The sequence below is a fragment of the Lutra lutra genome, chromosome 13, assembly GCF_902655055.1.
Source record: "Lutra lutra chromosome 13, mLutLut1.2, whole genome shotgun sequence".
Classification (NCBI taxonomy): domain Eukaryota; kingdom Metazoa; phylum Chordata; class Mammalia; order Carnivora; family Mustelidae; genus Lutra; species Lutra lutra.
Window position 1 is genome coordinate 50,973,315 of NC_062290.1, and position 72,089 is coordinate 51,045,403.

Genomic DNA, 72,089 nt, shown 5'->3' on the forward strand with positions numbered 1-72,089 from the left:
CAGTTTCTTAAAAAAATAATCAGTCCCAAATAATCAATATGCCAAAAAGACATATTTTCAGGGTTCCGAATATTTCTCCCCTGCAGTATCATCCCGCAAATGAAATGGGCCAATATTGCATAGGCAAGAGTCAGCTGTACTGAATACATAAAATTCTAACCTAATCATTCACCCCTCTAATAGTATCTCCTTTTAAATATATACTATAATGTATCATTCTATTGATAGACATTTTGATTGTTTTTCAGCTTTTCACTGTTTAAAATAATGTTCCAGGAGACTTTGTGGCTCAATCATAAAGTGTCTGCCTTTGGCTCAGGTCTTGATCCCAAGGTCCTGGTGGTGTGGGAAACAGAGGCAGAAGAAAATCATTAAAATTCCTTACCTGCTGACAAGCCCTTGAAACAGGGAGAGTTGCTCTCCTCTAGGGACTCAACTGCCCTCACCTTGAGGTTTTGCTAAGGGCAAAGGACAATCCTAGCCTGGCCTAACCCCTACCCCCAACCACGATCCTGTAAGTCTACTTTAACAATTCCTTTAGGAAACTTTATCTCTAAACCTCCAAGACAGTGTTGACAATCATTCCCAAGCATATGACTCACTGATACACATCTAAAAGGTCTCAGGAGAAGATTTTTATTACTTGTAATAAATAACCTTTCTCCCAAACAATAGCTAGCCCCTCAAGGTCCTAGTAACCTTGCTTCCAAAATTCCTTAGAGACTTACGCTATTCCTAACCCCCTCCCAACTTATAAGTATATAATAGACCACTCCTCACATCCCTAGGGCAGCATCTCTTCCTGCCCACAGGTCCTGTCCCCGTGCTTTAATAAACCACCTTTTTGCACCAAAGATGTCTTAAGAATTCTTTCATAGCCTGTTGGCTCCAGACCTCACCCTACTGAACCTCACCTAGATTCCAAAACTTCATCACTGGGATCAAGCCCCACATATGGCTCCTTGCTTGGGAGGAATCCTGCGTTCTCCCTCTCCCATTTCCCCCTGCTTATGTTCTCTCTCTCTTTCTCTTCCTGTCAATTAAAAAAATAAATAAAATCTTAAAAAATAAGATAAAATAATGTTCCTATGTACTATATATGTCCATGTGCACATATATATAAGGATCTGGCTAAAATATCTAGGAAGAGTCACTTGATCATGAGGGATATGCACCAAATACTGTGTGAAATACTGTGAAGACTAAGAGAAATAGTAATTCACACAATCTTCAGTATGATATGAGAGTCCCCATTAATGTAGAAAATGTTGGGGTTTGGAGCCTGCGGTCAAGAAAGAATTCCTGAAACATCTTGATTGTAAAGAGGGGGTTTTATTAAAGCATGGAGACAGGATCTGTGAGCAGAAAGGGCTACCCCAGGATTGTGAGGGGCAATTGATTATATACTATGAAATTGGGAGAGGTAAAGACAAAGGAAGTTTCCAAAAGGATTTTCATATGATAAAAAAGACTCAGGATACCTGAGACCTGGCTATTATCAGGCTAAGGTTGTTTTTCCCTCTAGCAAGGCACTAACAATAAGAGGGTTGGGAGTTTCCTAGAGGAATGTTATACTGGGTCTGTCTCAAGTACTTGCCAATGGGCTGCAGGTTATAAAGACACTTAATTTTATCTCCATTTCCTTCTGCCTTTGTTCCCCACACATCACTTCACATATTTGCAGACAATTTATACTTTCCACTTTCCAGTTTTGCTCATCTAGGTGTAAAAGTTTGTTCCCACCACCTCCCCACCACCCCACCATGGCATTTATTTGCATTTCTTAGTTCTCTAAGAAAAACATAAGCTTATCCTGAAATTTCTCTTGGTTTCTATTTGGCTCCCTGTTCATCTCCCCCACTTAGGTTTTACTCTCTACTTTTTTTTTTTTTTTTTAAGATCTCTATTGACTTAAAGTATGTGGGAGAAGGAAGTGATTTTCTTCTCCCCATGTATGTGAGGATGGGCACTTGCTCAACTGAAAATGGAGAAACTGATAAAGTCATTATGCTGTGCTACTTTATAGTGCATCAGCAGTGCATTATAATGTATTGCTTATGATGTGGGAAACAAAGGCCGAAGAAAAATGACTAAATTTCCTTACTATTTAGAGCTATTGACAAGTCCTTGAAATAGGCAGAGTGGCATTCTTCTAGGACTCCACTGCCTGGATGTTGACACTTTGCTAAGGGCAAAAAGGCAATCTTAGCCCAACCACTGGGATCCTGTTAGTCTATTTTAACATAAAAAGTTCCTTCGGAAACTTCCTCTATCTCTACCCCCCAAGATACATGTTGTTAATCATCCCCAAAGCATATGACCCACTGATATACATCTAAAGAGTCTCCTCACTAAGGTTTTCTTAGACAGTAATAAATGACCTTTTCCTGACAATAGCTAGCCCCTCGAGGTCCTGGAATCCATGCTTCCAGAATTCCTCAGAGACTTACACTATTCTTACCTCCTCCCAACTTGAAAGTATATAATGGGTCACTCCTCATGACCCCCGGAGCTCTCTCTGTCCACGGGTCCTGTCCCTGTGCTTTCATAAAATCATTTTTTGGCACCATAGACATGTCAAGAATTCTTTCTTGGTTATCGGCTCCAGCTCCTCACCAGCATTCCAAAACTACATCATTTGGTAAACACAAAGGGACAACTCTCACACTAGAGAACTTTCTTTCTGTTCTCACCTTCACTTAATAAACTCTCACTTCACCCTTCTGTGTCTGCAGGATTCATTCTTCTACTCCAAGAGACAAGAACCCTGCAAGCCTGGAACGCTTACATTAGGTAACCAACCCCTTTATTGTGTGATCAAGTTTGCAACATACAAGTTGATAGCAATCACCAGAAATATACCTGCTTCCCACATAGCATGTTTCCAGCCAATGTGCAATAGTAAAATATGGCTCAAATGCATTGCTTAAAATCACATTAATATCAATTTATTCTCCACATTGATTCTTGTTAAACATAAGTTTGGAGTAATTATTCTCCTGTTGGAAGTTCTCAGCTGGACTTCAACTATTTTCTATCCACTTCTAAAAGGATTTATACAGAAAGGTTCTCCTATCTTTTCTGTCCTCTCTCCTTTTAATTTTCTCCCAGAATCATGCTGAAGGAAGCAAGAAATAGATTATATTGAATTCTGTGCAGTGTTTGTAATTTTTGTTAAGTGATAAATATTAATTATTATTTTAAAATACAATAAAATCTTAAGACTCTTAGTTCCTAGCTATTGTGCACAGCCATCTACTGAGTTAATACAAATTTAATTTGTAATAATTACTTCTATATACATAAATTATATGGTACAGTATAATAAGTGATAATAGCACATATTACAAAATAGGCTGACATTTTAACAAAAAAACACTCTAACACATGGCTATTATACTGGAGGAAAACAGTATTGTGAAGTAGCTACAATTGCAATTTGCTTAGAAAATGAATTGTAATGCATTAATGCCTCTGAATAATTTGCAAGTAAATGAACCCCCCAAAATTACATAAATGACCAGCCACAGGTATTTATGTTACTTGGGGCTGGGAGACATGGTGGTAAAGGGGAGAGGAATTGGAATAGAGACTTGCATTACTAACTGCTTACATGTATGCTAAGACATCTTATAACATTTAACCAGCCGAGGCCTAATATGCAATTACTTTGCATTTATTATTTTGCTGATTTGTTTGCTAATAAAATGTTATTGCCCAATGACAATTTTGAATTAACTACATAATGATGCTCTTGAAGATTAGCTAGATTAAATGATAGAATCCAATGCCTGAAGAATTATCTCAGAGATCATCTAGTCACTCTTAAGGCTCCCAGTAGCAAAATTCCTTTTAAATCATTGTATAGAGATGCCCATTCATTTTCGTCTGTGGCAAATGCTCTCTACCCAGACCTCAGCCCCATCTTCCTCACTCACAGAATCTTGATTTTGGTCAGGGTTGCAAAGATGCCTACTTGAATCTTCACCATCTCAGCCACCTGTGTAGGCCATCTGACTTGATGTCATTTAAAAAAAAAAAAAAAAAAAGGCAAGCAGAAGTCTCATAGAGGTTCCTAGGAAAGCATTCTCTTTCCTGAAAAAAAAGGGGGCAAAAGGTCTCCTTTTTTCCATCTTGAATACTGATATAATGGAAGAAATTACAGCGGCCATCTTGTTGCCTTGAGGGAAAGGTCATGAGAATTACACAGATATTGATTCTCACTAAAGAGAACTGCCAGCCTCCACATCACTAGAGTCAGAAACTTGATAGTTATTACAGAAACCCCCCTCCTCAGAGTGCACATTAATTTGGAAGCTCACAATGTACTCAGCATATTTTCTGCATTAGGTTTTTTTTTTTAAGATTTTATTTATTTTTTTATTTGAGAAAGAAAGAGAGAGGGAGAGCACAAGCAAGGGCAGAGGGAGAAGCAGACTTCCCACTGAGCAGGGAGCCCAATCCAGGATTCAATCCCAGAACCCTGGGATCATGACCTGAGCCAAAGTCAGACGCTTAACTGATGAGCTACCCAGTTACCCCTGCATTAGATCATTTAATCCTCTTAAACTGATGAGGAAGCATGGAGGTGTTAAATATCTAAGTTGTTAAAAAAACAAAATTCAACTAAGTTAATTTTAAAGATCTTGTTGGCTTTATTTAATGATTTATGAAGCATCTTGTCTAGCAGTAGATGAGAAGAGCACCACAAAGCTATACAAAATCAAAGAACTTACAAGCAGAAAGACGTGGACAAGGAAGTTATATTAGCATGAGTGGATTGGTTGTGGCAAGATCACTTTCCTTCTCTGGATGGAAGGGATCTATCAGGCCAATTACCTTACTGTGTTGGTCAGTTAGTCCCTGACTGACTGGTTTAAGATCCCATTTCTGGGAGAGGCCAAAAGGGTAATAAAGTTTAAGTTTGGTTTGGTAATGGGGGCTTTCACATACGTGACTCCCCTTTTGACCTACTGTCTTATTTTTAAGTGTTAATACAGCCCTTTGGTAACAGAACTGGGATTTGAATACAGATAACCTGGTAACAGAATCTACATTCCATGATTCCTTACCCACGTCTAATAGCTTGTCACGTCCTGATGGAACGGTCTGTAGAGCTGTCATGGCAGCCTGCTTTCTCCCTTCCTACTGGCATTGCCAAGTCCTCTCCAACCCTGGTAGGATCCTAACATACCACTTCTTCCATACTACCTTCACAACGCAAAGATTATCTTCCTAAAATGCAAATTGAATCCTATTTCTCTCTTTCTAAGGCCTTCAATGATTCATAATTAACCAGGCATTCTTACTTAGTAAATGAAACAAATCCTGTATGAGACCAGCCTGCCTGCCAAATACTAGGCCAGAGCTCTAACAGCGGACTACTTTTATAATCACCTAGGATTTCGTTGTTGCTGTTTACTGGTTTTTAACTATATGCTTTCAAAAATTTGGTAACAGCCATCCCTTTAGATAGGATATTACTTATATAAAATGGAATCATCTGACACTGAACCAAGAAATAGAACCACAACGGCAAGATCCCGGGCACAGCATGGTTTTATTTGGCCTAAGTGGTACTTTTATTTTTTAATTTGTCAGAGAGAGAGGGAGAGAGAGCAAGCATAGGCAGACAGAATGGCAGGCAGAGGCAGAGGGAGAAGCAGGCTCCCCGCCGAGCAAGGAGCCCGATGTGGGACTCGATCCCAGGACGCTGGGATCATGACCTGAGCCGAAGGCAGCTGCTTAACCAACTGAGCCACCCAGGCATCCCCTTAAGTGGTACTTTTAAAAAGAAATTAGGATCTGAAGGTCTCGAAACAGTGATTCTGTATTGCTTTGTGGCAACTGTTGGCTAGAACTTAATAGCAGCTGCCCACCCAACAATTCACCTCAGCATTCACCAGCAATGTCCTTCTGTTTCTATATTTGGCCTATTCTGCTCATTACACTGTGGGCTGGAACTGTGGAGACTTGAGTTCGGGACCCTGGGTCATTGATATTCTAACCTTGTTATTGTAGTAGCTGCAATCTTTGCAGCAGGAGAAGCACTGCCATTTTTCCTTAGTGGCTATATTTTTATCACTGTAGGGACATACAGATGCCCCACACGCCTGTAACTGACAATCCAGATACCAGAAGGCCCAGTGTATCCAATATGGCAGAAAGAAACTGAGTTCAGAGACCATTCACAAGCTGTACAAATTAAAGTACTAATAACATTGTGTCACATGACTGTTACAAGGATGAAACCAGAGAATAGCATGAAAGCTTCTATCAGTCTTCCTGCCATCTATTAGGTACTAATTGGATTGAGGTTCCTTACGGTGAGATAGGTGTAGAAAAAAGGTACAGAACTCCTTTGAGGATCTAACTGAAAGCATGAACCCTCAACCTAAGGAAAATGAAACATTTATTTATATATACAGATTATGGCACAAGATGCAGGAAATAGAAGGTAGGAGGTCTTAGTGCATATGAATGTATTGTAACCACGAAGTATTTCATTGTTGCAAGAGAAATTAACTTATGCTGCAAACAAAAGTAAGGGCGGGTTTGTACATTGTTTACTGGAGTGTTTTCAAATATATTAGGAAAAATTATTAAACAAAATAGGTTCATTTCCAGGCATAGAAGCTTGCTAAATACACCCACAGCTCTACAAACACAGTTCTGTGATTAATCTCATCAATATTTTTCTCAAGAACCATATTGCTGTGCTTTCACTGTTTTATTTTTTTAGGAAGCCAGAGTTTCTTCCAGATAGGCTTGGGAAACAAATCCTCAATAGAAAGAATTTGCATATACAGAGTCTGCATGTAAATATAAATGCCATGATATCATTAATAAGTATCATGTGACAAACTATTTAAGTAGTAAACAAAATTGACTTTTCTGGGGTGCCTGGGTGACTCAGTGGGTTAAGCCTCTGCCTTTGGCTCAGGTCATGATCCCAGGCTCCTGGGATCGAGCCCCGCATCGGGCTCTCTGCTCAGCGGGCAGCCTGCTTCCCCGCCTCCTCTCTCTACCTGCCTCTCTGCCTACTTGTGATCTCTCTCTGTCAAATAAATAAAATCTTTAAAAAAAATTTTGACTTTTCTTCAGGTCTTAAAGTGTCTTAAGACAAATATCAGCGAGTTCATGCACTCAGAGAGATGCCAAAATCCATCGACAAGTCATAACTAGACTCCAGTTTCCTCAGGGTTTCATGACACTTCACTACACTACACTTCACACAAGTTGAGTGTGTTTAGCTCACACGCGTGTCTCTCTATTCAACCAAAAGGACTCAGAAGAGCAATGAAAGTGCAATCACGAAGAAAAAGAACACTTATATAGAAGGACAAGAAAGAAAGAAAACGAACACTTATTCTCTCTCTATTACATGTAGGGTTGTGTGCTGGTTCATTTGATCTTCATAATATCCCTGTGAAGTAGTTATTTTTATGCCTATTTTATAGATAAGGAATAAGGTCGTGCAGGTAGTCGGCAACAACATACTTAGAAACAAAGCAAAGGGGATGGAGTCAGTAATGAGATGTTAGTGATGAAAGTGTCATAATAATATCAATTAGTTTTAAAAGGGATCAGTTGTCCATATAGGGACAGCAGTTTAGGATTCTTGGCAGTCCAGTTATATAATATTGTGGCCACTGATTATAAGCTTGGCTAGAGTCATAAAAGTAAATGGATAAGATTGTTCACAAAAGTTTAAATATCTGAGCAATTCACCACAGCATGTCTTTAATATGCCACAGTGGCAGCTTCATAATATTCTCTAGGAGCCAAGCATAAATTGATCCATGTGTATCCAACTCTAATCACAATATTTCAGAGAGGAAAAAATATACTGGGATGCTTGATTTCTAGAATTTAAAAAACATATTGCACTATAAAACTGCCTTTGAAATCTCAGAAAGAAAAATATTCATTGAGAGCCAAATCAGATAAGTGCTCAGTTGAGTGATACCAGTGGCTTTGCCAATTTGCTAAATCTTAATATACTTGCTAACTTTAGTCCACATTTTTTTCCTCTTCCGCTTCTCTTTTCCTCTCCCACTTTGTCCTTCTCTCTTTTGTGTCCGATTATCATAAAATGAACATACCCCAGAGCTTTGCTATTTCTTAAAAATGTAAATGTAGAAAATAAAGACTTTGTTGGATGTCAGACTCAGGCTGCTTTTTGCTATTTACAGAATACTGGTCTCATTTTCCTAAGAAGCCCTGGAAATTGAGGGAGTTAGATAGCACAATGAAATGTCCTAGCAGGCTATTCCTGCGCAGAAGGCTACTGACAAATTTTATGGCCTTGGATCCAGAAATAAACACCATTCGGTGACTGTTTGTATAGTCAGGCCATTAAGTGCAATGATTTGTATTTCCTCAAGAGATCCCTTAAACTACAGTGCCTTGTGTTTGCAGCAGCTTGGCAGGAGTTGTATTTTTTTTTTTTTTAATCCTGCAGTTCATTGGCCAATAAAGTGTGTTCAAGGCATAATATCTCCCAGGAGGTATAAAAGAAAAGAGGTGGGACTGTAGGGCTTCACGCAATCCCTGTGAGATGGCCTGAGTGTAAAGCATGTTGAGCATCAATCTAGCAATAAGTTTCTTGAAGCAACTTCCTTCATGGGTGAGGCTGTTACCTGTTTTGTCTACTCTGTGCTCTGAATTCTGACCAAGATCGTTTTGACAGTGTTTCTTTAATAGTTCTTAAGGATTTTTTTTAAAGATTATTTATTTATTTATTTATTTGACAGAGAGAGACACAGTGAGAGAGGAAACACAAGCACGGGGAATGGGAGAGGGAGAAGCAGGCTTCCTGCTGAGCAGGGAACCTGATGTGGGGCTCTATCCCAGGACCCTGGGATCATGAGTTGAGCCTGGAATCATGACCTGAGCCTAAAGCAGACACTTAACAGACTGAGCCACCCAGGTGCCTCTTAAGGATTTTTTTTTTTAAGCAGATCCTTATAAAGATAACAAACAAAAAGAAAGCATGATAATGATGAGTCAACATCCTGAAATAAGGATTACTCTTTTAGCACAGACTTCTCATAAGCAAACAAATGCACTTATAAGAAAATACATTTATAAAAATTATATTCATTGGGGTTACTCTCACCTAAAAATTGGTAAAACCCTTCTCTGGTTAAATGGGCCTCATTTTCTAGCACTTTCTAACCTGTTTTGTTCTTAATGTGGATGCCCTGTGCTGTTTATATAATTCATCAGTTTGTGGATGTTCCCTCGTAGGTATAGGTCTTATTGTATTTACTTCAATGACTGCTCAAAGTTTACCTACAGATGTCCTCAATACATTTATATAGAAATATTTTTCCTTCCAATTTTCTCTGGAAAATGCTAGATTCCTGCTTTGCATACTACTTAAGGAATGGCTTTCCTTCACCCTCCCCATCCAATTCTGGGCCTTGCTATCCTTTTTCTAAGCATTCTGTATCCTGATCTCCAAATGTCTTCAGTGTCATCTACTGAAGTGTGGGGGAGTCGGGAGCATTGAAAACTCTCTCTGAAGGAAAGTATTCTTCATTGGGGTCCAGGCTGAAGATCAGTTTCCCACACTGAACAGAAACAAGTACCATGAAAACCTCTTACTTGTCTTCCACCCATGCTCTTAGATCTCCCAACACTGAAACTCAGGAGGGTATTTCAAATTTAAACCTGTTACATGTTCCTGGAACTCAAACCCGTAGGTGCACAGCACCCTACATAAAGTAAGAATTGAATTAGAGTGCTGATTTTAAACATGAAGTTATTTAAAAAGCTACAAATTTTAAAATGCAGTCATTCCTTTTACTGTGTGGTTATTATACATCAGGTACTATGCTAAGGTCTAGGGATAACCTATGTTATCCCTATGTTATCCCAAATGACTCACTTTCTACTGGAAGAGTTAATAGGTAGATGATAGACAGATAGATAGATAGATAGATAGATAGATAGATAGATAATAGATAGATAGATGATAGAGAGATTTACAGAGTATAATACCAAGTGTTAAAGTATAAACAGATAAACTGAATGGCTTTATTATCTGAAAGCTTATGCGTTCATAGGATACTCAACAGAATGTATTTTTTAGAGCAAAAAAGGATTTGCTTATACAAAGAGATAAATGACTCAGAAACAAAAGAAGGCATTGTGTGTGTGTGTGTGTGTGTGTCAGAGTGGGGATATTTTATCAAAACTTAAGATATTGAATGAATGAATAAACCTGAATCTGCCTACTATTAGCTCTTGAATGAAAATATTAAGAATAAAATTATAGAGTTGAAGGGCTCCACAGCCAGTGAAAAACTTAAATATACTTAAGATTGTAGGATATCTATAACATCTGTGTGGTAGTTTGATAATGGAAATACAAAATTTTAATTTAGGTAACAAGAAATAGCAAAAATGACCAATACTTCCATTTTTACTTGGCTATTCCAATTTTTAGGACCCTTAGTGCAATATACACTTAAAGTTTTTATTGAGCAACTACCACGTATGAAAAGACACACACATATGCAAATAAAATACTGAGTCATTAAAACAAGTGTTGTGTGCTTTTTTTCTTGATAGAATTATTAACCTTCATAGCCACTTATAGGGATTTTTTCCCCATTGTCCAGTTCTAATTACATTTTAATTCTCCTATGCACTACACACAGTGAAGGCTACATCTCAGTGTGCTTTAGCCATGTGTATCTCACTTTGTGTCATATAATATTTGAATTCTCCCTTTTAAGCTCCTTACTTTCCCCTTATACTATCCCACCTCGAATACCCAAATCCCTGCAAATCTTTGGCATACATTTTTTTCTTTGTCTCCCGGCCCTCCTCCACACCCTCACTCATTCAATGTTTTCTCTTGGTCCATCTTTGCTTCAGCAGACCACTCTCAGGAACTGATTCTTAGATTGGGTCTGGAAATCTCAACTGATATATCTGGGCTTCCTTTAAATGCACTTGCCTGTCATGTGTAGCACTTCAACAGCATCTCATGTGAGGAAATCATACATAGTTTACTTAAAAGCCCCTCAGCTCCCTTACAGCAATAACCAAGCTCTGGCTGTTCCATCGTTGAGTGCCTCTGTTGTTTGCTACAAATCAAAACATCAAATAAAGCATCATCACACACACCGAGGAGCACCCCAAAAGCAATGTATGCTGATGAACCCCAGCTATTATCCTAAGTAACACTGGCTCTGTCTGCCTTGCTGAAAGCCAGACTGGACTAGGAATAGAGGAATCATAGAACTAAAAGAGGGCTTGGGGCGCCTGGGTGGCTCAGTGGGTTAGGCCGCTGCCTTCGGCTCAGGTCATGATCTCAGGGTCCTGGGATCGAGTCCCGCATTGGGCTCTCTGCTCAGCGGGGAGCCTGCTTCCCTCTCTCTCTCTCTTTCTCTCTGCCTGCCTCTCTGTCTACTTGTGGTCTCTCTCTGTCAGATAAACAAATAAAATCTTTAAAAAAAAAAAAAACTAAAAGAGGGCTAGAATATCTAATGGCTTTACTGGAGTATAATTGTAGCAGGTATGCATGTATAAATCATGTTTAACGTTTTCACAGCACAATCATATTTGTCCTTTTCAAGAGCCCAGAAAAATGAATCAAATGAATAAAAAAGAGATAGGAGGGATTGAGATAGCCTCAAGAATTACAACTTTCCATAAAGATGAAACAAAACAATTACATTGATGAAAGTGAGTTTTAATATTGAACTGAAAGTGGGACGATTTTACCAAAATGACAACTCAAGAAATAAAGTGCCAGAAAAACTAAACAGGTGGCTGTTACTATGCAAGTGCAAAGAATCAGCAGAATTTTCAACATTTTCTCCATTCCTATACTTTAAATGAAAGATAAAGGTTTAAACTGCACAATGCCCATTTGGGATATAATAGGAAAGGCTGACCCAAGTATGGAAATACAGTTAAATCAGAGAGCTTCATCAGTGCCAATTACTCTGAGTCTATTTAACAATCAGATAGCCCTACAGCTGTAGCCAGAAGTGTGCATTGATGGGGTCCAAGACAGGCCACCCCAAAATATGCCACTTTGGCATATTGATTATTTTGAATTAAAGTTACTTGAAAAAGAGCTGGTACACGAAGGACACTCTGACCCTCCTCTCAGTTGCCCTGAAAGCAGGAAATAAATCTCCCATGTAAAGGACCCTCCTGCCCCAGGAGGGAGAGAGACATCCTGATTGCCAGAGATAGGGAGTTGGGGGCCAAGGAGTCTATATAAACAAACTTGGCTTAATTTCTTCACTAATTAGTACCCACATCCAAGTTTCTTTGTTTCTGCAGCTCTTGATTAATTTACTGTTTGTCTAAAGGGTGTACCAAAGCTGCCTACTTTGGTCACTTTAGGTCTCATAGTCTTATGGGCCCCCCATGTGTATATAATTAAATTTGTTTTTCTACTGAGAATCTGTCCTATGTTAATTTTATTACATCAGCCAAAGGAATCAAAGGGTAAGGGGGAAATTTCACCAACCCAACAGGGTTTAAGAGAGCAGGTATGAAAATATGTTCACTAAGTGAAGTGGCATCAGGGTCAGAGGCCACAGTGTTTTGGAATCAATACTGATCAATTTTGAAACAAATGAAAAGCTAGGCATGTCTATGATGGCAGGTGAGGTGTCATCTTTTGTATAATTGAGTTCCTAATGTCATGGCAGAAACCTCCACCTATGTCCTTCTATAAGACATATCAGATTCCAGGTTGCAGAAGAAAACATCCTACTGGAAGTGAGAAAAATGTCTGCCAGCAGGGTCATGGAAACAAGATGTTATATGGAAGAGGAGACAATCACAGGGATATTATACAGGGATATATATTTTTCAGGAAGCTTGACGGAGTTCTATAGCTGGAGCTCACCTAGAAAATATTTCATTGAGAAACATTATAAAATCTATAATCCAGGATTATTTTACTTTCTCACACTTAAAATATAATATTTAGCAATCCTCCAGTATACTGAAAATTTGAGCTTTGTAAATTGTCTCGTCAGAAAGAAAACAACACAATCCCAAACATGGTCTTTGACTACCCGAAGAAAAATGACTGATATAAATCACAAGTTTGTTTCCTTATTCTTTAAGTATTAACATATTTTCAGCCAGGAATTCAGGACATGCAGGATTATAGAACTTTTTTCAGGCTGTTTGCATCATGAGCCAAGTTTATAGTTTGGTTCACACTGGTTTTCCTTTATATCATAAGAGACATCAGACCCTGCAATAGCTTCTCTAACTTTCTTTCTCTCTCTTCTTTCTTTCCTTCCTTCCTTCTACCCTTGCTTCCTTTCTTTTCCTAAATACAACATCGTGTAAAATATCATTAAGATATTTTTGAAATTGAAATACCATTCAGGAAGATGTCACATACTTCTCCTCTGTTAAGTGTAACATATATATGTTTCAACAGTAACAAACTACAGGAGGGAAAAAAAAAAAAAAACCAATCATTTATTTCCCTCTTTGGCAAACATCTGGAAGAAGAGCAATACACAACCCATGACAAACTATATTCTCAAGCTTCTTCCTGGCATTCCTTGGGTAGGATGTGAGATATTCTGAGGAACATGCAGGTAACATCCACCCAACACATTTCTACCGAGCACCCATTTGTATTCAATCATGGACATACAAAAAGCAGGGATACCCTCCCGGGTGAGTTCAGGGGAGAGAACATGGAGCCAAAGAGAACTATACCTTTCAAATCTAATAGAATTTTTCTGGTTGGGTTTTGAACTTGCTTGGGATCTGTGGCCATTTTCTTCTGATCGCCCCTTTTAGAATTGGAATGTCTATCCTATGCCTGTTCTACCTTTGTAATTTGGAAGCCTGATTTGTCTGCATTCATAGGTTCACAGGTGGAGAGAATGAAATCACACCTCAGGTCTTACCCATAATTGACTCAGATGATGTTTAGATGAGACTCTGGATTTAGAATTGATGCTGGAGCGGGATATGACTTGGGGTTGATAGGATGGGAGCAAATGATTTTCGCACAGGAGAAGAACATGAATTTTGGTTAGAAGGCAGAGTGTTATGAGCTGATTTACATCCCCAAAATTCGTACTGAAGCCCTAACCCCACAATATGACTACAATTGGACAGAGAAAGGTAAAAGAGACATAATTAAAATGAAATGAGACTCTAAGGTAGGGTAAGGCCTTAATCTGACACAGGGATGCACTGAACACACACAGAGAAAAGGCCAAGTGAAGACACAGCAAGAAGGCAGTCATCTGAAACCCAAAGGGAGAGGCCACAAGAGGAACAGAACCAGCCAACACCTTGATCTTAGACTTCCAACCTCTAGAACTGTGAGGAAATATATTTTATTGTTTAAGCCAGTCTGTTGTATTTTACTATGGCCATCCCAGCAGACTAAAATGTTCTGGAAGGTGTAGAGAAGAAGGTAGACTGTCTGGGAAGCTTGGAATCCAAGGAACAGTATCAAGAAACTGGCAATCCAGAAATGCCAATGGATGAGAGTAAAATAAACCCCAACAAGAGTCTGTTCTCTCAAGGTCCAAAAAGGTATATAGAAGTATAATAATTCATAAGAATTATTTCATAAACTTCATCAGGATTTTATTTATTTATTTGTTATTTATTTTTTTAAAGATTTTATTTATTTATTTATTTGTCAGAGAGAGAGAGAGAGCACAAGCAGGGAGAGTGGCAGGCAGAGAGAGAAGCAGGCTCCCAGCTAATCAAGGAGCCTGATGCAGGACTTGATCCCAGGACTCTGGGATCGTGACCAGAGCCAAAGGAAGACGCTTAACCGATTGAGCCACGCAGGCGTCCTGATGATTTTAATAATAAAAAAGTACCCATCATTGGAAATGCTAATAGAAAAAAGATAACAAATGAATGCCAACACCAAGAATACAGAGATTTCAGAACTATCTGCCATGTATTTTAAAGCAACTGTCATAAAAGTACTTCAAAGATCAGTTAAAAAACAGTTTGAGGGATGCCTGGGTGGCTCGGTTGGTTGGACGACTGCCTTCGGCTCAGGTCATGATCCCGGAGTCCTGGGATCGAGTCCCACATCAGGCTCCCAGCTCCATGGGGAGTCTGCTTCTCCCTCTGACCTTCTCCTCACTCACACTCTCTCTCACTGTCTCTCTCTCAAATAAATAAATAAAATCTTTAAAAAAGAAAAAAAACCAGTTTGAAAAACAATGAAAAAAAAATAAAATGCTTCAGCAAAGAAGTAGAAATTATAAAGAAAAATCAAATGAAAATTTTGGAACTAAAAACACAACTGAAAAAAAATAAATAAACCCAATAGAAGGGTCCAACCAGTGAATCCGAAGAGAGACCAACTTAAATCATCCCATCTGGACAGCAGGGTAAAATTAGACTGGAAATATAAGTAAGTGAACAGACCAAAGAGACCAGCAGGACTATAACAAAGGAGCAAACATTCATGTTGCCAGAGCCTGCAAAAAGAAGAAGATCAAGAATAGGCCTAAAAAATTATTTGCAGAAATAATGGCTAAAAACTTTCCAAATTTGTCCAGTGGCATAAACTTACAGATTCAAGAACTGAACTCTAAACAAGAAAAATGAGAGAAATTCCTGCAAAGGTATATCGTAGTCAAACTTCTGAAAACTAAAGACAAAAAAAAATCTTGAAAGCCTCAAGAAATAAATGATACTTTACCACAGGGTAAGAAAAAATTGAACAAAAGTATACTTCTGTTTAAAAATCTTGGAGGTCACAAGAAAGTGGCATGAAATTTTTCAAGTGCTGGGAAAAAAAAAAAAGGAATTGCCAACACAGAATTCTACATGCAGTGAAAATAAAGGTAAAGTTAAGATATTAAAAAAAAAAAAAAAGGAAGCTTTCAACCAAAACAGGTGATTCAATAAGCAATTCATCTAACATAGGAGGAAGGTCAGTGAAAATGCAGGTGCTAGATGAACAGCAGACATAGAGAACCATCACACTGAATTGGAACAGATGGTTGAAGGGATCCAGGAAGGTTTCCATGAAAATGGGATCATTGAGATTCTTTATTTTTAGAGAAAACTTAGAAGGTATTGCTGATAAAGCAGTTGGGAAAAAAAATAGCCATTCATTGAAATCTAGCAAGGAAAAAGTGAACAAATACATATATATTTATATATAATATATGAAATTTCTAAAAATTATCAGAAAAAAAGGATCTGTATACTATACAGCTATTTGACTTTATAGTATAAGTGAGATATAGAATTCATGCTAATGAATGCTGATTTTTTTAAAACTAAAACTTTCATATAACTATGAAGGAAAGATAAAGACAAATAAATTCTGTCTATAGTTAATTAATTCATAATATGTAAAATTTGTAAGTAAATTAGAATATATATATATATTTTACTTAGATACTTAAATACTTAAGAAAATGGGTAAAAAAAATTACTGTCTTTAGAGAACAGAGTTAAGGAATTGTAATAGAGATGGCTTCATTTTATGTCTTTCAGTATTGTTTAATTTTTAAACCATGTACATTTATTATTTAATAAAAATATCCAATAAAAGACAAAATATCTTTTAAAACCGGTAATATGAAAGATTAATGCTTCTTTAAGAACTTACATGCACATATTAAGTGCAAAATAGTTGACATATATTTAACATTTTGTGATGTAGAAAGTCCAGATTTACTTTTATTAATAAACAATAAATGCTTCAAAATGCATACAATTCTCAAGCATTACTACTTGTCAGTGATCAGTGAATTCATTTATAATTGACCAAAAACGTGTTTGTTAGAGCCCTGTTTTGATCACAGAAAAACCAGGCTTACCTGAAACATGAGGGAATATGCCTGAGCTTTATTTAGCCATATAATGCTTTAATAAAGCTTTCATAAAATGAGATGTGCTGTACAAGATAAACACCAGGAAAACGGATGACACAATGGAAAGGCCAATATTTCAAATATATTTTGAAAGATCCAATGATGCAGTACACATTTTACCAGCAACTAACAATAATAAAAGCATACATGATCTATGACTAGCAAGCACTGTACTCCCAGTGAAAGCAATTATGAAAGAAGTCCCTACAGACTGTTTGTAATAAGCACACAAAGGAATTTATGATTGAGAAGAGACTAGTTTGTAGAGTATGTTACTATTCTAGCAACGATGCATACTGAGGTTTAAAATAAAAAAAGGAGCTATGCTGGATCTGAAAGTAATACCCAATCTGAAAACATAAGTGGCTGTATTCAGGTAACATAGACCTTAGGCTTGTGTTGAGAACTCTTCAGAGAGCCCTGATAGAACGTCACAGCCTGATTTCTCCTCACTGATGACATTTAGTTCCCCTTACGTTCATGACTCTTCTCACCACACAGTAAGACATGCAGGACGGCAGCGTCCTTAATGTCAGCTCCTCATTCCTTGGCATCTAACACAAAACCAATAACCAGTAACAAATCTGAGTGATCAAGGGAACATTTCACTGTTAATGACAGTTCATAAAACTTAGGCTAGCAAAAGTAGAACTTCCGAGAACTGAGAAAAAATAAAATAAAATAAATAAAACAACCCATAAAACAAAAACTACCTGCCTTTGTTAGAAATCTTAATTTGTAGGCTTTTAAGCATCAGTCCAAGGCAGTGATTTCTTTGCCCAAGGTAGATTTGATTAACTCAGTCCAGAGTCAAAGATCTAGCTCTGCATTCCTCTCCCTTTGTAGGTTTTCTCGCAAGCATGAAGACTGGGAAAGGGGGAGAGAAGGTGGAGCTGTTTCCTACATTCCATCTGCTTCTGAGTCCAACTCTGTGTAGCTCCCATTATCCTTCATGTCGTTCTCACAACACGTGCCCAGTGTTGATTTTGACAGATGTCACTTTCAGCGGCATGACACAAGAGACCTTGTGACCATGCAGCTAGTCCCTGCATTCCCAGGAGGCAGTCCACACAGTCGCCTGCATCCACCTTTTGCAGGACATCTGTAACTAATTTTCTTAAAAAAAAAAAAAAAGTGTACAAATGGTCTATTTTCTAAGTACCTGCAGCCCTGAAAGATACATATTTTGCCATCATACTTGATTAACATTTTGGTTGTGTACAGAATTTTAAAGTAGATTTTCCCAAAGGACTATGGGGGTCATTTCACCCTGGTCTTCTTGTTTTCAGTATGGCTGGAGAGAAGTCTATTTCCATCCTTCTTCCCAATGCTATCTATTAAGTGGCTTGTGGTGATGGTGGTCATGATTTGGTTTTAATCCAGAATCTTATAGGATCATCTCTTAACTGATGCTGTTCTGAAATGCCATGGTATGTGTTTGTGTGAGTCTGCTTTCATCCATTGCCCTGAGTGCTTGAGAGGCATTTTCAATATAGTATTTCATGTATTTCTCTTATCAAAATTTTTTTACTCTACATTTCTCCTCTATTTTCTCACTCCCCACAGTATTTTTTAAAAAAGATTTCATTTATTTATTTGACAGAGAAAGAGAGGACGGGAGAGATCACAAGCACAGGGAGAAAGAGAAGCAGACTCCCATTGAGCAGAGAGCTTGATGGATGCAGCACTCCATCCCAGTACCCTAGGATCATGACCTGAGCTGAAAGCAGATGCTTAATGGACTGAGCCATCCAGGCACCTGTTACTTTGCCATGCATTGTTGGTGTGACTGCAGAAGGTAAATACAAATAATGAAACCACATGATAGTGTACAACTTGAGCTCAGAGGAAGCATCCATTCCTTCTGTTCATATTAGCCAAAGCAAATCATATGAATAAGGTTTACGTCAATGGGATGAAACAGTTATCCTCCAAAGAATATGTCTCATGGAGAGGTCCAGTGGCTATTTTGGCAATAATACCATCTACTATACTTGGTGTCTGTTCATACAGAAGAGTCATTATTAGCTCTGCAAGCACATTGAGGATTGCTGACGGATGAGTTTCACTGTCTAGTGACTAACTGGGGCAAGAAGGAGGGAGCACCTCTTTAACAATGGTCACCCACAGGTTTGTATGTAATGGTATTTTTGCCTGTGGTTATCCAGTTTCAGCCATTCGAAGAACAAAGGGGACCAGGAATGCAGGACCTTCATGAAATCTCCATTTTCAGTCACATAATCTGTTTCCCAACACGTCTTAGTCTATCATTGCTATTTCCATCCCATTAAATTCTTCCAAAATGTAAACCTTTGATCTTCTGCTTGGCGGCATTCAACTAGGTAGGTGGGGTTATGGAATGATCAGACATAGAACTGCAGATACTTACCCTGTTTTTATATATTTTTTTAAAGATTTTATTTATTTACTTGACAGAGGGAAAGAAATCACAAGTAGGCAGAGAGGCAGGCAGAGAGAGAGAGGGGGGAAGCAGGCTCCCTGATGAGCAGAGAGCCCGAAGTGGGGCTTAATCCCAAGACCTTGAGATCATGACCTGAGCTGAAGGCAGAGGCTTAACCCACTGAGCCACCCAGGTGTCCTCACCCTGTTTTTACAAAAGCTTATACTCAGTCCTCTTACTACCCCAGGAATTGATATCTCCAAGCCCCAAACCTTTTAAAGTCCCTTGTCATGGAACAACTAGCTTCATTTCCAGTATTCTCCTGTCTACGCATCTGAGATTTTAGGTCTTCTACCCAGCTGAATTCATTATCACTCCTCCAACGTATCTGCCACTCTTTCCCATAATCTTTGTCCTTGTGGGTTTATTCCATTTTGTATCCTCAGTATCATTTTAGTAGTCATCTGGGAGGAAACAGAGATAAGCTTGTGTGACTAGAAGTCAAAATGTAAAGACTCGAAAAGTATAAAAAGAAGATGGGTAATGTTGAAGGATTTGAGACACTGGAAGAAAAGGTAAGACAGTGCTATAATTGTGTTCAACCCAACCTGGAGACTTACAGGACACCTGAGAATGATGGCAACAAACAGAGAACAAGAAAAAGAATGAATATAAGTTGGGATGGGGGGTAGGTGGAGAGCAGAATTCCCTAAGATAATGAAACAGACATAGTGGATGAGAGTAACCAAAAGCTTTAATTAATACAGAAGATGAGAAATGGGATTCAATAAATAAAGTATCTTAATAATAATCTCAGTGAGTTCTTATAAGTTTGTTTTTTACACATGATAAAGCTACTTTGAAAATCCTGTAATATGATCTAGACCTGAGGCTGGAAAACATGTTTTGTTCTCTTTTTTGTTTTTTTTTTCCCACTGCCAGCAGAGTGCCTGGAACATAATTCAATTGCTGTTGCTTGAAGGCCTTAATGCCTTCTTGATTTAATATAATTGAAGGTCATAATACCAATTTAGTAATTTTAATTCTGAAAATTTGTGGAATAGGAACCTGGCATCTGCAGAGTTATTTAGGCAGTTCATTAAGATACAGCACAAACTATATTTGGTAAAGGACCCCATGCCCAGGGAAATACGATGATGTTTACATGAGTCTTTTATTTGTAAAACATTTTATTTTCTTCTCAAATTGCTTTGTTTGATAATTTTGGCCAGGATTTAAGGTAGGGTCACTTATTTTGTATAAAGGAAGTATGTAGGTTTCATAAAACCTTGAACCAAACTAAAAGAACAGATTGATTTATGTTATTATAGACAAACACATTCATTCAAAAATATCATGAGTACCTATGTCTCAGAATTCTGTTTTAGATATACTGTGGTGAACAAAGTAGGGAGAAATCCCTTCCTCCCTTCCCCCTCCCATCCTTCCTCCCTCCTTTCCTTCCTTCATTCCTCCCTCCCTCCCTCCCATTTGTTCATTCTTTTCTTTTTTCTTTCTTTCCTTTCCTTTTCTTTTTTCTTTCCTCCCTCCCTCCCATTCTTCCTTCCCTTTTTCCTTCCTTCCTTCCTTCCTTCCTTCCTTCCTTCCTTCCTTCCTTCCTCTTTTAAAAATCTATTTCCTAACAGAGATTATAAGGTAGTCATGGCAGATACACTATGAACAAAAGAACAGTAAAACGTAGCATACTGGATTGTCATAAAAGTTACAGAGAAAAATAAAGCAGTGAAAGTATTGATGGAAAGTGTCCCTGAAAAGGCATTTTGAGTAGAATTTGAATTTGTTGAAAGGGTGTTCTCAAAAGAGCCAACAGCAGATGCAAAAGCCATAAGGTGCTACAGTCGGTATTGAATAATACAGGTTTAAACTACACGGGTCCACTTATAAGTGAATTTTTTTCCAATGAATACCTTAGAGAATCGTAAATGTATTTTCTTATTATTCTTTTTTTTTTAACATTTTCTTTTCTTTAGCTTATTTAATTGTAAGAATGCAGTATGTAAGTTTTCCAGTCATTGGTAGACTCTTAGCACTTAAGTTTTGGGGGAGACAAGAGTTATACATGGATTTTTGACTGCATGAGGGGTTGGTACCCCAAGTCCCCTCATTGTTCAAGAATCAACTGTTCATATTTTGCATTTCTTTTTTTTTTTTAAGATTTTATTTATTTATTTGTTAGAGAGAGAGAGAGAGAGCATGAGCATAGGCAGACAGAGTGGTAGGCAGAGGCAGAGGGAGAAGCAGGCTCCCCGCTGAGCAAGGAGCCCGATGTGGGACTCGATCCTAGGATGCTGGGATCATGACCTGAGCCGAAGGCAGCCGCTTAACCAACTGAGCCACCCAGGCATCCCCATATTTTGCATTTCTGAGTAATTAAAAGACTAGTAATTAAAAGGCACCTGGGTGGCTCAGTGGGTTAAGCCTCTGCCTTCAGCTCAGGTCATGATCTCGGGGTCCTGGGATCGAGCCCCGCATCGGGCTCTCTGCTCAGCAGGGAGCCTGCTTCCTCCTCTCTCTCTCTGCCTGCCTCTCTGCCTACTGTGACCTCTGTCTGTCAAATAAATAAATTAAAACAAAACAAAAAAAAAGACTAGTTTGACAAAAGTAGAGTATGGATAGGTATGAGAAGTGGAAGATAAGCTCAATGGCAGAGGAATAGTGTAAAAACCTAGGAGGCCCTTAAAAGAACTTTCAGTTTTACCCTGAGGGAGATGAGGAACCAGTGAAGATTTTGAGTTGGGGAGTGAAAGCTCAAGAATAATTTTTTTTTTAATCTGAGTTTATATCCAATTCTAATAGGAATAGATAGGCTTGTAAACCTTAAGTGAGTAAATTAAAATGAATAATCAGTTTGGCTCTTACTATGCGTGTCTCAAGTTGAGTTTCTATTATGATTATTAAATTTATCTGTTACAGAAGATTAACTACATTAATGATGTTGAATTTTAACCCTGCTCATATCTGAGTCCTTTGTCATGTAAATTAACAGGGCTTACCACTCCATTTGGGTATGAACATGTGTTTCCTTTTGTCCGATGGGAGTTAGTGTAAGGCATGCAGAGGCTTGATGTGCTTGCACGATTTCAGATTCTTGCTCTTACCCTCTGCCATGGTCATGAACAAACACTTGGTCTAGCATATTACAAAAAAATGTTACATGGAATAGAGTTTAATTGCCCCAGTTGTCCCAGCTACAGCTGTTCTAGATCACCCAACAGCCAACCAATCTCTAGACATGTGTATAAACCCAACCAAAGTCAGAAAACCTGCCTTGGTGACCAAACCCAGATCAACTAAAAGTTGCCGACTCACAGGTTAAACAAATGCTTATTATTGTGTGCCCCTAAAATTTTTGGTTTGTTCCAGAGCATTAAATTGTACTAGGTAACTGATATACATGTGAAGAAATTTAATTAAAAGAAATAAAACACACATAACCAAAATTAAAAATAAGAAAAGATATACCAAAAGATAAAAAAGATATTTGAAACTTGAAGAGCAGACTACATATAGATATAAAAGTAGTATATAATCTGTTTATAAATAGGAGAAAGATGGAAGGTTTCTCAATTTTATCAAGGAAGAATAACAAAGGACATAAAATATAACAAAACTCAGAAATTATAGGATTATATTTATACTTGTTAATTCAAATTCCTAAAAACTAAGCAAAAACCTTATCAAATGCAGTTAAAATAATTATCAAAATAATAATTACTTTTTTTTTCTTAAGTAGCCTCCGCACCCAATGTGGGACTTGAACTCAAGATCGTAAGATCAAGAGTCACATGCACATACTTACTGAGCCAGTCAAGTGACCCAGTAATTAGTTTTCTTAAATCTGTAATACATAAAATTCAGAGGCAAAGAAGTAAAAACTGTCATCATCTCAAAAGATGCCAAAATGTATTTAATAAAATGCAAATATATTTTTGTTTAACAGGAGACTTTATAAAAAAGATAGATACTACTGAATATTTCCCCATGTTATGAAGGATACTGATTTTAAGCCAAGAACTCTCATTCTACTTATTGTGGCTCCCACATTAAAAAGAATTCTAAAATGGCTTCCACATTTCCTGTCACCTGGTGTACATACTTTGGACAATGTCCTCTCACTGGTTGTAGGCAGTGCCTGTGAATATACTGGGTATCAAATCCACAATGAAATTACTAATTTAATAAGACAGGGGATTATCCTGGTGGGCCTCATCAGTAGGACTCCTGACCTATGTACCCTTTTAGGCCACTGTTTTATGGTAATTTGTTACACAGAAAAAGAAAACGAAAATAGAATGCATATCATCATTGTAATATAACATAATAAAAAATAAAAGTAGTGTAATTATTTAAGAAAAATTCTGTGATAATCAAGTGAAAGTTACTTAAATATAAGTTGATTTATACATATGAAAAATAGTGTTAGTAAAAGACCCAATTCTTGGTAGTGGCAAAATAATTTTTAAAACCTAATTTAAGCTAACTTAAAAATATGCTGGGTCCATATTTTTAAAAATTCACGAGACACTTCCTCAGTTAGTAACACCCACTCTTCCTATAACCTCTCAATTTCCATTTGATCAGGGAAGCCTTCCCTGAAGTTGATTAAATTGAACTCAATCTTTACGTGTTTTTGGTGTTCCATATACTGCATACCAGTTACCGTGTTAAAAACCAGACCTCTATGTGGTTAGTTCTTTATTATTTTTTCTAACACATAAGAATCTCTCTTTCTGTTCAATGTTTTTCTCCAGGACAACTACAGAGTTTAGTGCTCAAAAAATGTGTGATGGATGTTTATAAATGATAGAATTAAATAGCCTATTATTAATTACCCCTAAATCGGTTTATAAGTCAAAAAAGTATCAGTTAATGAATAGCACAGGTGACCTTCAACAGAAACACTTCATTATGCAGTGAAAATCTAATCAACAAAAGATAAAAGTAAAGGTAGATTATTCAAACACACAAAAGTATTTCTATACTTACTGTGTTATCAAGTTAATTTCCAAATTATGTTATATTATTTAATCAATGAGTACATAAAGGCAGTGTGGTAAAGAAGAAATTGTGATAGAATTTAATCAACCTCTAAATAGAGGTAAGAAAATATGGGATTATTAAGTCATTCAAATGTAAGCTGGAATATGAAATGTAGGGTAATAATGCTTCTAAGGACATATATAGAAAAAATCATGCCCTGGCTACTTTATGAAAGAAAATGTCCCAGGGTTCCCAGCTGGTTCATTCAAAAGAACCTGTGACTCTTGATCTCACGGTTGTGAGTTGGAGCCCCAAACTGGGTGTGGAGATTACTTAATAAACTTAAAAAAAAAAAAAAAGAAAAAGAAAGTGTAAGGACTGAGAGATTAGTAACATCACTTCCAACATCTACAAAGGAGACTATTCAGAGAGCAGAACTAATGAATGGAAAAAATTCTTATAAAACACAAACAAAAAACAAGATATCATATCTAAGTTGATTATTTCCTCATAAGAATAGAGAAGAAAGCTGAGGACAAAATAGAGAAGAGGAGGGAATTAAAACAAAAGTAACTAGCTGAAAAACATAAAGGAGACGAATAATCATGGAAAGGAGAAAAGAAATCTTAAAATATGAGAAAATGCAAAAACATCATTATATGAGGAACACAGAATTGTCATAGAGGGAGAAAAAGATCAGAGGACAAAAAAATGAATGAGAGATTAGGATAAATATAAGGACAAAAGAGAACTGATAATCAAGAGGGAGAGTAACTGAGTGGCATAGAAAGTGGAATGGTGTTAGAAGAAAATCAGAGTATAGGAATGGGAGAAAAATACACATGGGAGGCAACACAGAGAGAGGGAGAAAGACAGAGCAAGAAGGTTCAGAGAAAACAAGCAGTTTTAGGAGAGAAGGAAAGTGAAATGAGAAGAAAACACAAAACTGAATGAATGGAAAAGACAGTAGTTGAATATATGACTATACATGGGTTGATATTTCTAAGCAATTATTACAGAAGCAAATCAATGTTCTTAGGATTCCTTTTCCTGCTGGAGGTAATATGTGCTTCCATGGCCAAGAAACTCAAGGATATAAATCACTAAAATGATCATGCCTCTTTTATAATTACATTTACATATTAAATATATATTAGTGTTTCTTCTCCTTATATTTATTTATTCAACATGTAGAATAGACCAGTAAATGAATTTAAGGAATAACAAAATCAATCCTGTGTGTGTGTGTGTGTGTGTGTGTGTGTGTGTGTCTGTGGGCAGTGCTTTTTCTAGTCCTGTTAGGGGAACTTTTCAAAAACCCCTCTCATAGTGTGAGGAACCCGTGATTCATGAGGGAGGGTGTTTTGAAACTAAGGTTCTTTAAAAAAGAGAGAGAGAGAGAGAGAGAGATTCCATTCATTCATTTGAGAGAAAGAATAAGAGAAAGAGAAAGCATGAGAGGGGGGAGGGTCAGAGGGAGAAGTAGACTCCCTGATGAGTGGGGAGCCTGATGTGGGACTTGATCCTCAGACTCCAGGATTATGACCTGAGCTGAAGGCAGTCGCCTAACCAACTGAGTCACCCAGGCACCCGAAATCTAAAATTCTTAATGACTGTTCACCAGTAACAGCTACAGGAACAGTAGCACACCTCTGTCAGTCCTACCTAAAAATGAAAAATAAGAAGAGGAAAAAATACAAGAAGAAACCTTTCAAAAGTTCGTGGGGATTTCAGCATCTGGTATGAAGCTCAAATCCCCTATATGTACCTTGGAAATCAACATTCTGTATAGCTGGGTGCCTGGGACCCTTCCTGAATCAATGTTTCATTTTTATCAGTGATAGGTAAACTCCTTTGGGGTTGGGGGGGGTCTTGTAGGTATTCTCAAGGTGGTTTTATGTTGCTCTGTCTTCTTTCTATGGGCAGGTCCTGTATGCGCTGTGCCGCATAGCACACAGGGCATCTAAATGAAAACAACACGCAGAGTACTGTTTCAACGTGCACAGGAGTCCGTGTTCACTGTGCTATTATCTCTGTCTTCCTTCTGCGATCTTTCTATTTTCCAATCCATTTTCACCGACTTTTTAATTTGGTGTTCAGTAATACACTGCGATCTCATCAGAAAATACATTTAGCACAATGGCTAAATTACTGGGTTGGAATTTCATTTTCTTTGGCATTTTAAGATACTCTAAGTAAACTGATAGCAAATGCTTTGGGGACGATAGACGTCCTTTATCAGTGTAGAGCTCACCACTCGGTGTTAAATTATTTCTTGAAATGGTTAGTTGGTGAGAACTATATTGAGAAGAGAAACATTAAATGTGTTTGACTAAGCTAAGAGCTCTAGCATATATTTTAAATTAGTATGTTCAGTATTATCACCCTTAATTCAGTCCTATCACAAATATACTGTGATGGCACATTTTTCAAATAAATAGGGACCAGAGAGCAGTGGAATTAGCTGACACTAACTGAATAGCTATTTTATGGATTTTTTTTTTTATTCCTGTTTAAATGAGCTCCTAAGAATAAACATAGGAGACTCTTTGGAAAGGGACTGGCATGATTCAGAAATCTCTATTTACACTTCCTGGAGACAGATTCTTGGTTTAAACCCCGCCCTACTGCGTGCAGAATGAAGGTAAAATATCAGCAACAAAAGGGCAGTGGGGCATGAGGGTGACACACACCCAAGGACAGGTCTTTGAAGCCTCAGGTTCCACTCCACCATCGCCCTTCCCTTTTATTCAGCTTCTGCACCCACATGAAAGAGGAAACAGTCCCTGAAGCCAATTTCAGTCTCACAGTTTAGAGTTCGGTACTTCACATGCTTCTTTAAGATGTGTGATCTTTTTCCATCATCTCTAAGATCTCCTAGATGTCTGACCTTTCACTCGGGATGTCTCGATATTCTTTTACAGAAAATTGCTGTTGACTTATAACCTAACCTTTCTTTTTTTCGTTTTTTGGTCTTTCTATCGGCAAAGGCACACAATAAAGTTGCAAGTCAATATCAAGAATGAATCATTAATATATGTAAGCATATTAGAGAAAATATAAAGAACAAAGCTACTATATAAACATGTAGCAACATCCCAAAAAATGGTAAAATTCCATCTGGGCTTTATCACATAAAGTAATAAATAGTATACATAAGTATGTATACTGATGCATAATATACATAGATATGATTTACTTTGTCTACTCCTATTTAGCCGATCCAAAGTAATATGCACCCACACAAATAAAATATATACAAATGAATTTCTCAGTTGGACATACTTCCATATAGATGTGATGTAATGGGTTTTAAAAGATAAGCAGCTGTTCCCTTAGGAACAAGCTCAGTTTTCATCCTGCTGCGTATCTCTTTAGTGGACTTAGTGGATCTCTTCATGCAAGAAACATCCACTAAGAAGGGTGATGGATGATATTTGGTTCCCATTAGAGTAAGTTGCTTTGGCCTCAAGTAAAAGAACTGAAAGGAACAGGAAACAGCCTGGTATGTCATATTCAGAAGCTGAAGCACATTTACTGTGACATTTGACGATAGTAATGTGCCTTGGTACCATATTACTTGGTGTGTCATTCTTAGATCTTATGTTGCCATAACAACAGAATATGTGTATGTGTTTAGTAGAAAGACAATCCATTTTTCTCCCAGTCAATTTTTTTCTTTGATCTAAAGAACTTGCTTCTTTTCTTTGAAGTTGTTCACAATAGGACATGATAGAGGGAGCACAGGTAATAATTACAGAAACTTCGATAGAAAAAAAAAAATGTTTTAAATGAAAGTTTTAAGCCCCTTGCCTTATGTCCCAGGACTGTTAAAGATGATTGAAGAGATTCCTGCCAGTATCTATCACAATGCCCTTTTCCCCTTATCAGACACCAGCCAAAGATACAAAGGTTACCCCTTTCTTGATTAATCTATGTGACAGGGGCAAATTGCCTGTTGTTTCTGTTTTTTTCTACTGAGTGCCAGAGGCAGGAAACTACTATGCTTCACTAGTGACTCATAAGAAAACTTAATAGAAGGTCTCTAATGCCCACTGGCCCTACAATTCCTGATTGATGTAGTCCCAAACTCAGCAGGCTCCCCTCATTGAACCAAGCAAGTCAGAGGAATGGGAGTGTGTGTGGGGGAAGGGAACCCTGCACTCTGGTAGTCAGGAAGGTGGGACCAACATATTTTGCTCTTAATAATTTTATCTATATTTATGAAGACTACATTTTGCTATCATTGTTACCTGTCAAGTGACTACATTGGTGTGGTGGTTTTATTATCTTGCTGATTTAAAAATACAGTTAGTAGAGGGTGCCTGGGTGGCTCAGTGGGTTAAGCCTCTGCTTTCACTCAGGTCATTATCCCAGGATCCTGGAATCAATCCCCGCATCAGGCTCTCTGCTCAGTGGGGATCCTGCTTCCTCCTCTCTCTCTCTGCCTGCTTCTCTGCCTGCTTGTGATCTCTATCTGTCAAATAAATAAAAATCTTTTATATATATATATATATATATATATATATATATATATATATATATACACACATACACACACACATATACATATATATATGGTTAGTAGAGTTGGATGTCCCTGTGCAATCCTCAGTTTCCTAGACTGTAAAGTGGATTAATTAACACACACCCCATGGTTCTTTTGGGGAGATGATATTAAATAATTCTGCCAATATTTAAAAGAGAACCAGAAAAAATATTTTTTTAAAGATTTTATTTATTTATTTGACACAGAGAGAGAGATCACAAGTAGGCAGAGAGACAGGCAGAGAGAGAGGAGGAAGCAGGCTCCCTGCTGAGCAGAAAGCCAGACACGGGGCTCAATCCCAGGACCCTGAGACCATGACCTGAGCTGAAGACAGAGTCTTAACTCACTGAGCCACCCAGGCACTCCAGTACCTAGGAAAATTTTAAGAGCATAATCAATGGTGATTAACTCTATGAAGATACATGAAAGACGTTGAGAAGCACTCTTAAGGCTACTACTGAGTTGATGTCACCTGCTCTTCACCCCTGGAAGTCAATGCTCCCCATTTCGGTACCGTGTGGAAGTGGTGATCAAGTTTGCATTTGGAAGCTCCATGCTGACTACCTCCAAGGAGCTAAACCAATGCAACTAGCTACTGAGAGGCACTATGCTAGGTGTGTCACTCTTTGCAGCATTTAACTGCGATGTTGATTTGGGGTTGGAAGATACCTATCATACAATCATTCTTTTTTATACTTTATAGCTCACAAGAAACTTTACAAATATTTACAAATATTTTCAGGGTCAAATATGTACACACACTTAACATATGGTATGCATATCTTATCACAGTGTTTCTCAAATCTAACTGTACAGGAGAATCACCACGGAGAATACTAAAAATAAAGATTCATGGGCAACCCAACACTGGCGTTCTGATTCAGTAGGAAAAGATGGCACCCCCAAACTTGCATCGTGACCATTACTAAGACTGCTTTGATACCCGATGAGGTTTGGGAATTACGGGTCCACAAGGGTTCCAGTATGGATACTTAATACAACAGGGACCTATTTGTACTTTATTTTTCTTTCTTCTCAGATATTCATGTGCATGTCCTTCAGAAAAAGGCAATATGGCACCCATATGACAAAACACACTTGGAAGATATGGCAGAAAAGTTGCTGATCTGAGAGGAAAAGTTTGTGTGATGCTTTACAAACTTACTACCTCATCCATGTAGGAAGCACTAAACTTGATTTTTGCAAAATTTTCTTTTCCTTGAACTTTAACTATTGAAGCATTTTAAATATGCGCTGTCTCCAAATTTAACTCAGCAAAAGGCAAGGTTTATAGTCCATCACTGTAGCCTGTTTTTATATTTCCATTTATGGATTGGCTTTCATTATAATGTTAAGTAATTAATGAGATATGAAGAATGAAAATATTATGGAGTTTTATATCATTTAAAGTCTATTCAGCATTATTACATCTTTGTCAGAGGAAAATAAAATCCATGATAAAAATAAGAATTACGACCTCATCTAAACTAAAAACTATGATTTTTGAACATTTTTGGATCAACGCAGTAGTTCTCCCTGTTCCCTTTCAGTCTCAATACATACGTGACTGACCCAACTTTATTGTATTCTACACAACCTCTCAGAGATAGCCAACAGAACTGCAAAACATATAGTTATTTCTCATCCATATAACATGGTCCTGTGGGTTAAATTTGGCTAGATAATGTTGCATATTCTCTCAAGGCATCCCTCTTTTAAATATAAGCTCCCATGGATTCTTTGATTTTTTTTTCTTCAGTTATGACTTACTGGCTAAATCCTACCCAAACTGGTAGAGGCACCAACTAACAGCAGTGCTATCAGCGTTCAAAGAGCATCTAAGCTTCTTGGAGACATGGCAGTGTATTTTGTTCAGTCTGCATATAGGAAACGGGTCATGAAGCTGCTTGAAAAGTTGTTTCCCTGCTTAAAAGAGTGAAACTGTATGTGGTAATTCTTTTAGATTTCCTCCCAAGTCTCCTGTATCATCTCATGCATTCTCACATTTTTTAGCTTATGCCCTCTATTCTTCTTTGATTTGATTCCATTAAGACTTTGTTTTTTCAAATTTTATTAATTATACTTTTTAAGAGATCTTAAACTCCACATAAGAATACACACACCATAGTGATTTTCCATTTTATCATAGTAACTGTGAGACTGAGAAATAGAGAATGCACAAAAATAATACCACATAGGAGTTCAAACAATTTTGATTTTACTCTGTCAATCTGCAGTGATCAGGAGTCAGTTTCTTTGTCACTCTAAGCCATTCCATCATATGAAAAGGGACATAAAGATGCCTACCCTCTTCCTTATAACATTATTTTGAGTTTAGCACAAAGGTGATTAATGTGAAGATACTTTGAAACTGTGAATTATTATATAAAAGAAATTATGGTATTAAAATAAATCACCTCCAGACTAACACCTGAGTTTTTATAGAGTAGAAGAGGGAACAGGCTTCTAAATACAATGGATTTTAGCCAGAAATCAGTGCCGAGATTTTTAGATGTCTTTCGTGAACTATGGTTAATAACGCCTCTTAGGAGTGCTCTGAGGATGAATGAGATAAAGTTTATCTCTGGACTGCATTTGCTTCCCAACCTCCACTTTCTAAAACTCATCCTGTCTTCCAAATCCATCCAGCTCAAATTTGGGGGAAATTTTACATATAAAAGTTTGACAAAAACAAACAACAAAATCCTCTTTCCTTTGACTTCTATATAGTTCCATCATGAAATGTATCTGACAATGATAGTTATTTGTTCACTGCCTCCTAGGTTATACCACAATCTCCTTGAAATAGAGGAAAAGTGATTTAATTAACTTTATATTCCCAACATCTGACAAACATCAGCTACCATCAATAAGCATTTGTGGAATTAAAGTAAGTAGTTGAGTAATGGGCATTCAATTGATACTAAATATATAAACATTCTATTCTAATTTTCACTTAAAAATTAAAATTCAACTTTCTTTATTGTTTAGAAATTTTAAAAATACCCTCTCTAACAGCAGTATTACTATACTGAGTGTTATCATGTGAGATATTTTATTCAGAGGAAGGGCTCTTCTGTAATAAAGTGGATATTACAATAAAATTTAATTTCAAAAAAATCCTGCCACATCTTGAAAATTGCAACACTATCTCTCTTTAAGATGCTTGTCCTTAAAAATGAAACAAGATGGGATCAGAAGGGAAACAAACCATAAAAGACTCTTAATCTTACAAAACAGACTGAGGGCTGCGGGGGGGAAGGTGGGGTGCATAGTGTGGCTGGGTTATGGACATTGGGGAGGGCATATGCTGTGGTGAGTGCTGTGAAGTGTGTAAGCCTGATGATTCACAGACCTGTACCCCTGGGTCAAATAATACATTATATGTTAATAAAAATAATTACTAAAGAAAGATGCTTGTCCTTTATCTATATCCTTAAGGAGATATTGTTGGTGCTATTTAAGTTCCAAATTACCTGTAAGTTCCACCTAAGTGATTAATATATTTTTTATACAGTAGTCATAGAATCCACTGAGTGTGTTTATATACAATGGAAGTGTAGTTTGAATGGACGGTAGGAAATGAACTTTAATGCTTCCCAGAAATTCACAGCTTCAGAATAGCTAGCAAGAAAAATTAAAATGGGGAAGTTTCTCACATTGCTAACTTTTACCTTTCTCATTCTCCAAAGCTGGAAAAAAAAAAAAAAAAGCAATAATCAAGTCTACAGGGACAAGTAGTATTTGGAACTCCCACAGAGTACCGTGCCCAGCACTCTTCAAATCTCTTGCTGAATTTCTGAATGTATACACAATGCACAGTGAAAGCACCATCTTCTTCCTTCCCCATTTTCTTGGTTCTTTCTTTTTATTCCCCTCAAAAGCATATAGAAGCAGATATCAGAGATTGAAGGAGGTAATGATCAGAATTGGTAACTGAGATGGGAAGCTCTATCGATGATCCTAAGAGTTGCTATTTTCCCCCAGATAAACATTAACTGTGTTAGACACGGTGAGAGTCACAGATCCAGGGATGGACGATCCTTTTGAGGACAATAGAGAGAGAATTTGTATAAGTTTCCTGAGTGAGAAACCTTCCAGATGGCAGCCCTGAAAGTTAGTTTTTCCTGCTCAAAACACAGAGCTTCCTCAAGAGGAAGATAACACTTCCTTTCATCGGAGAGAGTAAGAGTTTGTAACAGAGTTATTCTAGAATTGGGAAACAAAACAAGTGCAAGGATTTTTTTTTTTTTTTTAACATGACATAGTTAGTAAAAGTCCCAGGGCTTTTCAGTTGGGGCAAAAAAAAAAAAAAAAAAAAAAATGCGCCAGAATATAACACGGACGGTACATCTGAGGAACTCCACCCAACACAGCCAATAGCACAGAATAACACAGAACTCAAAGAAAAGTCAACACAAGCCAGTGTATGAAACAAAATAGAAGCAATCAAAGAGAACATAGAAGTGACCCAATTCACCCCACAGTCTTCTCATCAGAGTGGACACTCCTCTAATAAGGAACATTACTGATCAGTAGTCATACTTGAATATAATAAATACTTGACTGTGTACATATTTAAATTAATCAGTGACTGCATTTGTTTACCCATTTTAAAACTGAGTTGTTTTTAGGCCACGTATATGATGAAAAGTTAAGATTAAAAACAAAAACCTCATATGTTCAAGTGTAACATCAACAGCAGATCATCCCTATAAGCCGATACAACTGAATACTAATCAACAGTAACACAGAATAAACTATAGTTATGTAGAACAGAAAGGAGGAGATTGAGTAGAAGAATCCAAACACAGGTATAAACTACATGATTTCATTTATATTACATTCCAAACCAATTGATAGTGATGCAATGGCAGAATAAGGATAATGACCATCAGTCGGGGCGTGACTAAAAGATGTTATGGAGAGGAGAACCTCTGGATGCTGGTGACATCACTTACTGAACAAGATGCTGGTTACAAGGAAGCAGTCAGTTTGGGAAATTTCATGCATCTATATGGCTTCTTCATTTTTTTGGTTATATGTCATTCTTCCTTTGAAAGGGTTTAAAATAAACACGCCAGCTATGATTATGGTATGTAGAAGAAATACATGACATTATAATGTTCTTGTCAATAACTCTCACATTTGACATCCCAATTGGCATCTCCAAGTATCCTCATACTTCTCCCTTGATGCTTTGGCTCATTTGTTCTCCCAACCTGGATCACCAGCCTTAACCTTCCCTGAGCAGTATCCTCTTCAGTCAATAAAACCCGTTATGAATGACCAATTGGTCTCTCTCCAAACCTCAGAGCTCCTCAACTAAACATCTCTGAACAACTCTAAAGGCATTCTTTTTCTGCCTATTACAGTTTATGTGCTTGCTCTAATCTTTTTTTTTTTTAACTTTAAGCTTCCTTGAGTCAGGGGCTATGCTGTAGCCCTCTTTGTGTTTCCTTCCTGAAGTACTTGACATAGTTCTTGGCCTATAATAGATGCTATATTCCGTAAATATTTGTAGAACTGAATTGTTAGCCATAGTCCATTTTTTTTTTTTTTGCCATAGTCCATTTTTAACTATAATATCTTTATATTCCACACACCTTTCTAGGTCATCTTTACAATTCCTCGGAAGGTAATGATCTTTTCATTTATGGTCAAGGATAAGATTACTTTTGGCATTTCATCGCAATATAAGTGATAAGAGCAAACTTTGATTGTTTAATATTTCAATCTGCCAGGATCTATCTAAAAGAAGAGAAAGTGTTCCTTTCTTATGGGAGCAGATGTTTCAAAGCAGACTAAATTGACGTTTTATGCTTTTCTCTCTTTTTTTTTTCTCCCTGATTGCTATTTTTCTTTCTTGGAGCTGGAAAGAAAAGGATTAAGAGCTAGTTCTAAGACTAGAAGGTGAAATCAAGGTGTATTCTCTGTGTTATTACACGAAATTGAGAAGGAATAACACATTTTCAAATCAGAAGGAGCTCTATCTACACCAGCTACTGAGGTAACATACTGTAATGATTCACTTCAGATCTACATGGATAGAAGCCAGTTCTGTCTCTTGGTAGAAGGGCTTACCAACATTTTCATTTTTTTATTTCGGGGGGTGGGGTTCATTTCCTCTGTGTTTGCCTTTTGTACCTTTATAGTCACTTAAGTCATGCCGATCGTTTTTTACATAACCTTCCCACTTGCCACTCATTTGGCACATTATGCCGCTTAAAGCCACAAACTAGCCATAAATATGTCCTGAGGAGAAGCTTCCAGATTGCAGCAGTTTAAGTTCTGATGGCTTCCCTCCTGGCTAGGAGGGTATGTTTCCCCAACACTGAAATACCATATTCTCTTGATACAAGTTTTGCTTAGTGCTTGTGACCCTGTGGCCTTGGGCTTTAAGAAATTAGTCTCCTTTAAATAATCCAAGAAGAAGAAAATATCATCCAACAGAAAGCATGGTTGCCAACTCAGTCTCTCTCATAGCTTGAAGCTGCACTAATTAGACATGCCTTTCTGTGGTTACAGATCTTCAACTGCCATGTTGGCTGAAGAAAAAAAAAATGCCATTTCTCCATTTTACTCTCACAGATTTCTATAGACTTGCTCCTGCTCTTCAGATACGCATTATGGAGAAATCTGTGAAAAATAACATTTATTTAAGAATGAGCCTGAGTGGGACGCCTGGGTGGCTCAGTTGGTTAAGCAGCTGCCTTCGGCTCAGGTCATGATCCCAGCGTCCTGGGATCGAGTCCCACATCGGGCTCCTTGCTCGGCGGGGAGCCTGCTTCTCCCTCGCTTCTGCCTGCCATTCTGTCTGCCTGTGCTCGCTCGCTCTCCTCTCTCTCTGACAAATAAATAAAAATCTTTAAAAAAAAAAAAAAAAGAATGAGCCTGAGTAACTGTAAAAACACAAAGTACTGATCATTCTTGCAAAAGAACGTTTTAATGTAACATAACAAACCTAACCAGAGGAAAAAAAAGAGGGTCAGGGAAACAGGATTTCATGATAGCAACAGATAAATATTTTTCATTAAACATTAAAAACAACATCTGTTACCCGCTTTAACAGTGTGAAGATTTCACTTTATTAAGTTTGGGGTGGTTAATGACTTTAAAAGTAATTTGCAATTTAGGCATGTCTCTTTCTAATGGCTAATTCATGACTAAGTCTTTGGCGGTAACTCTCAATTTTATTAATTTTATTAATGGTCTCTCTCAAGAAAAAGTGACAAAATGGTACATCATTCTTTTGAATTGTGAGAATAAGACATGTGTTTTCTTGAGATATTTGCAGCTTTTCTCGGTGCTTTCCTTCTCTAGGTCTTCTGCCTTTTCCCCAAGAAAGGGGTATCTGGAGACTAAAGGACAACTGATTGGCAAAAGAACCTCTCCTTTTCGCCTGTATTATTATTCTTCCTCAAAGCTCAGTTGATGGTAGTCATTACACTTCTTATCGTGATGATTTTATTCGGAGGTCTTGCGTAGGCCAAGGTGTTTCGCAAATGCAGATCAAGGCAGGAAATTTCAGCCCCAAAGTGAGTGGAGTTGAGAATTACTTTTGCTGCAACAGACCCATTGGTTGGGGCAGATAATGAGAATTCAGAAGCCTCTAGAGCCACCATGTTTGCCTGTATTGGCTCAGCCTGCATACCAGGTTTCAGCTTCACCTCCTTGCTGCCCACAAGAGCTGTGTTCTCAACTCCAACCTGATGAGTTGGACTCCTAGTCGGCCCAACCCCCAAAAGGGTGAAAATGGTCTTTCATGTCTTCAACCAATTTATACCTGAAGTCAGTAGTACAGCGCTGCCAGTCCAATTCAAATCCATGGTCTTCACGGTCCTCAGGACCATATGGTACCACTGATAATCTCACCTTGATAGTCAAACTCTTCTCTCTCTGGCTTTCACCAGTCTTGGTGTCCTCCCTTTCTTTACTGCTGATAGACGTCAGTTAAGTCCCAGCAGGTTTGTAGTCTGCTAAAAGTGTACTGGTAATTTAAAAAAGAAACTGTCTAAAACAATCTCAGTATGTGTTTGACACCTCATATTTTGTTGGATAAATTCATGGGGATTTTGTATTTGCCTCTATAATAGACACGTTTCTTACCTTGTAATATAAAACATTTCCTCAGATTTTGAATAGATTTTATGTTCCAGGGGCGCCTGGGTGGCTCAGTGGGTTAAAGCCTCTACCTTCGGCTCAGGTCATGGTCCCAGGGTCCCAGGGTCCTGGGATCGAGCCCCATATCGGGCTCTCTGCTCAGCGGGGAGCCTGCTTCCTCCTCTCTCTCTGCCTGCCACTCTGCCTACTTGTGATCTCTGTCAAAAAAATAAAATCTTTATAAAAAAAAAAAAAGATTTTATGTTCCAGGGGGAAAAAAACCCTCAGAGTCTTCCCACTATTTCAAGTAACCTTTGCACAGCCCTAGTTTAAGAGTCCGGAATCTGAAGAGTAATGCTGAAATGTTGAAATGTTGTTGAAAAGCCCTAGTTTAAGAGTCCAGGATCTGAAGAGTAATGTTGAAATGTTGAAAGAGTAATGTTGAATCATTACACCATACACATGAAACTAATATAATACTGTATGTCAATTATACTTCAATTTAAAAAAACAGCTATATTGAGGTATAATTGAAGACAAGTTGCACATAGCTAAAGTTCAAAATTCGATCTATTTTAATGGTAAATGATTATCATAATCTACCTAATATAATCTATCACCCACAAGTTTTCATATGCACATTCGTAATGACTTTCTTCCACTAGTACCTGTTCCACTCCCATTCCCATGCAACCACTGATCTCTTTTCTGACACTAGAGATCAGGATTGCATTTTCTTGAATTTTATATACTGGAATTATACAATATGCCCTTTTGTGTGTGCCTGGCTTCTTTCACACAGCATTGTTTTGAGAGTGACCCATGATCTAGCATGTATCAGTAACACCTCATTTTTTAATTCTGAGTAGTACTACACTCTATAGGTAGAATAGGATTTGTTATTTTCTTATCTATTCACCAATTGATGGGATTTCTGTACTGTTTAGAGGTTATGACTATTACTATAGTTCCCCCTTATCTGTGGTTTTGTTTTGTCGAGTTTCAGTTAGCCACAGTCGACCGTAGTGTGGAAACAGATGATCCTCCCTCTGACATGCTGTCAAAAGGTCCATTGTAGCCTAATGCTAAAACACAATACCTACATCCTCTACCTCACTTCATCTCATCACTTAGACATTCTATCATCTCATACCGTCACAAGAAGAAGGGTAAATATAGTAAGATATAGTAAGATGGTATAATAAGATTATATTTAGAGAGAGACTGACTACATTTGCATAACTTCTATTATGGTGTATTGTTAATGAAATTGGTCTACTTTATGATTGTTGTTAATATCTTACTGTGACTAATTTATAAGTTAAACTTTATCATAAGTAGGTATGAATAAGAAAAACACAAAGTATATATACGGTTTGGTATAATTCATGGTTTCAGGCATCCACTGGGGGTCTTGGAACGCATACCATGTGCATAAGGGGGCACTACCGTACACATAAACTTTCCATAACACACCAAATCTTGTTACAACATATGCTGTCAATTATTTTGGGTAAATAATTAGGAATGGAATGGCTGGGCCATATGATAGGTGTATGTTTCACTTTTTGAAAAGTTGGAATACTGTTTTCATAGGGCTCATATCATTTAACATTCCCACCAGCAGTGTAGGAGAGTTCCAATTCCTCCACATCCTTGAAATTAAATTATTGGCCTGAGTTCTCCTCTGGAGGCTCTGGGTACAAAATCTTCTTCCAAAACCATTCTTTTTGTTGGCAGAATTTAGTTCCTTGTGGTTTTAGGACCGAGTTCTCATTTACTTGCTGGTCGTCAGCCAGGGAAGGCTTCAGCTCCTAGAGGCTACCTGTACTCCCTGCCACATGGCCACTCCATCTTTAAGCAAGGACCGATACGTTAGACCTTTCTTGGGCTTCAAATCTCTAACTCTCCCTTTTGCAGCTGGGAAAGGCTCTCTTTCAAAAGCCTCATGTGATTAGGTGCAGGACCACCTGAATAATAACCCCATCCTAAGATTAATTATGCCATTGAACATAACCTAATCAAGAGAATAAAATTTACCACATCCATTTCCCCAAGACTTATTCCGGGTAGACTCACCAGGTATCAGGAAATCTTGGAGCTATGTTAGAATTCTGTCTACAACATTATTCAGATATGTTTTGCTCTCTTTCATTTACTTGGGGAATCCTATTATATGTATATTAGGCCTGTGACATTGGTCTACAGCTCACTCGTGTCTGTTCATTTTTTTCAGTCTATTCTCTCTCTGCATTTCATTTTCAATTATTTTTACTGCTCTATCTTCAAGTTAATGATTATTTTCTTCTATCATGTAGAGTCTTCTGTTAATTCCACCCAGTGTATTTCTCACACATCGTAATTTCATTTCTATAAGTTTGACTGGGTTTTTAAATATCTTCCATATCTTTAATTTTTGGATGATTTGGAATACAAGTATAGTACTGTTTTAAAGCCTTTTCTGCTAATTCTAACACCTGTGACAGTTTTGAGTTGGTTTGACTATTTTCATCATTATATTTGGTATTTTCATACTACTTTGTAACCCTGGTAATTTCTTTTTTTTTTTTAAGATATTATTTACTTATTTGACAGAGAGATCACGAGTAGACAGAGAAGCAGGCAGAGAGAGAAGGGGAAGCAGGCTCCCTGCTGAGCAGAGAGCCTGATATGGGGCTTGATCCCAGGACCCTAAGATCATGACCTGAGTGGAAGACAGAGGCTTAACCCACTGAGCCACCCAGGCACCCCTATAACCCTGGTAATTTCTGTTGGATGCCAAACATTATAAATTTCACTTTGTTGGGCCTGGCTATTTTTTTTACTTTCATACATATTCTTTGGTTTTTTCTTTTCTTTTCTTTTCTTTTTTTTCCGGGACACATTTAAGTTACTTAAAAACATTGGGCCTTGCTTTTAAGATATTTTAGGTAAGACCAGAGTACGAATAATACTCACTCTAGAACCAAAGGGGTGAAACATATCACCAGTTCAATTTTGGATATACTAAGTTTACGGTGCTTATTAAGCATTCAGATAGAGATAGAATAGATAGCTGACAGGTCTCAAAGAATGAGCAAGTTTCTAGATGGAGAATAGAGAAAGGACATATCACAAAAGGGGAGAAGCATTTGAAAAAACACTGGAATGTAAATGGCATCCAGACTAGTCCTTTACTATTTAATGTGCTTTGAGAGGTTTATATTATCTATACTATTTGAAAGAGCCACGTGTAAGCCCACCAAGTGCTGCCTCCTAATTAGGAAATTCAGGTGAAAATCCTTTTCCTCCTATAAGTTTTATCCCAGGCAAATAGAAAAAGCCAAAACACATTATGAAACCCTAAATTTTAGAAACATTTTATAACCTTGAAATGTGTAAATTATGATTGAATTCCTAACCCTATATTCCTATATTCATCATTTTGATTGTTCCAGATATCTTTCATGTTTTAACATCTGCTACAAGATTTCCAGACAGTGCCTGATAGATGGCAAGCATTCAACTGATATTAGGAGATATAATTTGTATTATTTCAAAAGCACTTTTCACTCTCTTTCCTGGTGCAAACTGTGAGTCACAGGGTCACTGTGATTCATAGCTAGTGCTCTACGTAATTTCTTGTCATTAGGTGTATGCATTTGCATGCCATAAAAAGTAGAGTATGATTAAATACATTATTACTCTATTAAAGTGTTATTTTGAATAAATATGTCCTGCCCGTAAAGGTGTTATTAAACACTACACTTTCTTCTTCCTAAAAGGTAAGAGATATTACCTGTCCAAATTCCCCTTAGATGGTCTGAATCAGACTCATAAGGAGAGTTTAATGTTGAGACAAGTCTTGGAAGACCAGAAATGTTAACTTGGCTGTCCGGTACAGGGATACAACTGCAGGACTAGACAAGGAATATGAAGCCATGAGGTTGAAGGCAAATAAAGACAGGAAATGAGTGGGAGATAAAGAGTAAAGCAGAACCCAGGTGAGACCATCAGGATTAGGTATACTGACTTGATATTTCCCCATCCTTCCCAGAACTCTGTCTTGATGTCTGTTTTTCACTAAATGCTTTGCTTACAATCTGGTGCACACTTTCTTCCACTGCTGTTTAATTCAGGTTTCAAATAATTCCTCAACAAGAATTCCATTCTGTGTTGGGGATTAGGACTCCTGAAATGGATTCCACTTTCGTCTCCTTACTTTCCTTCGTCTGTTAAAAGTGTAATTATTTTTTTCACCTTGGGGCTCAAATTCCAGAATTATAGTTAGCAATTTTCTTTCCATGAACTACACCTTCCTTTCTCCCTCCATGTCAAATAATTTTGGGTGAAATGTATGAAAAGTCTAATACAATACAGCGGGGAGTGTTTAACACTTACATATGCACACTTAGGTTATTGAGGAGCCAGAGTTAGGCTCTTAAACAGCAAAGCCGTTGAGTAGTGACCACTGACCATTAAAGTTGTTCATGCCGGAAAGCCTCTTCCATAAAGTGCTGTATATAAATCTGGGGTTTTGATTTATTTTCCAAATGCTTTAGCAGATTCAAAACTCTGCAAATTCATTTTTGTGGAAAAACTCTTGGCCTAATTGCAAATATCCTTGTGGGCTATCTCTGTAAAGAAGGGTAAATGCCATCTGTCTGGGCAAGAATGAAAGTCAGCCTCCTCAACACTGACAACAAAATGTAACTTCTTGTTCAGCTTGTTTCTAAAGCACATGAATCAATGACCATACAACACTCAGGCACTACTTTCAGAACAGAACTATGAATTAGCTATGACACAGCATTTTCTAAGGGCTGCCTAGAGCCTCTAATACTTAGGAAGAGTAGTTTAATGGATATGTTAACCTTTTATTTCTCTAGCTCAAGAAACTCTCTCCTGACACTGAAGGACTCAGAAATAATGTACCAGTATAATATTGTTTTATCTCTTCCCAGGAATGTCTGTGTCTAGGAAAATGTCAATTATTCCACTGAATGACCCAATGTAGCAGATGCCATTCTAGGCACTTTGGAGTATCAGGTGAAAAAGAGTCATAAACCATTTAAGATTGAATGCTGCGAATGCAACTATTAGGGTTAATAGTAAAACTTTCTATATGTGGAATACTAATGTAACTTTTAGAATCACTGCTGAGGAAAAAAACACAAATTCTTATTTTTATCTCACCTACCTATTTATTCAATAAATATGTCCTGATTGCCTTCCATGTACAAAGAAATTTGGTAAGGAACCAGGGAGATTCCATCCCTACTTCAAGGAAAAAATGCACTAAAAAATCTCAGAAATATGGCAATTAAAGATGTAGCCATATTAAAACCCTAAGATCATTCTGTTTTTATGCCAAAAACATACTATTTATTAAATAGTAATTTACCATTAATAATTTAGTAATTTATAATATATATTTATATTATATAATATGTATTTATATAATATTTTATAAACTTAATAATTTACTAATTACTAAAGCTTTATAATATAATCTGAAATGTATTGTGGTTTGATTTGCATTTCCCTCATGATTAGTGATGTTGAACACTTCTTCACGTATCTGTTAGCCATCTGTATGCATTCTTGAGGAAAAAAAAGTCTATTTAGTTCCTCTTTCCAATTTTTAATTTGTTAATTTTTGTTTGGTTTGGGGTTTTCTTTTTGTGTGTGTGCTGTTGAGTTGTAGAGTTCTTTATATTTTTTGGATATTATCTGTTTATCAGATATATGACTTGCAAATATTTTCTCTCATTGCATAGGTTTGCTTTTCATTTTGTTGAATGTTTCCTTGCAGTTTTTCCATTTGAGGTTGTCTCACTTGTTAATTTTTGCTTGTGTTGCTTGTGAGGATCATAATTTGGTGGCATGGATTTTGTGAGGGTTAAGTGTGTCCAGCCCAGGGGAGTGTATTACATATCTCCTCTTCTCATTCTCCACTTTCAGGGTCTTTATTTCAGGTGGGGTTAGAGATGTGATCCAGTCAATAGCCAATGGAAACACAGGGAGTTTCAGAGAAAGCTTTCTCTTTCTTATAAAAATCTTACAGAATTGCCTGCTACTGCCCTTCCTCATACTTTCCCTGATCAGGGATCTAGGTTGAAAATGTGACAGATATTTTGTGGTGATGAAGTATCATAGGAAAGGGTAGAAATCAACAGCCTCAAGATGTTGGAGGAAAGTTAAAAACCCTGGTGACAATATTTTTCACAAGCTGAACCAACGTTAGTAATATTTACCTATGGTTTTCATATCACGTGAGAAAAATTAGCTCCTATATGTTTAGGCTACTATTAGTTGCAATTTCTGTTTTTGGCAGCTGAATATATTCTTAATTCATACACTGCCATAAATTTTTACTGGTAGTACTCAACAAAGAATTTTTCAAATTGTTCCTTAATGGAGATGTCATGTATGTCACTTGTCACCCTCCCACTTGAATGGTCTAATTTAGGTGTTCACTAATTTTTGCCTGAGTCAGTCAGTGGACCTTTAATAACTGTGTGATAAATGAAAATGAATTAGATTTTCGTAATATCCATTTATATTTTCTTGCTACATCAATTCTCTTCTTCTTCTAATAATATTGAGATCAAAGGATTTATGTTTATGGGGCATAATTTTGATCATGACTTTCTCCTGTTCATTAATACTAAATGGCTCCTCAGCATCTACTGAAATCTAAAATTCCTTACTCTATTATTTGAGTCATTCAAAATCTAGCCCTAATATCTTTCCAACCTAATTTCATGTTATTGATTATAATCCAAATAAATAAAACTGCTGTCAGTTTTTCTTACATACCTAACTAATTTCGAGAAGGAGATGCTATTTCTCCTGCTAGATGACCTGCTGTTCTTCATTTCTATTAATCACCTGCTTTTCAGTTTCATCTCAAATTTCATCTCCTCCTGAAAGCCTCCAATTCCATGCACCTTTCACCAAGATGGAACTAATCTTCTTCTATTCAGGACTATAACATGGTCATTTATTTGTAAGTTTCTAATAGCTAACATATGTTGTTCAATATTATAGGTTTCAACATACAGGTCTTTTCTACTCTAACATCTTTGGAGTAATATCTGTGCCTACATAAAATTCATTGAAGTATAATATATACAGAGAAATTATACACACAGAAAAGTATAAAAAAAAACCCACAAGTATAGATGTTGATGGATTTTTAGGACCATGGGCACTTCTATATAACTACCACTTAAATAAAAGGCGTAGAGCATAACTAGCATCCAGAATCCTTTCCCATATCTCTTCCCAGTGTCCACCCCATGCCGAAAGTAACCATTACTCAGACTTCCATTACCATATATTAGTTTTGCCTATTTTCAAACTACATATAAATGTTATTCATTATGTATTATTTTGGGGACTGGCCTCTATTGTTCAGCATATGTTTATGAGCTATATTCATATTGTTTAGACATTAGCAGTTTATCCACCTTCCTGAGTATAATATATCCTTTGTGTGAAGATACCACAATTTTTATATATTCTACTATTGATAATCATTTTATCTGTTTCCAGTTTTTGCTATTATGAATAATATTGCTATAAACATTTTTTGTACATGGATTTGGAGAACACTTTGGATGCATTTCTGTTAACTACATGCCTAAGTGTGTAATTTCCAAGTAATAATATATTTGTATATCCAGATACTCAGAATTACCAAGTGGAAACAACTATTTTTTCCTCTACCTGCATTGTAGGAAATTATATTCCTGTGGGTCTGTTTCCCAACTTTTCATTTCCAGTTATGGTTTCTTTACCTATTCTTCTGCCAAATACCATACTATCTCAATCACTGTAACTTCATAAGGAATCTAATGTCAAAAGAGTTACATCTTCCATTTTTCCCCCATGTCAGGACTTTCATTTAGTTGACAAGAATGTAGTAGTTAGAATTACATTTAACCTTTTACAGATTAATTTAGAAAAAAGGGATATCTTTAAAATTCTGAGTCTCCTAATTTATGAAAATAGTATATACTTCCATTTATTAAGATCTTTAAATTTTTTTTTGTTGGAAGTATTTTGTAGTTTTGTATGTGGAGGTCTTAAATCTCTTTCCTTAGAATTATTCCTAGGTGTTTGAGTTTACTTCTTTTTTTGCCTTATTAGACTGACAAGATTCTCCCAATGATATTGAATTGAAGCAACTGTAGAGGGAAACTTTGTCTTTCTCTCTTTCCAGTTTTCTGTCATTCAATATTTTACCTTCAAGGTGACCTTTTTAAAAAACTAAAGTATTAATGACATGTATTTGTTTCAGCGCACAAAATTATGATTCAATATTCGTATTTATTACAAAATGATACCACCATAAGCCTAATAGATTTTGTGGCAGGAATTTTGATATGTTTTATCATATTTTTTTAAATTATTGTTTCTGGTTTGATAAATGTCCTTAACGTGAATAGGGAGAATTCATATTCTGATCAGGAAGGAGCATGGAAATTGTACTCCCACAGTAAACAACTCAAAAACTGGTCAAACATATGATATAAGTGTTTTTAAATGTTGAGACAAGTGGGGCTATGATTCCTAAGAAAAGGGAAACAAGTCAAGTGGTACCTATTCTTTCCAGCTTTATCTTTGAAGGCCTTTCCAGACTGCAATGCAAGGAGGGGAATGCAAGGAGGGGAACGTTAGGAAAATGCTGTCATCACACTAAAGTGAAGAGCCTCATGTCAGAGTTTGGCTAGGCTATTACTGCTAGAATTTGTGAGATGTTACACCAGAGAGAGAGCTCTGGAAATCAAAAATGGAGCTGGATTTTTTTGTGCGTATGTTTCCTTATTAGTCTGCTCAAGCTACAATAGCAGATCACCATAGACTGGGTGGCTTAAACAACAAAAAATGTACTCCTTGAAGTTCCGGAGGCGGAGAGCCCAAATCAAGGCGCCCACTGATTGGATTCCTGGTGAGAGCTCTCGTCATGTCTTGTAGATGGCTGAGAGAATGTGAGCTTTTTAGTGCCTCTTCCTAGAAAGACACTAATTCTATGGGGTCAAGGTTCCATCCTTGTGATCTCAATTAACCATAAGTGTCCTCTTATAGAGCCCAACTCCATATACAGTTATGTGGGGGGTTGGAGCACCAACATATAAATTTTGGGGGAACCCCATGCAGTCCCTTACAATTTCTATTGTCTCAATGTGTCTGGTAATTTTTGATTAGACATCAGAAATTAAACATAAAAAGCTGTAATCTCTGCATCACATTTTCTTCCTTTGTAGGTATTTACCTGTCCTCCGGGGAGGTAGACTGAATGGGAGGCAGATCACTTTAATGCAGTGGAGTACAGTCTGATTCAAAGTTGGTCTATAGTTCTCCTTAGGTTCAAATGCCTTTAGTTTTCCTCCATTCCTACGATGTAGCTCTTTAGTGGCTCCAACTGAGAGCCTGGAGTGTTTAGGAGGGCCCTCCTTCTTGGCACAATCTGAACTGGAATGACTGTTTCCTCAGCTACTTGAGCATGCTGAAAACTCTTCCTTTTGCAGCATCCTATTGTTTTCCCTTCTTAGCATCTTACCATGTCCATCTTAAGTATATGCCTCAAAGGGAAAATGTCCACTCCCCACCTATGAACTAAGATCCTAGTCCCCAGATCTTATTTGGCCATCTTAAAACAAAAATTATTCCCTAGCTCCATGCAGCTACCAAAACCTTGTCCACTTAGTTGCCCTGGTTTGGGTTTTCTGCCTTTTTCTCAGATTCTCACCATCCCAGGACCCAAACTAGCAGATACCCTGAGGGGAACAAGTTCTTCTGCTCCCATCTCTAAGCTCTGTTCTTTCCCATATGCCTCAGTGGCAATTAAATCTTTCCAGTCAGATTTTTAAAAACCGGAAGCAGCTTATCTAATTGTTCTGACACAGTCCAAATAGTCTCCCATGAGCTTCTCTGTCAAAAGAACTTACAGTGGGAAGTGTTCTAACATCAGTGTCCTAAGAAAAGGGAGGTCAGGGGCCTAGGCTGAGGAAGAAACCTATGCAGAGTTTAGTCAAGCTGAGGAAAACTTTAAGGTTGACTTGGTCACAAGCAGACTCGAAACCTGTGTGATATCATACCAAAACTCCTTGAGACTCTTTTTTTTTTTCTTCAGTCAATATTGGAAATAACAACCTAACAACGTCTTTATGATAGTTCTATTTCCACACCCATTTTATGGAAGAAGAAACCCTTACTTAGGTGACGTAAGTGACTTGACCTTGGCCACATCTCTAGAGACATAGGGACATCTATCTTGAGGTTCAGGAGCCTATTTTCCTGAACATTGTGTTACAGAGATGAATTATATCTCATCATTACATCATTTCCCTCTTTACACTCTCTTTATCATTGTGCGACCTTCATCAAAGTCACTGTGTTGGGGAAGCCTGACAAGCCTAGCTTCTATTTCACTAATTTGGTACCCGTTAGTAGTTACGTTTAACTCCAAAGTTTACCATAGTTCAGTGTCACCAAATATTAAAAAGGAAATATAAATCCTTTGTGTGTATTATATAGTTCCAAAGGAAATGAGGCAGATTGGCATTTTTCTATTACTAGTGCTATCAGAGCCGTATTGTAAGCAGCTCCTTTCCATCAGGACAACAAAAACAGTAACTACCCATTTTGATGAATAACAATATGTTCGCCTCTGTGCCAGGAGATTTGCACCTTTTCTCAATGATCTTAATTATAGTCTTGCGAGGTAGTTTTTTCTTACATTTTAGGTATGAGGAAACTGAGCTTTAGAGAGGCTAAGTAACTTGCACAAGGAGATTCACTTTAATAATATCCATAAAGCATTAAAACTTGAATCTGAGATTTCATTCCATGCTAGCTGATTCCAGTGTTTTCACTCGATGGCTTTTCTCTACTGCTCTGGTTCTGGGCCATTTGTCAGCTTCTTCTTCTTCTTCTTTTCCTCCCTTCTTTCTCTCCTGTCTTTCCTACCCTCCTTCTGCCTTCCTTCCTTCCTCTCTTGCCCTCCAGCCTTCCTTGGCAGCTTTCCTTTCATTCACTCAATTCTCATAAACTTGAATAAATCAGCATTTTGGGTAATAGACTTTCATATTTAAGCAATTGAAACGTTATATATTTATTAATGTAATATATAATTTAGGCATCTCCCGAAATGGAAGTCTTTCCCTTAGGTACTAACAGTAATTGAAAAGGGGGAAAAATGTAAGACTTTTTTTAATTGCGGAAAAAATGTTTCTTTCATCACAGGCATAAATTTACGTAATTAAAGAGCTTTTATAGTATGTTTCATTGATGTATGGTGGACGCTATCTATGATTAAAAGCATTCTTTAAATTATGTTCTACACCATCAAAAAGATGCTTAGGAACCCCTGTTCCAATGTTTTTCCATCCTAGCTAGAGAATTACCTGAACAGTTTATAAAAAGAAAAATTACAAATATCCAAGCCCCACCACAGAATGATCAGACATTTATATTTAAAAAATCCTCATAACTGATTCTGATATACAGCCAAGCACTGAGAATCCCTGCCCAATTTTTTGATTAACGTTTTAACACATTGGCCAGTTGAGCATAAAAACCACCAAAAAAAGTATTTACTTTGCTTCTGTGCTATATAAATAACCATATTAATGTTTCTGGATGTTCACCAAATATTTCAGTTCTCTCTTCTGGGTATCTGATTGGATTGTACTTCTCAGCTCCCTTGTGGCTGGGAGGAGCCATGTGCCTAATGAAATTGTATTTCTGAGCCAGAACATTTAACTGCCAGTTGAGTTAGATTTCTACTACTGAAAAAAGGAAGGGAGGAAGGGAGGAAGGAAGGGAAAAATGGTGACTACTAGATTACCGTCAGCACCACCTGAGCTCTTCATAGAAGTAGGGTCTCAGACCCTGCCCAGGTGTACTGAATCAGAATTGGAAATTTCACGAGCTCCCCAGGTGAACTCATGCAAATTAAAGTTTGAAAAAGCACTGCTCTATTTGTAGCTTTTACTGGCACAGAGACCTGCGGCATTTGAGATGCTGGCTGGATTAGCAACGTTTGAAACGGTGGCCCATTTGTCAGCCTGGAACTCCGAGGGACTCTCATGGACAAACCTCCCTGCCAAGTGGTGACAGGCATGTCACATGAGCTCAGTCTTCATGTTTGAAGATGTGCGACTACCTTCTGCAGCACAACATATCCCATACTGACTAGATATCCTGCATGGATCTCCTTTCCTTTCTCTTTGAACTCAGTTATAAAATATATAGTGCCGAATTAAAATCCAAACACCTGTGACTATTTTCAATTTAAACAAAATTTTTAAACACCAAATCAAAGATTTATACTGGGAGGGAAATAAATTCAAGACTAGCCAGAGACAGGACAGAAGAAGAAGAGTACATAAGCCACAGCAGAGGAGCCCTAGGCAGATTTTGGATTCATTCAGATCTTTGAAGAAATGGCTCTAAGTTGAGCCTGTAGTGAGCAGAGAAGAATGGCTGCCTCTGTTTCAATATTTGAAACTCCCTGCTACTAAAACCAAAGCCAAATTCAAGGGTGGAGAATGGGGAGAGAAAGATTATCACATCTTGCCATATGGACAGCTCTGTTTACTAAGCAAGGAAAAAAACAGGTGGGTGAATAAGAGAGCAGGAAACAGAGAGAGAGAAGAGAGGAATAGAAATAGTAACAAAGGTTTCGGGCTTACCACAGCTTGCTCTTTTATTTCAAACCTAGAAAATAGCTCTGGGCATGCTTGCCTTGATGAACTGGAAAAGTTCCACACATTAAGGCCAGCAACCCTGACATAAGGCCATATCGAAAATGAATACATCTTTTCGATGAAGGGCTAATCTTGCACAAACACATTGCAGGGCGTTTTCAGGTCCTCTAATGACCCCCAGACTCTCTCTTGCACCATATTGTTAATGGAGAGGATATTTGTGTTAAACATTGTGCAGATTAAACTGGTGGATTATTTTAAAAAACATTTTAAAAATATCATTCGGCCTTGTGGCCAGTCCATTCCTGACTGAGAAATATAAAATATAACTGAATTTTCCTTGGATTCATTAGTGGAGGCTTGAGAAAATTTAAAGGGGTGTTACAACTTCCTTCCTTAAAACATGCCTGTATTTTTCTTTCTAGGGAACGACAGGATACCAGTGCTTCAGAATGGAAATGTGACTACTTTAGATGAGATGCCAAGTTCATTTAATCATTTTGGTACTCATATATTTAAAAAAAAAAAAGTGTCTGCTTTCTATATGTCAGACGCTATAGTGGGAGCTCGAGATAAAGTGGGAAACAAGATCCACAAAGTCCTGTCCTTATGCAGTTTACATTCAAATTTGGTATTGTGTCCTCTGTAAATTTAAGCCAAATACTTCCACCAGCAATGTTGATTTTCTGGTAACAGTCATGAACTCATCCTGCCTGGTAACATGGCATTTTATGATATACTAATTCCCATCTTCCCTGCTATATCAAGGTCTTTTTCCATTTCTGCATGTATTGTATTTTTTGACCAACCATTTATTTAGCATGTCTTATAACACAACTTAACCTTCTGACAGTGCTGTTTTCCCAGCACATCTCTGATTTCTCTGTAGCGTCTCCAAAGTGGTAGGTGAAATAACAACATGGTAACAAGATATCTGTATATCAGTTTTCAGCTTACACTGCAAATCTATGCCATATCCACAAAGGATATCAATTACTGGCAATACTTGGAGGCAGTCTTAGGACCAAATCAAGAAGTCTGCTACCCACAGTGTTTTCAAAATCAAGCTCTAGGCTAGTGGGAAGGATTAATGTAGTGACTGAGAAATTAAGCAAGGGGTATAATTTATATATCTATATAATTTATTGTTTGGGAAGATAATGAAAGAAAATGGTTAGGGATGTGGCATGGAACGAGTTAAGTTGGTCAAGTCCCTGTTGGAAATTAATTCTGTAATTGTTGGGTGTTCGAGCATCAGATGATTCCCTGTAGCAGTTTTATTCATTCCACTGGACCTGGCTGTGTCCTTAGAGTCATAAAACTGAGTCATACAATCATGTATTCCAAGAACATGAATGGGTTTCACTGCGGGGCTCAAGAAGTCACCAGCCTATCCATGATAACTTTGCTGCTTCCTTCCCTCACAATGCTGTTGAGAGAATCAAGAGAGGATATTCAGGAAATTGTTTCACAACCCATAAAGTACTTTACCTATGAGAAATGGTAAATTCTCTACCGTTATCATACCCTATTGTAATTATCACTGTGCTTGTTTTAAGGTAACCCAGACACTGAGATAACATGACTTGTAGGTCACAAGGGCAATGTTCCCCCAGGAAAACACATTCTGATATTGTCAGTGCTATCATTCTGATGCATTCGTGGTAGGTAACTCTGACCTTTCATCTTCTCCAATGTTCTTGCCCTGCTGAGCTAAAATAGGGCAGTGTTCCTTTTTCCCTGCTTCTAGATGAAACCGCACACATGGGTTACAAATTGAGACCTATTTATGATGGAGAAAATAGGAGGGTGAAAATAGACCGCTTATCAACTTGTCACAATATGAGGATGCTGGAAGGTTAAGTGTCATTCTCATGCTATCTTCAGAGGAAGAAAACTGATTTTCCTTTCAATAGATGTTAAAAGAAAACTTTTAGTCTGTCACACATGACCCATATTTCTAGAACCTGGCCCGACTTGGCAAATCCAAATCTTTGTGAACAGAGCCATCCAGAGGATACCATTTTGAGGGAAGCAGGTAGGACAGAATGGTGAGACATGAATGCAGAACCAGAGGATAAGAAAGTAAGTACACTAAGAAAACAGTCATGGAGACTTCTTGGGTCAAGTTTAGCCATGAACACTTACATGAACCGGAAATATAGAAGGCTATCTCTCAGTCTTTGTGCTTGGATGCTCCCAAAGGCAGACACATACATATCATATACAATACATTGTCTGAGCTATCAGGTTGACGGACTTGTGAAAAAAGTTTGTCCAGGAAGTAATCCCAGGAATTACCAGTAGGGGAGTAGGAAGAGAAGAAAGCTTGCACAAGGTATGTTAGTAAGCTAGTGATTGCTGTAAGCACCTGGGACTCCATAAGTGGGACACCTCTGGGAGAAGATGCGAATCCATCTCAGTGTAATTCCTCATTAGAAGCGAAGAAATTGGAACACTTATAAATGAATTTTCATTCGTCTTGGTGGAAGACTGCTCTCAAGGATGTTAATGCACAGGACGCTCCATCTTCCACAGTCCTGCTAAGGACATTCCTTCTATCACAACAACCTTCAGGAAGTGTTTGAATGTTTTCAGGAAGAAGCAATAAGTGTTTATGGGATTGTGAGTGCTAAAGGGACATGGGCAAGATATGAACAGTATCTGCTATATACACCATGTCCTCAGACTCTGCGATGTTTACTTCTGATTCTTTTTACTTGAATCTGATCCTTATTATTCTTATCCTTTTACTTTCACCAAATACCACCTGTGGAGGAATGCCTCAGACTGTTATACAGGACAAGAAGGCATTTCTTTCTCTATTGTCATCTTTCATCCATGTATCTAGTGTACCACTACCCAATAGTAATGTAAGGTAAGCCACAAATACAAGACACATATGTAATTTTAACTTTTCCAGTAACTGTTTTTTAAGTAAAAACATGACATTTTAATACTATATTTTATTTAACCTAATATATCTAAAATATAATTTCAAAGTGTAATCAACATAGAACTCGAGATATTTTACATTCTTTCTTTTCTCAAAGTCTTCCAAATAGATGTGTATTTTACACTTACAGCACATTTCAATTCAGACTACTGCATTTTTAGTGCTCAATAACCATATGTGGCTAGTAGCTAACATACTGGATAGAGCAGGTCAAGAGCCTCTCCACCTTTCATCTGGAATAAGGGATACATAGGAGTGTCCTAATATATTGAAAGTTAGATCAATAAATCTTTGGAGACGTAAACAGATAACACTGTGGCTGGGTGTGTTACTAATAGCTACTAGAGTTTGTCATCAGTTTGCAGGATGGATATATAATAGTAACAAACACCAGATATACCTGCTTCCTAAGCCCATCCTCCTAACCAGCAACATCAATAACTCTAGATTTGTTGCCATTTAAGCATTCAAACACAACTCTAAGAATGAGGGTTGGGGGGAATCTTTCATTGATTGAAATGAAGTTTCTACACAAAAATATGTGTGGCTGGGGCACCTGCGTGGCTCAGTGGGTTAAAGCCTCTGCCTTCAGCTCATGTCATGATCCCAAGGTCCTGGGATGGAACACCGCATTGGGCTCTCTGCTCAGCAGGGAGCCTGCTTCCTCCTCTCTCTCTCTCTGCCTGCCTCTCTGCCTACTTATGATCTCTGTCAAATAAATAAATAAAAATCTTTAAAAAAACATATGTGTGGCTTCCTCATGATTCACCTCCTGGTATTTATAATTTTGTCCTCTTCTACATTGTACCAGAGTTGGTCTCTGTGACCAAAAGAATAAAATATAGGTGATGGTACATAATTACTGAAACCAGGCTATAAAAGAGACCTCTTGCTATCTCTCCCTTTGCCCACTCTAGAGGAAGCCAGCTATGGTGGTGAGAGAATAGCCCTCTGGAGAGGTCTATGTGACAAGAAACTGATGCCTGCCAATAGCCTCATGAGTGAACCTGGGAGTGGATCTTCCAGTCCTGGTCAAGTGTTAGAGACAGTAAGTTCAAGAATCTCATAACACTTGGAGGCAGAACTACCAGCTCAGGCACTCCTAGGTTCCTGACCCTCAGAAACTGTGTGAAATAATCAGCATCAGTTGTGTGGCTGCTTTGGGTAATTTGTTACACAGCAATAAGTAACATACAACATCCAATAAAGTAATTTCAATTATAGATAAACAAAGGAAGTATATTTCTATGCTTACAGACTGAGAGTTATGTTCATTATAGTCAGACGGAGAAGAATAAGCATGAGCCAGAGTTGGAAAGATAAAATCAGACCCTGGCAGGAAGAGAGTAGAAAGTGAGGGACATGAGGGAAGGGACTAGAACCGTCCAGAATTTCCTCAAGCAGCACAAAGATACCAAAAAACTTGTTTTCATTGTTTCTAGCCAAATATAAAAGCATAGGGTCAGGACTGATTTATTAAGGGGAGGTACAAGGTGTAGAGGTCATCCGAGTGTTATCCAGAGCATCAACAATTAGAGAGAAAAAAAAAAAAGAATAAAAGGGGAAAAAAAGTCTTCCTCATAGTGTTCAGGGCTAGTCCAGATTCTGAGACTACCTATCAGAGGCAACTAAAAATATAGTTATGCCCTCAATCTGGAATTTAGCTAGAAGGATTAAAGAACGTTTTGGTTCTCCTTGGGACCAACATTGTAGAATGTTAACTACATTTCTAAAGTAGCCATGCCATGCCATTGGGCCTAGCGTACAGAATGCTTTACGCGAGATTCATTAATCTTATTAAATAACATGTCTTTGCTCTTCATTGATTAGACACACAAATCAAATCATTCATCCCCATAAGGAATTGCAAAGAAATTTAAAGTCACTCAAAACTCAGCCTTGTGATGCCTATGGTTGTCAAGGTAACAAACACCTTACAATTCCAAGCAACCAGACCCCTGCAGACTATTTTGAAGCCCCTAAGGGTATTAGCCACTCTTCCACCTCCCACCTCACGTAAAAGTTTTTGGAGGCATTCTCGGGAGAGCTAATCAAGATATTAAGTTTATCCATAGACCCCCAGAGTGCCAATACCCTGTAGCAAGTTAGAAGAAATAAATATGATTTTCTTTGTGTTCCTTCAACCTCAGATCCCACATTCTTTAGAGCCAAGGAGAAGCCCCTCCTGCTGTCAGGAATGGTCACAGTAGCTGTTTTCAGGTCAGTGACAGAAGGAGAGAGATCAGCAGTATGGGGATGCAAATTCTACTTGCTCCTTAATATTAAATGCAGTGATGATTCCAGATGGCGTCATTTCTTAGTTGCTTACAATGAGGTCAAGCACTTTTAAGAATTATCTCATGTTTCAGGTGAACCATGAGAGACTATGGACTCTGAAAAACGATCTGAGAATTTTGAAGGGGTGGGGGGTGGGAGGTTGGGGGCACCAGGTGGTGGGTATTGTAGAGGGCACGGATTGCATAGAGCACTGGGTGTGGTGCAAAAATAATGAATATTGTTATGCCGAAAAAATAAAAATTAAAAAAAAAAAAAAGAAATGGTGAACTGGAAAAAAAAAAAAAAGAATTATCTCATGTTTCAGACATTATCCTACACAAAAAATGGACATTTCCATGCTCATTTTAAAGACGAAGAAGTTGGGGCTCGGTGTATGGTTCAGTTCTTACTAAGGACAGGTTATTGTTAAGTGACAGAACCTGGACAGGAAGTCTGTCTGACTTCAGGGGTCATGCTCATGTCCTCTGTGATTCTTCTCACAGTCACCTCACCACTTCCCGCACTTGAGTCTCTCCCTTCCTATTTCCTTTCTTGGACTACATTTATCCTTATATGCTTTCTCCCCATGACTGCAAGAACAGTCTTAAAAATATTAAAAAGAAAAGAATCAAAAGCCACTGGCATGGCTTGGGAGTTGATGAGTGAGCATAGATGCCTGACATAGAGCATGAAAGGATCCTGAAGGTCCCTGAAAAGCCAGAGAGACATTGACCCTTTAGTTGCTATATTCTTAAAACTGAGGGATTACTGGAAGGACCATTAACAGTGAAGGAGGGTGTTCAGGGGCTCACGACAGCTCCTATTTACCAACTGTTACGTAATTCTTTTAATATTTTAATAGGAGGTATGGTTATACTGGTGCAGACCAGCTGAGTACCAGTACTGACTGGTGGAATAAATTAATAATCACAAGACAGAAATCCGATCTTATGAATAAATGTTTTGCTCTAGAGTTTCCACCTGAAAAAAAAAATGTAGAAGAGTTTACTGGGTAAGAATACATATTTAGTCTCTCACATAGGAACTTGTAATAGCAGTACTAAGAGTATGATACACCTAAAAAGAGGGCTAGTGGTTTTAGCCATCTATATAACCCTAGATCCCTCAGAGCTGAAAAACTCTGCATTTAATACTAGTAATTTATAAATAGGCTGATCTTCTTTACTGGTTTCCCATATTGCCCTTGTAAAGATAATATGTAAAAATAAAACAAAAAAACAACAAAAACAAAAAGTAAGAGTGTGTGCAAACTGTTCACTGAAGAAAATTCTAAAAATGAATAGAATTGGGGCTTCTGAAGTCAGTTTCATACTTTGGGCATAAATATTTTAGTATACTGCTTTAGGGATTCAACAAATGTCTGGTCATTTCTGTCATGATAGAGCTCTCTGATGAGCAAATAGTAGTATAATGTTTCATTTGACAATCATAGGGGGAAAGGGGAAAAAATGGGAGAATATTCCAGAAGACTGTTGACATTGTAGGACTGCACTGAGGAAAGCTTCTGGAGCTAACCCACACTGTCAGCCAAATGAGTACCATTAACAAGCCATATGAGAAAGTGAGTAGGTATATTTCTTTAAATATCACAATTAAAAGGTTCTGTATCATTAGTAGTATCCTAAAAAACTTCTATATCTAATGTACCATCAGGAATATCTTCAAAAACATTTTGTATCTATTCATATAGCTATGAAACAATAAATGGGAAACAACTTAAAAGCAGGTAAAAGTAACTTGAAATATCTTCAGGTAAAATAATTAAATTGTGCCTTAGAGATTTCCACGTAATACAATAGCATTTAATGGCCAGTAGTAAATATTTCTCTAAGAGGACTTCATTAATAAATGGACAATTCAGGCTAACCAAGGGAATGAAAATAAATATCATTTCTTTGGGGCCTTGCTATCTCCATTTAACACAAAACACCCATTGAGACACAGAGTTAATACTGTGCTAAGCATTTTATTAACGGACTTTTAAATTTCCGGTTGAGTCATGAATTTTAACCTTTGAGCTTTTGTTGTTGTTGTTGTCGTTGCTTTACAGAGTGAATCTTATATTGTCACTGCTGCTATTCCTGCTATCATATCCGAAGAACTTTGGGTTGCCATGATTTTAACACACAAAATCATTCTGGACATCCCCTATCTCGGCCTAAAGATCACACAAGTCCGTCGATGCTGGCAGTGAGAGACTAAAACTACTATTGCCACTTACTCCTCTTTTCTGGGCAGTTTTGCAATTCCTCCCACAAAAACAAAAACTGTAATTTCTTGACCTTTGAGTTCAGCAGCAGACTTGTTTGGGTCAAAGGAAGGTGGACATCAGTGACAGTGTTCTGGTTCCTAAGCCTGGCATTACGAGGCCTCCTGTGTTTCCAGTTTGCATTTCAGCCTCCCGTTACTGCCGTGAAAGCAGCTTCTTCTGGATGACTGCCCTCCCTTCAGCTTGGGCCCCAGACTAAGCACGCAAAGAGCACAGCCAGGGGAGCACGCCTAGCCAGCCCCATAGCCTGAAAGAGGGCCATGCAGCCAAGTCCAGCCCAGAGGAGCTGCCCCAGAGCACTGAGATGTGAGAGGAGTGGCCACTTACTGGTATGTGACTCAAAGACTTCAGAGTCACCTGTTACACAGCTATATGTTGTCAGTAATTAACTGATACCCGAGAAGTGGTCTTTACTTGAGCGTTAATGAGAGGTAAGGTCGTGCCTCAAATGACCTCCACTTTCTCCCTGATATAATCTTCCCATTAGTGCCCCCCATTCAAATTATGAGAATGTAAAACTTCTCAAATGGCATGAATAGCATCAGCAAAGATAACCTATGGTTCAGTATATGCTAGCAAATAAAAATGATTAAAAAAAAAAAACCATCGAGACGTAAAACTAAGTAAACCAAATATGTAATAGCTCATTTAACTGGTTTGTCTTACCATTTCATTTTTTAAGGTAATAGACATACTATCACAATATTTTTTTAAATTTATTTATTTGACAGACAGAGATCACAAGTAAGCAGAGAGGCAGGCAGAGAGAGAGAGAGGAAGGGAAGCAGACTCCCTGCTGAGCAGAGAGCCCGATGCGGGGCTTGATCCCAGGACCCTGGGATCATGACCTGAGCTGAAGGTAGAAGCTTTAACCCACTGAGCCACCCAGGCGCCCCTCACAATATTTTTTTTTTCTAAATGTCCAGTTTTAAATAAAAAGGACCATTAGAGTTCAGTAATTAGGGAGGACTTCCTAGCTTAAATATTCACATCCTTCAATCTGATCTTATCAAAATAAAAATCTATTTTCTTGGAAGAGTACATTAGGGAACACAGTAAGTAAAATTTCTCTAAATCCATGCGGTTTACTGCAAATAACGCAGTGAGGCACATAATTCATGTGCCGGCCTTGCCTGTGAGAACTCTGCAAATTTGTTTTGGGTCTAAATGCTTCTAACAGTTCCTCTTTTACATTATATTTCGGATTACACAAACTGTAGCTTTATATATCACATGTACATTCAGACGACTCTGTCTTCCCTGAGTGAGAACAAAAATAATGCAACCTGCCAAAAACTGCCTCGTAGCTTAGTGAAAGTTTCTAAAGAAGAAAAATAGCAGAGCTCTCAAATTTCTTCACTGTAGAAAGAGGTTAATGCAGTTCCAGACAGAGGTCAATGCATTGATCAGCGCCGCCTCAAACAAGAAGGCAGATCTTTTCACAGTGTTTATAATACATCTCAAAATTATCAAAACACTGTCAGTTTCACCTGGCTTTTTTGGTTCATTAAGCAAAAATTTCTATTTTAAAAATCTGCTGCAAAACAGTAATTGTGGACAGAGTTCCACATGCATCTCCATGAGATGTATTTAATTTAACTGCACCTAAGAACTTTTTAAAATAAATATCATAAAAAGTACTTTCACACTTTATAGACACCATATAAAAATGGAGGATTATAAATCGCATCAGCTGGAATTTGAAACTTTATACAAATTGAAGAATGTACGGAAAAGGCAAGGATATCTCCCTTCCCCATTTCCCATTCCTGGAAAGACTGCTTTTTAGTCAACAGTGGAATGTCAGCATTCTGTCTCCTTACAACACAAGGAACAAAGGAACAAAACAAACCCTTATTTCACAGTATTGACTGATATCACTGAGTCCAATACCACTGTCTTTCTTTTTGCAATTATTATTATTAACATATAATGTACTATTTGTTTCACGGGTACAGGTCTGTAAATCATCAGGCTTACACAATTCGCAGCTCTCACCATAGCACATACCCTCCCCAACGTCCATCAACCAGCCACCTCATCTCCCACCCCTCCCCGGGCAATCCTCATTTTGTTTCCTGAGATTAAGAGTCTCTTATGGCTTGTATCCCTCTCTGGTTTCTCCTTGTTTCATTTTTTCCTTCTCAAGAAGACAGTTTTCATCCATCCCCTACTGTGACTGCTTTCACTAACCACCCATTCATTCATTTATTCATTCAACAAATATTGATTCAACACCCACTGTTTTCTAGGCACTGGATAGGAAGCAGTTTATCTGAGGGGGGTGGGGGAAGATAAGGCCTGAACATTCTTGGAGTTTACAGTCTGACAGCGGAGATGCACACCAACCACAAAGATATGGAGATAAAGAAAGAAATCATGTCAAATAGAAATTAGTGCCGTGAAGGCAAAAAAACAAAAACAAAACACCCAAAACACACACAAAAAAAAACAAAAAAACTGGGCACCCTGAAAGAGAATAAGCAAGCTCACTTAATTTAGATGGGGTAGCCAACCTAGGAAGAACGGACATCTAAGCTGAGACCTGAAGAATGCAAAAGCACTGGCTCTTGAAGGCTCCAGTCAGTGGAGAATGTGCCCGCGTGAAGCAGGAGAGACTGGAGCTACCTCTCTGAAATTTTGGAGAGATTTCCTCTGCACCTTCGTTTCATTCATAGGTCACGGCACTTTAGACTTTTATTTTCTCTTAATATATATATTCTGTTTTCAAAGGTGCTTCAGGGCAGAGAACGAGTTTAGAGCCATTTTTATCACCCATCATAAACTATCACGTATTCCAGGGTCAGAGACTTAAATGCCTCCAGGGTTTACACTGGGGGAAAGCTGATGAGGAATAATCATTTTACTTTTAACCCAGAGGATAGGATTTTTTTTGTCTTCCCACTGGACCAGTCAGGCTTCAGTAAGGAAAACAGAAGTCAGTCTATGTATTCTAAGTATAATATAGCGGCTCTGAACCTCACCAGCTGTGGTCCGATCCAAACATCTATCTTCTATTCCCTCTGCACCTGTTCTCTATCTTCTCAATCTCACTGGTGCCTCTTATGTACAGACCAGAATCCGTGCTGACAGAGGGATTATAAAAGGGATTATATCTGGATTCTGGGGTGTGTAGTGTGGAGCATCTCTTCTGCATGTCCCTTTGTCAACTCAGCATCCACATTTACCATTTTAGACACAAACTTTCAAATAACAAAGTCAATACCCTTCTTTTATCTAGCATGATGTAACCCATTCCTTGATCAACCCCAGACTTGCCCCCCCTTCTTCCCCAAAACTGAGATGTAAATTCCATTATGTCCCTGTATTCATCTTTGGGTAATGTTCTTTTTCTAGCATAGTCATAATCTTGCTTTGTCATCTCGTAACTTAAAGATTAAATGTGTAGCATTAATCGCTGTTAATATTAATACAGCATATACTAAATAGTAGGGGGAGGAGAAATAGTTAACATATAAAAATATAATTATGAAACAAGAAAAACATTAATAGATACTACAAATCTCCATTTCTGTGAGGAGCCAAAAGGTTACAGCTCTTGCCTCCACTGCCCATTAGGTGATCCCTTTGTCCTGAACTTATATCTCAGTTGATTAGGATTCTTCCTTTTTAGGGTGACAAAAAATATCATTCGTGAAACATGTGAGCTATTACTAGTCCTGCCTATAATCGGTTGTAGTCTCTCACTTTTCACACAGTGTCCTGAAGAATCCCCTGACTTCCTCTGTGCCCTCATGGGATCAATCATTCAGGTCAGTTAAGTAATCCCATATTTTGTCTGTGTGTTCAGCATCAGAATGAATCCAGCAATCAAGTGCCAAACTCAGCAAACTCAGCTTCCAGGATAGGAACAGTTACTGTGCCTCCTGATATAAGCACCACTGTTACTAGACCCTATGAACAAGCAAACTTGAAGTTGTGGGTATAGAAAGCAAAAAAAAAAAAAAAAAAAAAAAAAATTGTGTGTGTAATCAGGGGCAATTCAAAGAGAAGCAATGCCCGCCTCCATCCTTTGTTCCCAGATTGGAGGAATGGCACCACTTATTATTCAGAGAATCAAGAATCAAAGATTGAATTCAAAGAATAAAATCAATTATAGCACAGCACTTCAGATACTCCACCTTTTACTTAAGAATTGGCATAACTGAGCCTTCGGTACACAGTTTACCTGTTTCCACTAGACCTCCATCTGTTTAGATTTTAGAGAATCAATGAGTGAATTCCAGGGGTATAAGCATATTGCTTTCCCTATTTTGCTATTAAATGACTGACTACACTAGTCAAAAGCAGTGTCCTATAGGATACCTTGACTGTAAACAAAGCATTCAGTAAGTGCTGACAGAGGTGTATGGGAGAGAAAAGGCAACTGTATACCCAGAATGAGAATCTATTCCAATGAGGACAAATTGCTGCTATTTCTAGAACTGAAGAAATCCAAATCTTGTCCCCAAATGACTAGTTCTATTCTGCCCTGAGGCATACTATTGTATCAAGGGTTCGGCATTGGCTCCTGCTATTGGCAGGCTGGAATGAATGCAGCTGTGGTGGTCGCCAGAAAATCCCAACTGGGGGTAATCAATCTCTTGATACCACACATAAATCTCCATCTCTATTACTATGGTTACATTGATCATAAATCCATGGAACATACATAGGGCTTCTCAAATTTTGGCAAATATTGGTGAATGCTTTCGGTAAATATTCCTAGAGAATGCAGAGATCTGCATTCATTGCCATTTTCAGAGGTCCATTTATATAAGTCTTCACCAGTTTTTCCAATGGTGTTTCTTCCAAATGTTGACTAGCGCCCACAAATTGATTCAGATCTATATTTCTAGCCATACCTTCTTTCATGTAATGTGAATAACAGATGTATGGTACAAAACTCTGCCCATTTGATGGAATTTCTCCACTCCCCCCGCAATTTCCTCAGGGCTACACCTAAGTGAAACTTCAATAATGCAATCATTTACTTCAGGGTTATATCAACATGTCACTCACAACCCCCTGTAAATCCGGCCATTTTTCCCCTTTTACACTCAGCTGGTGATAGAGAACTCCTCAAAAGGCCATAAACTCCTCATGAGGCCGTTTTCATGGGGTGAAAGAGAGCTGTTAATATAGCAGGAATGAATACTTGTCATGGAAGCCTAACCTGTTCAGGATACTTATGTCTTCATGTCCAACTTGAGTCAACTTCCATTTACCCAGTTGATGACTGAATGCTGCTGTGTATGCCCTGTTTTATGACTTCAATTTATCCACTAAATTATGAGCACCTCAGGGTGCATGTATCCCACTGTCAGGAATTCAGTCCATATGAAGGTTTGGTGGCAGGCCAGGAACTAATTATCAACAAGAGAATATTTTCCTATATGAGGAGGCAGGACTCTAGGGGGCTGCACTGTGCTCTAACTTTATTAATAGTTAGCAAAAATGCTCCAGACAGTATCCATAAACCGGTTCCAGGTATAGGGAACTTCAAACACTCTGGATCTATTACATGATATTGCCCAAATGGGAGACTTCAACAGCAACTAGGACTGGTTGCCGAGTTTCATTCTTTTCCGAGACCTACTTAAACCTGGCCTCAGGTAAAACTATCACATCACTACATTCATACAAACATCCCTTAGTTTACAAGGCCTCAGTCATTCATATACACTAGGGGGATTCACGATATTAAGGCACTTAAATATATCATACCAACTCAAATGAACCAAGTATAAAAAATATTCATATAAAATTGTGGGGCAGAAACTTTATATAGTCATATAAACTTATTGGACATGTTATTCAAGTCTCAGAATTCTACTCCTGTTTTATAAATGCCCTGATTTTTTTTTAAAGATTTTATTTATTTATTTGACAGACAGAGATCACAAGTAGGCAGAGAGGCAGGCAGAGAGAGAGATAGAAGCAGGCTCCCCGCTGAGCAGAGAGCCCGATGTGGGGCTCAATCCCAGGACCTCGGGATCATGACCTGCGCTGAAGGCAGAGGCTCAACCCACTGAGCCACCCAGGCGTCCCATCCCTGATTTTTTAATAGGAGACAAGATAAGGCTGTGAATTCAACTTACATTGTAACTCAGCCACTTACATGATCAAATTTAGCATGTAATTCTCAAAAGCCTCAACCCTCTAAGTTAGATAAAATAGAAGATGCCTTGACAGCAGTCAAAATTAGCTCTTCTGTTCTTGGTCTGTGTCATTATCTAAGACCTGTATACAAGCTTTACGGTAGAACTGGAAAAAAGATGCTCCATTTCATAATTCCATTCTGATGTCTTGTTACAAAAAAAGTTTGGTCTTGCTTTCATAAGCCCTTCATTCCAACTACAGATAAGTCATTATTTTTGCTACTGCATGCTACTGACCACCAGAGCGTCATTTTTCCAATAGCAATTCAGTAATGTCCTTACTACCTTAACATCTTTTGAAACCATCTCAAACTCTTCTATTTAATATTCTACTTCCCTAAAACTACTCCATGTATAAATACACATCAGTCAGAATTTGATCTAAAAATATCGTATGGATCCCCATTATGATTTTTTTTAATGAAAGAAATCAGAGTCTTACCTAACTATGAGAAGGTCCGGGAGGTGCAGGATCACAGAAGTCCTTGCAAACCGTCAGTGCAGCACAGATACAAAGAAAAGCGTAGAAGGTAGTGATGGTAATGCTGAACATATAGCTGACAACTCAAGTTCTTTACTTTTGATAGATACATGAGTATATGAAATATACTACTTTGCTCTAATGTAACAATTGTCACTTCATTCCAATACTGGGAATGCAATAGGGAACAGTGCAAACTGTAGCAGCCTAGAGGAATCACTACTCTTTTCCGGATGATTATATCTGAATAGAAATGTGGTTAAAGATTTCCTAGAATTTCTTGAAATTTCAGATGATCACGCATGTGGGTGACAAAGCATTCATTCTATAGAGTACCTACTCTAAGCACTACCAAGTGCTTATCATGAGACGGAGTGAGAGCATACAAGAAATCCATCAAACTACTTTTGCTGTCAATTCTAGTCTTACATTCTCCAATAAACCAATCTCACCCTCACTGTTCTCCTATCTCAAAGAAGAGAAACCAGTGACAGAGACGTCAGGAGGCCAAGATGACAGCTAGATGGGCTGAAGAATCCGTTTTCTAATGCAAAACCAAGTGTGTTGGAAACAAGGCTAGAAAGCAGTGTTGCTTACTGGCAGGAAAAGGCCAAATTTATAAGAAGAGTTACTGAAGGAGGCAAGGTGTCGACCTTGCCAATCTTAACCTAGCAAACAAAGGGGACTGTATGATCCAATAATGGCAAGCAAATTTCTGTAAGGTGTTTTATTCATTTACTCCCTCACTCAAAAAACAATTATGAAGCATAATCCATTGTGTTCCAAGAATGCCTGGTGTCTTGGCCGAATGAATACAGAAGATAACCTGATCCTCAGGCCAAGTGGACTGCCCTCTAGCACTTTTCCTATTTCCTTCTGACCGTGGCGTGTTCTGATCCCAAAGCCATCTGTTAAGGAAAATTTCAAGCTGGCAGAATGTCGAGCTATCACTACTCAACTTGTAAAAATGAAAGAAGGAAATGTGAATACTCGTAGAAATCTCTCTTTTCCCCAAATTGGTACCCAATTCTGAGATAAGTACAATAACATATTGCAACAAAATTGGCTTGCACAAGATAGACAAAACAAGGGAATTCAGTTCCACTCTATTCCATCTCCCAATCTGATAGCCGAGTAGAAAAGTCGGATCAGTATGCCAAAATTGGGCTCTAGGTCTTCATTAATGAAATGTTTGCATTCTCTAAGTCAGGAAATCATCTGCAGTGTAGATAAAAACTTGGGGATGAGTCCTTAAATCCTGATTTTAAGGACTCTTTTCTCTTTAAATTCTGTTTCAGTTGACAGCTTAACTTTGGATGTCACTCCTGCTTTAAAATTATCTCTCAGATTTTCCTCTTCAGTAAATTGGACTGAAACTTAATTTCAATTCAATAAGAGATAAGTAATAATTAAACAAATTCTCACTCTATAAACTACTTTGAGAAAAAGCCATATAACTTTTGAGCACACACATGCACACATAAGCCAACTACTTTAAATTTACTAAGAAATCATTTAACAAATAATTGCTTCTGCTCTGTCAATACTGTAATGACAAAAAAGTTAAGGAATTATCCCAAATGTCTCACATCCAAACTGGAGGAACTTGGTTTGAACTGCAGGTATGACAAATAGCAGAAAATAAAATAATAATAAGAGTAATAATAATGATGTGTTCCATAAATGACTAATATTATTATTCACTCTGCTGGTATTATCATATTATTAGCTTATTTACTTTAAAGAGATTTTATACAGATGCTCATTTGGAATAATACTGAGAAAATTTCAGTTATTATGAATTTAATAAAACTATGACTTACATTAAATATTAAATTTATTTTAAACAGTATTCACATTATTTGGTAATTTAACCCTACCCAAAGTGCAAATCTATGTGGCAATTTAGCTACTATCATTAATTCTTTATGAATTAGCTGTGACTATCTGCTTTGCTCAGGAAGGCTCTTATACATCTAATTAGTGCTAATAGCAAATGCCTTTAAAATGTTCAAATTGAAACAAAAAATATGACAGCAGTTATTCTTATCAGGAAAATGTGCAGACTCGGAGGCATCTTAGTAAAGGAGATAACATAGCAGTCAGTTTAAAGATGCCAAGGAGTCTATTTATTTTTGTGTGTGATTATTTTTTCATTCTGTGTACCTGTGCAAATCAGCACCTTCAAAATTTCTATCAGCTTCTCAACAAGGAGGTAAACTGGGAATTTTTAACCGTGAATTGAAAAGAAAGAAATAATAGAATGGAGGGAGGAAAAAGGTCGGGGAGGGCAGAGGAGAAAAAGACAACTAATACCAGACAAAGCAAATAATCTGTTCTCAGAAGAAGTTGGCTCATCCATTTATTATTTTTTTTCAGGAACTATATTTTCAGGAACTATTTTTCAGTTATTGTGGTAAACATTGGGAGTACTTTTATGTAAAGATAATGCTTTGGCTCAAAGGAGCTCATGATTAAATGGGGAGACAGACCCAAATCTAGTGGGGAGATTGCAAAGACTGCCGTATATAGGGGCTACAGAGCTGCACATGGGGGCTATGCAGGTGTGTCTGCCTGGGTTTATGGAGTACGGAACATCTGAGCTGTCTCTTGCAGCATAAAGAGGAGAAGTATGTCAAGTCAATAAGGGAAAAAAAGAGATGTTGCCAGCAGAGAGGCAAGTCTATGCAAAAGCATAGAAAGAGCACGCCGGGTTCTAAATGTTTATTATGACATGAGGGTAGGCTCCATTTAAACAATGCTCAGTTTCTGGTTATCACCACTTGGATGGTAGACATTTTGTTCTCTGAAAACATAGTGCTTCTAACCGTGATAGTTTAAGTTCAAGTGAAATGGAATCCAGACAGCCATCAAGGGCAAAATAAATAAATAAATAAATAAATAAATGAATGAATGAATAAATGCCATAGCTCCATTAGTGGTATAATGAGCCTGTGTATGTAGCTTGGGTCCCTGAGCTCAGTGAGAGAGGCCCCATCACCTGGCCACAGGAAGAAATATCTAAACAGGTGGAGTCATGGGAACCCCAGAGTCAACAGCAGGCAACAATTCACATCATGAACAAGCAGCACAAAGTGAGGTCTTCCTCGTGAGCCACAGAGCAGGAGTACAGTCTGAGCAGACTGTGGAACTGTTGAGTGTCTGGGGTGTTGGCTTATGCCTTCCCAACTTCTTAAAGGAAAAGGGGGAAATGAATTTTAGATACAACCACACAAAATCACCAATATTTGATCTTTTTTGATCTATAAAAAGAGCAATTTTATATGATTTAACCTAATGTTTGCTGAGTGCTTACCTGGGACATGTCAGTTCTGGGTAAGACTCTAGATAGACTATCTAATTTAAGACTTGCAAGCACCCCACAAGATAAATCTTCATCCTACAGAGAGAAAACCAAAGACAAAGTCCTGGATGACAAACCACAAGAGAGAGAGTTACCAAATAAATAAATAGTTTCCTCTTTGATTCCAAACTGGAGGATTTTGCCAGTGCCTAATCTGTACACTGAGCAGTTCAAGTAGACAACAACCACTCTGAGATCAGGGAACAAAAAGGATATAACTTACATCAAGAGAGCTAGTGAGCCAAGACCTAACTCTCAAGTCCGCAGGATTTGTTTCCTTATTCTCTCTCTCTTCTGCTCTCTACCATCCACCTATCGTTATTCTTATCTCCTGTCATCATCTTCTATTTTCTTTCTTTTTTTTTTTTGTTTGTTCGTTTTTTGAGAAAGAGAGAGAGAGTATGCAAGCAGGGTGTGAGGGCTGGAAGGAGAGAGAGAGAGAGAATCCCAAGCAGCCTCCATGCCCAGTACGGACCCAACACAGAGCTCCATTTCACAACCCTGAGATCATGACCTGAGCTGAAATCAACGCCTGGCTGCTTAACCGACTGAACCACCCAGGTGCCTATACATCTTCTATTTCACTTATCCTCCTTCTCTCACTCTTTCCCAACCTCTGTCCCCCTTGTTGTACAATCATGAATAAATAGGTACAATAAAGGTTGGAAGAGCACACGTTAAGACTATGCAGCAGGGGCGCCTGAGTGGCTCAGTGGGTTAAGCCTCTGCCTTCGGCTCAGGTCATGATCCCAGGTCCTGGGTTCGAGCCCCGCATCGGGCTTTCTGCTCAGCGGGGAGCCTGCTTCCTCCTCTCTCTCTGCCTGCCTCTCTGCTTACTTGTGATTTCTCTCTGTCAAATAAATAAATAAAATCTTTAAAAAAAAAAAAAAGACTATGCAGCAATTAGCTACATTCAGTAGGCTTACATTTACTATATGGAAAAACATTCAGGCTTTGTTAAATGAAATACAAATCTACAATGAAGTAAGGGTAGTCGACAAAGTATTCATCTGGCTGGCTACTGTGCCAGAGAAAATGGCTGAAATGGTAATTCTAACAGTCATGTCAGAGAAGAAAGATGCTTCTGTTAATCTGATTATTTTCTTTAGCTTTCTCCTGTTATTTTTATTAGTAAAAAACCCAAAACCTAATACCATTATTTTCAAATCATCTAATTTTATAGCCCTATTTTCAAAAGCAAAATCTCCTGACATATAGTCTGCTCCAAAGGCATCATTTTCAGTAACATCTCCCCATGCAATGTTTCTTATTTTAAAGGATTATGCTCCTTTGTTGAATAATATTTTAAGATATCTTAATTTTTTATCTTAAAACCAAAAACAAGAGTTTTTGTTTAGTTTCCAAAAAAAAAAAAAAATCATTTCCAGTGTTGAAAAAATGACCGTATTTTCTCTCTTCCTCTCCCATTCCTCCCCAGCAGCCAAAATAATTTCCCTTCACATCACTCATTTGGATTCTTGGCCTTTTCTGAAAAGAAGAGACTAGATACAGTTTATAAATGCAGTCAGCACAATGATTTCCTGAATAGAACCATTAGCCCTGCCCATTCAGGTGTCACTACCTTTTTTAAACAAGTTATCGATTTCCCCAAGAAGATAGAGATAGAGATCAAAATGCATCTAAGAAAATGAAGAAAGCAGAAGAAAATAAACTGGAAAGAAAAGCGAACCTAGGACAGTATTAAAATGGGAAAGAAGATAAAATTCTTAGAATAATAGACCCAGGAGAGACCGTCAGAGGTCACAGCATCCTAAGGTGTCTTTCATGCTGACAAATATTCCATAATGGCCACTCTTACCATGTGTCTTGGTTCATACATTGTTGTTGTAACACCTTATTCTATCTTTGGCCTTAGCATAAAAAATTCTTACTTTTCCTGACCCATCATTAATTAACAATATAACTTGGTGAATTCGGTAGCTTTTATTCACTAAGGAGAAAACCTTCCCTTGTGCCTTCATGATGTCAACATAGAATGTGGGAGAATCTAATCAGTCTGACCCAATGTCAACCCTTGAGGAAGTGTCCCTTCATTGGCTTGAACTCATCTGACCATCCAGGGTTAGACAGATGAAACAGGCTGCCACGTTTTACCATGATCCCTTCCTCCACAGAAGAGAACCCTCCCTCTTCAGCAGCAGCACAAGGAGGGTTAGTGTCCAGATCCTCTGATCGGTAGTCCTGTCTACTACCCACACATCATCTTTGGGCTAATCCTGAAATCTTACCGCAATTCACTTCTTTGACGAATCAAAGAAATGATATGTAGAGCCCGTGGAGTGAGCTGCCATTCCTCACTAGAAATGCTGCTCTCTTTTCTGAGCTAAAAAAGCATCTGAGCCTTTCATGGGCATTTCACACTAAGCATCGTAATAAAGACGTTAGTAATTTAAGATTCTCTACAACCTAAAACCCTATAAAATATAACATGGCTTTAAACTGAGATCCCCAGACTTTCAGAAATGTAACATTTTTCCATTCATTATGTTTTAATGTTATATTTATATTATGATTTCACTGAGATCAATGTGCCATGTAAGAACAAATCACGTTTTCATTTATCTATTATCTACCTATTTAATCTATACTTCATGTTGAATAAAAAGCACTTATGATGAATAACAAGCTAATGTAAATACACATTCAGGCAAACATTACATAGTGGAAAATGGTTTTGGATGTTTACTAAGAAGTCCTTTTGTTCTTTGCATGTTAGCCTTTAAATAGGATTTGAAAGAGTTATCCCTATTTGTGTATCACAGCATCTGGAAAAATTCATCATGTAGTGTTCAAATCACTATTAACTTCAATGTAATACATATTAACCACTTAGAAATTCCATGAAATATACTATACAAGATAATTTAGGAGAAATGCATGAATGTACAGCTGTATTCCTACCTTGGGGCTTTTTAATATCTTATAAATAACAAGTATGAATTACTTAAATCCCTCAACAGACATACAACTTTATAATGGTACACTTGTCATGCATTATCCTTCATGCAATTCTCATCATCACCTAATTAGGATGGTTTCCGTTCATATCAATCATATATTTTTTTTTTAAGATTTTATTTATTTATTTGACAGAGAGAGAGAGAGATCACAAGCAGACAGAGAGGCAGGCAGAGAGAGAGGAAGGGAAGCAGGCTCCCTGCTGAGCAGAGAGCCCGATGCGGGACTCGATCCCAGGACCCTGAGATCATGACCTGAGCCGAAGGCAGCGGCTTAACCCACTGAGCCACCCAGGCGCCCTCAATCATATATTTTTATAATTAATTTATTGCCTCAGAAAAAACTTCTTGTCCCATTACACTTATAATTCACAAGATATTAGAAGAAATGATATGGAAGAGGGGAGTCCAAGTATATTTATTCCATCCAACTTTGCTTTCAGAGACTTTAGAATGCTAAGTTTTCCTTTAAATATTTCCAGTATGTGCTAGCTATAGGATTTCCTTCAAGGCTCAGGATGAGAATGCCTACTGAAAACTAATATTCAAACTTGGCTCAGCATGCTTAAATACCATTTACCTCACCCCACCCCCATAGAGTCCCAGCAAACTTCCCAGAAGAACACCTAATTTCCTCAGAAATCTCTCAAGATCCTTTTTTTTTTTTAATTTTTATTTCTTTTCAGCATAACAGTATTCATTGTTTTTGCACCACACCAAGTGCTCCATGCAGTCTGTGCCCTCTTCAATACCCACTACCTGGTTCCCCCAACCCCCCACCCCCCCGCCCCTTCAAAACTCTCAGATTGTTTTTCAGATCCTTTCTTATTCAAGTTATTTAGCTCTGTCCTGGTGTGCCCAGATTCTGTTTTATACCATTGGCCATCCATACTACAAATAATACTATATTATTACTAATAGCATATTATACATGTCAGGAACTATAAAGTTTTTAAGTTTTATTTGTGATCATTTCACCTTGAGATATAAGTAAACAACACCAAGTACTAGGTTCATTCCTAATCCTAAGAACTATAAGAAAGCAAAAGGAACAACCTAATTAATAGACATTTAAAACAAAACTTTTAGTTCTAGTTTGACAAAACTTTGCATTCCTAATTCTTAGAGCCAATAAAAATAGATCCCCATATCTAATGAATGGGTCTTAGGGGGAAAATAAATCAATTACATCACATTCAAGCTTCTGGTGTATCAACCTTGCTGACCAACAAGGAACAGGTCTGTAATCTAGTGACAGGAACAGAGGGGAAAATACTAGAATACTAAGTCTTCATCATAGGGTGCACTGCAGTACTGAAATACTGTTTATTTAGAAAATGTGTTTTGAGGTTACTTGGTATCTTAGCTTCCCTTGGAATAAATAGGTTTGGGAACTAGCAACAAGGACTACCATGTAATGTTCTATAGACTGTGCAGAGCCTAACTCTAGGGAGCACAATTCACATCATAACATAGAGTTGTGACTGACCTGCACAGTGGTACCCAGTGATACTGCCGGCACTCCCACTGCATAGGCAGGTCAATGACATCATCCCAGGGCGCCTACATGACTCAGTCAGCTAAGCATCTGCCTTCAGCCCAGGTGGTCATCTTGGAGCCCTGGGATCAAGTCCCACATTGGGCTCCCTGCTCAGTGGGGAGTCTGCTTCTCCCTCTCTCTTTGCCCCTCCCCACACTCATGCTCTAACAAATAAAAATAAAATCTTTCCAAAAAATGACATCATCCCAATTGCAAGATTTATCTAACCCGAGAAAGAGCACTGTGACCAAAAACATCCAATGCTGAGACCACGGGGGGACGGCGGGAGGTAAGATGAACCCAGCAACAGGCTTTTGTTATTTTTGTTGTTGTTAGAAGTGTCCAGTTACTATGAAGGGTTTTCAGTGAATTAAGATCAAACATGTTCTCCTGCCCTTAAAATTCATTTA

General features: G+C 37.8%; 1 long non-coding RNA gene across 1 annotated transcript; it reads left to right on the forward strand.

Moving 5' to 3' along the window:
* The first annotated feature begins 25,973 nt into the window (after positions 1–25,973).
* Positions 25,974–33,637, forward strand: LOC125083875 (uncharacterized). The gene is made up of 4 exons (XR_007122396.1): positions 25,974–26,019; positions 27,270–27,318; positions 31,612–31,718; positions 33,463–33,637. It is a non-coding gene; the product is annotated as an uncharacterized LOC125083875 (long non-coding RNA).
* The last annotated feature ends 38,452 nt before the right edge of the window (positions 33,638–72,089 follow it).